Below are 72,089 nucleotides of genomic sequence, written 5' to 3'. Positions count from 1 at the left end.
AAGGGCAATGGGTTCTTTAACTGATTCAATTATTTTTAGCCAAATCTTAATTGGATGTCGAATTTGATGTTCCTTTTGATGGCGTAGAAGTCCCTTCTTGCCTTGTCTCTCAGATTGTTCACAGCTTTGTGGAAGTTACCTCGCTCCCTCCCTCTTTCTCACCATGGTTCGACAGCGAGGGTCACCATCAGGGTCAGTAAGGGTTCCTCCGTACGCCACCGGGAGTTGCTCCGGGTCAATGTGCTTAAGTAACACCTCCTGCCAGTTAGCTAGAGACGGAGAGAGGGGGAAAAGAGATGGGGAGAGGAAGACAGGGGAGGTTCAAATGTTTGTTACAGCTGTACACTTGGCCCACCACCACCTGATGTGAGATTGCCCCCTAATGGCGAGAAGTGACATCTCAAAACAATACAGACCAGGGCTCTCCAACCCTGTTCCTGGACAGCTACCCTCCTGTAGGTTTTTGCTCCAACTGTTGTTACTACCTGTTGTAACTAACCTGATTCAGCTTATCAACCAATTAGATTAGAGTTGGAGTAAAAATCTACAGGATGGTAGCTCTCCAGGAACAGGGTAGGAGAGCCGTGGACTAGACAGGAGAGCCCTGGATTAGACAGGAGAGCCGTGGACTAGACAGGAGAGCCCTGGATTAGACAGGAGAGCCGTGGACTAGACAGGAGAGCCCTGGATTAGACAGGAGAGCCGTGGACTAGACAGGAGAGCCCTGGATTAGACAGGAGAGCCGTGGACTAGACAGGAGAGCCCTGGATTAGACAGGAGAGCCGTGGACTAGACAGGAGAGCCCTGGATTAGACCGGAGAGCCCTGGATTAGACAGGAGAGCCGTGGACTAGACAGGAGAGCCCTGGATTAGACAGGAGAGCCCTGGATTAGACAGGAGAGCCCTGGATTAGACAGGAGAGCCCTGGATTAGACAGGAGAGCCGTGGACTAGACAGGAGAGCCCTGGATTAGACAGGAGAGCCCTGGATTAGACAGGAGAGCCCTGGATTAGACAGGAGAGCCCTGGATTAGACAGGAGAGCCCTGGATTAGACAGGAGAGCCGTGGACTAGACAGGAGAGCCCTGGACTAGACAGGAGAGCCCTGGACTAGACAGGAGAGCCCTGGATTAGACAGGAGAGCCCTGGATTAGACAGGAGAGCCGTGGATTAGACAGGAAAGCCGTGGACTAGACAGGAGAGCCCTGGATTAGACAGGAGAGCCCTGGATTAGACAGGAGAGCCCTGGATTAGACAGGAGAGCCGTGGACTAGACAGGAGAGCCCTGGATTAGACAGGAGAGCCGTGGACTAGACAGGAGAGCCCTGGATTAGACAGGAGAGCCCTGGATTAGACAGGAGAGCCCTGGATTAGACAGGAGAGCCGTGGACTAGACAGGAGAGCCCTGGATTAGACAGGAGAGCCATGGACTAGACAGGAGAGCCCTGGATTAGACAGGAGAGCCCTGGACTAGACAGGAGAGCCCTGGATTAGACAGGAGAGCCCTGGACTAGACAGGAGAGCCGTGGACTAGACAGGAGAGCCCTGGATTAGACAGGAGAGCCCTGGATTAGACAGGAGAGCCCTGGACTAGACAGGAGAGCCCTGGACTAGACAGGAGAGCCCTGGACTAGACAGGAGAGCCCTGGATTAGACAGGAGAGCCCTGGATTAGACAGACACATACCATATCAAAGAGCAATATTAGGTGATATTTTCTCATTTACAGAAACCATATTCCAATAGTCCATATTGATAAGAAAAATACCTCACATATACTGTAACTGCTCCCTAGTGTGTAGTATATATAGGAACACAGTACTCACATCCCAGAATGATGATCTTGTGACGTGTCTCTTCACTCAGGAAGTGTTTGACCAGGTTGTAGGCCATCGGGAATAGTTTAGGAGCTGCAGGGAGAGAGAGGCACTATAAATACACACCCGGACGCACACACAACACAGGAGGCTGCTGAGGGGAGGACGGCTCAAAATAATTCTGCTCCAGCCATTACCACAAGCCGGTCTTCCCGATTAAGGTGCCACCAACCTCCTGTGACATTTTATTGACATAGATATTGTAAGACATAGATTGTAAGACATAGATACCACACACACACACACACACACACACACACACACACACACACACACACACACATTCACACATGCAGAATCTAGATGACTCACTCTTGATGAGAAACACCCTCTTGAGTCCTTCAGGATAGTTCTCCTCAAACATGGTAAGAATCTGCAACAGTATTAGCGAGGGACAGCCAGCCAGACAACAGACAGACAACAGCCAGCCATACAATGGCCACACAGACAGACAGCCAGCAAGACAGACACTTTGTTTTTCAGACATGTCTATTCATGGTGGCCTCACCCATAGAGATGCATAAACACTAAAAGATGAGGGTTCCCCAAGGGATCTTTAGGAAGGGTGATGATTCTATGTGGAGCCATAATTACTCAAATAACCCTTTGAGTTCTGTTCTTCAATGGTTCTTTAAAGTTCGCGAAAGGGTTCTTTGCTCTTTTAGTGATAATTAAATGTAGGCGAGGTGGCTCATTAGAATATATATAATATAATATGACTGACCAGAATAAAAACCTGTATGGTTCTTCTACAGGATCTACAAAGAACCTTTCAGATTGAGAAAGGTTTTTTATAAACTCAGCAAAAAAAGAAACGTCCCTTTTTCAGGACCCTGACTTTCAAATATAATTAATAAAAATCCAAATAACTTCCCACATCTTCATTGTAAAGGGTTTAAACACTGTTTCCCATGCGTGTTCAATGAACCATAAACAATTAATGAACATGCACCTGTGGAACGGTAGTCAAGACACTTAACAGCTTACAGATGGTAGGCAATTAAGGTCACAGTTATGAAAACTTAGGACACTAAAGAGGCCTTTCTACTGACTCTGAAAAACACCAAATGAAAGATGCCCAGGGTCCCTGCTCATCTGCGTGAACGTGCCTTAGGCATGCTGCAAAGAGGCATGAGGACTGGAGATGTGGCCAGGGCAATAAATTGCAATGTCTGTACTGTGTAACGCCTAAGACAGCGCTACAGGGAGACAGGACGGACAGCTGATCGTCCTCGCAGTGGCAGACCACGTGTAACAACACCTGCACAGGATCTGTACATCCGAACATCACACCTGCGGGACAGGTACAGGATGGCAACAACAACTGCCCAATTTACACCAGGAACACACAATCCCTCCATCAGTGCACAGACTGTCTTCAATAGGCTGAGAGAGGCTGGACTGAGGGCTTGTAGGCCTGTTGTAAGGCAGGTCCTCACCAGACAACACTGGCAACAACGTCGCCTATGGGCACAAACCCACCGTCGCTAGACCAGACAGGACTGTCAAAAAGGGGCTCTTCACTGTCTCACCAGGGGTGATGGTCGGATTCGCGTTTATCGTAGATGGAATGAGCGTTACACCGAGGCCTGTACTCTGGAGTGGGATCGATTTGGAGGTGGAGGGTCCGGGACGGTGTGTCACAGCATCATCGGATTGAGCCTGCTGTCATTGCAGGCAATCTCAATGCTGTGTGTTACAGGGAAGACATCCTCCTCCCTCATGTGGTATCCTTCCTGCAGGCTCATCCTGACATGACCCTCCAGCATGACAATGCCACCAGCCATACTGCTTGTTCTGTGTGTGATTTCCTGCAAGACAGGAATGTCAGTGTTCTGCCATGGCCAGCGAAGAGCCCGGATCTCAATCCCATTGAGTACGTCTGGGACCTGTTGGTTCGGAGGGTGAGGGCTAGGACTATTTCCCCCCCAGAAATGTCTGGGAACTTGCAGGTGCCTTGGTGGAACAGCGGGGTATCATCTCACAGCAAGAGCTGGCAAATCTGGTGCAGGCAGTCCTTGAGGAGGAGATGCACTGCAGTACTTAGTGCAGCTGGTGGCCACACCAGATACTGACTGTTACTTTTGATTTTGACCCCCCCTTTGTTCAGGGACACATTATTAAATTTCTGCTAGTCACATGTCTGTGGAACTTGTTCAGTTTATGTCTCAGTTGTTGAATCTTGTTATGTTCATACAAATATTTACACGTGTTACGTTTTCTTTAAATAAACACAGTTAACAGTGAGAGGATGTTTATTTTTTTTGCTGAGTTTAGAACCCTACTACATAACGTTTCCATAAAGAACCATAAAACAGGGTTCTATATAAACCCAAAAGGGTTGTAACCATAGCAGAACCCATTTTTGGTGCTATATAGAACCTTTTTTAATGATTCTTTATAGAACCTTGGGAAAGGGTTCTTTATAACACCATACAGGTTCCATTTAGAACATGATGGGCATGGTTCTTTATTAAACCTTCAAAAAAGGGTTGTATATAGCACCAAAAAGGGTGCTGCTATGGTTACAAGCCAAAGAACCCATATCTGGTACTATTTAGAACCATTAGTGTGTATATATTGTGTTCTAATCTATTTAATTCAGTGGGCTCACCTCTCCATAGGCCTCTAAAGCAGGCTTCCACAGGTGCTTCAGGCCCAGTCCCTCACAGTCATAGATCAGGGTTATCGTCTCCACATTAACCCCCAACTGAGAGAGGGAGAAGGAGAGGAGGTGGGGAGGGACGGGGAGGGGAGAGAGAGAAAAAGGGGTGGGGGATATTTTAAGAGCGTTTTAAGTCAAACCTCTCGTTCTTCTATATAATAATAATAATAATAACAATATTATCCACCATTTAGCAGACACTTTTATCCAAAGTGTCTTACAGTCATGGGTTCATACATTTTATGTATGGGTGGCCCTAGCGGGAATCAAACCCACAACTCTTGGCGTTGCAAAAATCTCTTTAATGAATGTCTGTCTGTACTGTCTCTGGCACTCTAATAAATAAAGCCTTATCTTATTGAATATATATGTAATAAATCATACTCAGTCAAAGCTTCCCTGTCTGCTTCTGGCACTCTGAGATTAGAATAAAGGCCTGTCATACTGTAATACATATTCCACATTTTGTGTGATACATTCAAAATCGATTAAATATATATATTTTCTCCCTCATCTGCACACAATACTCCATCATGACAAAGTGAAAACATGTTTTTACAAATGTTTGAAAACATATTGAAAGAATCTCATCTACATACACTACAAGGCCAAAAGTATGTGGACACCGCTTCAAATGAGGAAATTTGGCAATTTCAGCCACATCTGTTGCTTACAGGTGTATAAAACTAAGCACACAGACATGCTATCTATCTCCATAAACAAACATTTGCAGTAGAATGGCCTTATCAATGTTGCATCATCATAGGATGCCACCTTTCCAACAAGACAGTTTGTCAAATTTCTGCCCTGCTAGAGCTGCCATGGTCAACTGTAAGTGCTGTTATTGTGAAGTGGAAACGTCTAGGAGCAACAACGACTCAGCCGCGAAGTGATAGGCCACACAAGCTCACAGAACTAGACTGCCGAGTGCTGAAGCGCACGGTGCATAAAAATCATCTGTCCTCAGTTACAACACTCACTACCGAGTTCCAAACTGCCTCTGGAAGCAGTGTCAGCACAACAACTGTTCGTTAGGAGCTGAAATGGGTTTCCATGGGAAAGCAGCCACACACAAGCCTAAGATCACCATGCGCAATGCCAAGTGTCGGCTGGAGTGGTGTAAAGCTAGCAGCCCGTTAGTTGAAGTGAATGGAAATCTTAACCCTACAGGATACAATTACATTTTAGACGATTCTGTGCTACCAACTTTGTGGCAACAGTTTGGGTAAGGCCCTTTCCTGTTTCAGCATGACAATGCCCCCGTGCACAAAGCGAGGTCCATACAGAAATAGTTTGCGAGATCTGTGTGGAAGAACTTGACTAGCCTACAAAGTGCCCTGACCTCAATCCCATCAAACACCTTTCGGATGAATCGGAACACCGACTGCGAGCCAGCCCTAATCGCCCAACATCAGTGCCCAACCTCACTCATGCTCTTGTGGCTGAATGGAAGCAAGTCCCCTCAGCAACGTTCCAACATCTAGTGGAAAGCCTTCCCAGAAGAATGGAGGCTGTTATTGCAGCAAAGGGGGTACCAACTCCGTATTAATGCCCATGATTTTGTAATGAGATGTTCGACGAGCAGGTGTCCCCATTGTATTTTAGGTTATTGTCCTGCTGAAAGGTGAATTTGTCTCCCAGTGTCTGTTGGAAAGCAGACTGAACCATGTTTTTATCTAGGATTCTGCCTGTGCTTAGCTCTATTCAGTTTCTAAATACTCCCTTGTCCTTGCTGATGACAAGCATACCCATAACATGATGCAGCCACCACCATGCTTGAAAATATGAAGAGTGGTACTCAGTGATGTATTGTGTTCGATTTGCCCCAAATATAATGCTTTGTATTCAGGACCAAACGTTCATTGCTTTGCCACATTTTTTGCAGTACTTTAGTGCCTAGTTGCAAACAGGAAGCATGTTTTGGAATATTTTTATCCTGTACATGCTTCTTTCTTTTCAATCTGTCAATTAGGGTAGAATTGTCGAGTAACTACAATGTTGTTGATCCATCTTCAGTTTTCTCCTATCATAGCCATTAAACTGTTTTAAAGTCACCACTGATCTCAATGGCCGAAATCCCTGAACAGTTTCTTTCCTCTCAGGCAACTGAGTAAGGAAGGACACCTGTTTCTTTGTAGTGATTGGGTGTATTGATACACCATCCAAAGTGCTATTAATAACTTCACCATGCTCAATGGGATATTCAATGTCTACTTTTTATTTGTACCCAACTACAAATAGGTGCCCTTCTTTGGAAAACCTCCCTTGTCTTTGTGGTTGAATTGGAATTTAAAATTCACTGTTTGTCTGAAGGACCTTACAGATCAACTGTATGTGTGGGGTGTAGAGATGAGGTAGTCATTCAGAAATCATGTTAAACACTATTACTGCACACAAAGTGATTCCATGCAACTTATTATGTGACTTGTTAAGCACATTTTTACTCCTGATTGTATATAGGCTTGCCATAAAAAAGGGGTTGAATACTTTTTGACTCAAGGCATTTGAGCTTTTCATTTGTAATTAATTTGTCAAAATTAATAAAAAATACCTAATTCCACTTTGACATTGTGTGGTATTGTGTGTAGGCCAGTGACAAAGAATCTAAATGTAATCCATTTTATATTCAGGCTGTAAAACAAATACACGTGGAAAAAGTCCAGGAGTGTGAATGCTTTCTGAAGGCACTGTTTGTGTTAATATTGTCATACATATAAAAGCATGGTAGTTCAAAGTGTACCTTCTCTGTCTGTTTCTGACACTCTCTGCGGAGCATCTCTGTGTCTCTGATCTTGGTCCTCATGAAGTCCTGTTTGGTGCAGGACAGCAGCAGACCTTTGGGGTCCAGGGGCCCAATGACATCGTACCAGATGGGACTTCCCTCGAGGTCGTACCCACACATCCCCCCGGACACATACCGCTCGATCACCTGGGGAACCACATCATACAGTCAGACCCGGCGCCAGAACGAATCAGTTGGACAGGCCTCTGATTACCATGGGCCCGTTTTTTAAAAGTTTGGGGAAGCTTACAATTTATCCTAACTTTTCTACCGATCTGGTTGCCAGTTATGAATATGTACATAGAGTTGAAGTAGGAAGTTTATATACACCTTAGCCAAATACATTTAAACTCCGTTGTTAACAATTCCTAACATTTAATCTTAGTAAAAATTCCCTGTCTTAGGTCAGTTTCACATTTTAAGAATGTGAAATGTCAGAATAATTGTAGAGAGAATGATTTATTTCAGCTTTTATTTCTTTCATCACATTCCCAGTGGGTCAAAAGAAAACATACACTCAATTAGTATTTGGTAGCATTGCCTTTAAATAGTTTCACTTGGGTCAAACGTTTTGGGTAGCCTTCCACAAGCTTCCCACAATAAGTCGGGTGACTTTTGGCCCATTCCTCCTGACAGAGCTGGTGTAAGGGAGTCAGGTTTGTAGGCCTCCTTGCTCGCACACGCCTTTTCAGTTCTGCCCACAAATGTTCTATTTACCTTGACTTTGTTGTCCTTAAGCCATTTTGCCACAACTTTAGAAGTATGCTTGGGGTCATTGTCCATTTGGAAGACCCATTTGCGACCAAGCTTTAACTTCCTGACTGGTGTCTTGAGATGTTGCTTCAATATATCCACATCATTTTCCTGCCTCATGATGCCATCTATTTAGTGAAGTGCACCAGTCCCTCCTGCAGCAAAGCACCCTCACAACATGATGCTGCAGCTTGCAAGCCTCCCCCTTTTTCTTCCAAACATAACGATGGTCATTATGGCCATTTTGTTTCATCAAACCAGAGGACATTTCTCAAAAAAAAAACACAATCTTTATCCCCATGTGCAGTTGCAAACCGTAGTCTGGCTTTTTTATGGCGGTTTTAGAACAGTGGCTTCTTCCTTGCTGAGCCGCCTTTCAGGTTATGTCGATATAGGACTCGTTTTACTGTGGATATAGATACTTTTGTACCTGTTTCCTCCAGCATCTTCACAAGGTCATTTGCTGTTGTTCTGGGATTGCACAAAAGTACTTTCATCTCTAGGAGACAGAACACATCTCCTTCCTGAGCGGTATGATGGCTGCGTGGTCCCATGGTGTTTATACTTGCGTACTATTGTTTGTACAGATGAACGTGGTACCTTCGGGCGTTTGGAAATTGCTCCCAAGGATGAACCAGACTTGTTGAGGTCTATGATTTTTTTCCTGAGGTCTTGGCTGATTTCTTTTGATTTACCATGATGTCAAGCAAAGAGGCACTGAGTTTGAAGGTAGGCCTTGAAATACATCCACATACCTCCAATTTACTCAAATTATGTCAATTTAGAAGTAAAGCCATTACATAATTTTCTGGAATTTTCCAAGCTGTTTAAAGGCAAAGTCAACTCACTGTATGTAAACTTCTGACCCACTGGAATTGTGATACAGTGAATTATACATGAAATAATATTTTTATTTTATTTATTTTTTTAACCTTTATTTAACTAGGCAAGTCAGTTAAGAACAAATTCTTATTTTCAATGATGTCCTAGGAACAGTGGGTTAACTGTTTGACAGATTTGAACGACAGATTTGTACCTTGTCAGCTCGGGGGTTTGAACTTGCAACCTTCCGGTTACTAGTCCAACACTCTAACCACTAGGCTACCCTGCCACCCCATCTCTGTAAACAATTGTTGGAAAAATGACTTGTGTCATGCACAAAGTAGATGTTCTAACTGACATGCAAAGACTATAGTTTGTTTACAAGAAATTTGTGGAGTGGTTGAAAAACAAGTTTTAATGACTCCAATCTAAGTGTATGTAAACTTCCCACTTCAACTGCATGCACATTTTCATGGAACAGTTTAATTTCAATAATAACATTTTAGTTTCTGAAAATCATTGTCACGTGGTTAATCATAACTCACTTAAGTCAAATTCATCTATGGCGAGAGCACTAGCCTCTGCCATATGGCATATTGATACATTGTGATCTATTGGCGGCTAAAGAAATGAGCATGGAACTCAGAGATAGCCTATAGATCAATGCAGCAGTAGTCCTATAACGTCCTTCATCAACTAAGTAAAATAAATAGACCTAAACCGGACAACTAAAATCAGAAGAAAATATCCTTTGAATCACATTCAGCTCTCTTCACCTGTCTGCCTCCCATTCTATATGTCTTAACTTGAGCTATTTCTAGTGAAATTCAGCATTGTATCAAATTATCACAGGTTCTGGCCAGAAGCTGTCCTAACAAATTTGCAACAATGTATCAACTAGCCTATTCCGGGCCCTCAAAGTTTCCTGCGCAAATGAGTTTGGAACAGAAAGCTGTGTTTTAGGATGTTTTCACTGGATATATGGGATCATCAGATCATGATATTTTACTAATTCACACCCAGGCTTGGTGATTATCGAGGCCGGGAGTGTTGACAAGATTTTTTAAATACTGAGGAATTATCAGTGGCAACGGATACAAAAAACAGACTTTGTTGACTTTGTGAGGCAAAGAAAAAATGTGTTGCGTATGTGGAGAGTTAAGACAGAAATAAGACATTGCCAAATGGGCACTTTCCTAAATATGCATTCTGGAGACGCACCATATCTTCACCACACACCCTCTTCCCCTTTTCTTCATGCAACATTTTAAATCACAACACATTATCTTATCACATTTTTTAGACCGTTTTCACTGACAGACAGAATTCAATCAGCTAGACCTATTGCCAAGCACACAACCCAAATTGTGGCTTCCCAAACACACTTGTGATTTGAAACAATCCACATCAGTTTTCTTAAAAGAAGCAAATTCTCTTTTGTGGCTAAGTCATGCTTCCTGGTGAAATATTTTGAATTATTTTATTTAGACAGGAATAATTATACTGAACCAAAATGTAAACGCAACATGCAAGAATTTCAAATATTTTACTTACAGTTCATATAAGGAAATCAGTCAAATGAAATAAATACATTGGGCCCTAATCTGTGGATTTCACATGACTGGTAATACAGATATGCATCTGTTGGTCACAGATACCTTAAAAAAACAGGTAGGGGTGTGGAATAGAAAACCTGTTAGTATCTGGTGTGAGCGCCATTTCCCTCATGCAGGGCGACATCTCCTTCGCATAGAGCTGATCAGGCTGTTGATTGTGGCTTGTGAAATGTTGTCCCACTCCTCTTCAATGGCTGTGCGAAGTTGCTGGATATCGGCGGGAACTGGACCACGCTGTCGTACACGTCAATCCAGAGCATCCCAAACGTGCTCAATGGGTGACATGTCTGGTGAGTATGCAGGCCATGGAAGAACTGGGAATTGACAGATTACAGATCCTTGTGACATGGGGCCATGCATCATCATGCTGAAACATGAGGTGAAGGCGGCGGATGAATGGCACGACAATGGGCCTCAGGATCTCGTCACGGTATCTCTGTGCATTCAAATTGCCATCGATGAAAGCAAATGTGTTCGCTGGCCGTAGCTTATGCCTGCCCATACCATAACCCCACCGCCACCATGGGGCACTCGGTTCACAACGTTGACATCAGCAAACAGCTCGCCCACATAACGCCATACACGTGATCGGTGGTTGTGAGGCCAGTTGGATGTACTGCCAAATTCTCTAAAACAACGTTATAGGCGGTTTATGGTTGAGAAATGACCATTCAATTATCTGGCAACAGCTCTGGTGGACATTCCTGCAGCCAGCATGCCAATTGCACACTCCCTCAAAACTTGAGACATCTGTGGCATTGTGTTGTGTGACAAAACTGCACATTTTAGAGTGGCTTTTTGTTGTCCCCAGCACAAGCTGGACCTGTGTAATGATCATGCTGTTTAATTAGCTTCTTGATATGCCACACCTGTTAGATGGATGAATTATATTGGCAAATGAGAAATGCTCATTAACAGGAATGTAAACAAAATTGTGCACAACATTTTAGAGAAATAAGCTTTTTGTGCGTATAAGAAAATGTCTGGGAACTTTTATTTCAGCTCATGAAACATGGAACCAACATACAGCTCGATAAGAATTAGTAGAACTCATACAGCTCGATAAGAATTAGTAGAACTCATACAGCTCGATAAGAATTAGTAGAACTCATACAGCTCGAGAATCAAGAGGATTTTACAACCCAGATATATTATAGTTGTTCTATTTAATTCTGTGACCATACCAATCTCTATCTGACCATGCTAGATAGGAGGAAAGCCACACAAATGATCATAATGTGCGTTGTGTAAGATGGTCGTTTGTATCAACATCTGTGGTGTTATTACACTGTGCAATAACCCTGCTAGTCCTAATGGTGTAGCTGTACTCTGTCACAGGCGGAGCTGTACCTTTTCACCAGACAGACAAACACAAAGGCAGGCAGGCAGGCACACACACAGGCAGGCAGACAGACAGGCAGGCAGACAAACAGAAAGGCAGGCACACACACAGGCAGGCAGACAGGCAGACAAGCAGGCAGTCAGGCAGGCACCTCAGGAGGCCTCCAGTCAGCGATGATGCTGTCTGCTTTCATGTGTTTCCTGAACTCCAGATGCTACAGAGGAGATAGAAACTCTTGTTCAGGACAGTCTTTTAGCAGTGACAGTTATGTTGAATAAAGTTGGCTTTGAAAAGATTCAAGTGTGTGTTTTTAATGTGGGATAATGTGGAGTTCTGGATAAACACAACCTCAAGGCTTTGAACTTTGAACAAAAGGGAACACATATATAATGGAGCATTTTGGAAGCAGTGCACTCTAGGAAGGGATCAGGAGGCTTATACTGATACTTTAGTATCTCCTGTGTGTGTGTGTGTGTAATAAGTAGCTTGAAGATGCAGCTCGCAGGGTTCCATATTATAATCCGCTGATGTAGAATTTTTTTTTCTCCATAGAACTAGATTGTTTCTATTCAACAATCACCATGGAGAACCTACAGACACCAGACAGTCACCTTGTTATGTCACCATCTTTATTATTACATTCTAGTCTCTCTTATCAATACAACACATTGAAACAACAAACAAACACTTGAAACAGGGTCTCACCTTTCTAAGCATCGCCTCTGCTTTCTGAACATTGAAGCTTCGGGCTGGAAAAGAAGAAAAACAACACTCTTGTCATGATACAGAATAAGACAAAACAAGATGTAACATAGACAATCATATTGGCAATCCAAGCATGTACTCTCATTACCAGGCATAACATTAACACCTGCCAGGTAGATGTATGTATTGGCAGGTAAGAACGTCTTTTTGACCAGACACGTAGGTGGGTGGTCAATTTGCAGGGCTCTACAGTGCATTACATTTGCATTTGTGAATAAAAAGTCAAAAGTTAAGTCTGAACATGTGATATATAGCTGAAAAAAGCTGAGTGTACATTCTGAACCTTGTTTGAAGTCAGTAGGTCACATGAGCAAGGAGCTACTGAAATTTGAACATTTGAAAAATTCATGTAAAATTGTGTGAGATGAAAATGGACAAATGAAAGGTTGTGCAATGTGTAGGCCCACTGAGTGTACATTCTGAACCAAGGAGCTATTGAAATTTGAATGTAAAAAAAGTTTACAAAAAAGTGCTCCCTAACTAATTCAACTTGGAATACAAAATGCTGCTCACATTTCCACATGTTTATTAGCTTTGCAAAGCAAATTAATGTCCATATCGTGAAAATCAGACCTGTGCAATGTTGTGCACAATTTTTCCAATATCATGACACTTATTTGGAGTCTGTGGCTCAAGTGGTTTGAAAGCTATTGAGGCTTGAAAGCTTGAATATCTGTTGAATATCCAACCTGAAACTGTCTTTACCTCGGTCAAGAGAAAGGGCTCGAGTGGCCACGTTACCAGGGTCACCTCCCACCCTTAAAGTGGCAGCTGAACATTTTGTCCCATCTGATATTTTGGTTAAGACTCACAAAAATGAAATGAAATTGAGCAATATAGGCGAATACAATACCTTCTTACGAATACTAATCTCTTGTTAGCGAAACATGACAAAGCATTGTCATCTCTTTTTTGTGTGATATTGATGTAATTTTGGTGGGAACCTTTTTTTAACCTTTATTTAAGTCAGTTTAGAACAAATTGTTATTTACAATGATGGCCTACACCAGCCAATCCCGGACGATGCTGGGCCAATTGTGCACCGCCCTATGGGACTCCCAATCACGGCCGGTTGTTATACAGCATGGATTCGAACCAGGGTGTCTGTTGTGACACCTCTAGCCCTGAGATACAGTGCCTTAGATCCGCTGCGCTACTATACCTGGTGATGTTCATGTTGTGCTGTTGAGATTGAAATGCAAGACATATTTCGCAAAAGGGAGACATAATAAATTATTATTATGCTTGAGTGAAAAAACTCACCTATGGAAATTTGGTTATGCAAATATTCCTTAAGCATACAGTATGGACCATAGAACTGTCATGGCCTTGAATTTAGGTTGGCCGATGCTATTCATATAATTAAGTGCAAATAGTGTACAGGGTACATAGTAACACCATCCAATGACAGTGAGACAGCGAATCTGACACAGTTGAATAAGCTGGATAAACGTTCTTTTGTAAGGCTAAAACACAGGATGAGGGATAACGCAAATATTGATCTATTCCATCTGCCTTGAAGTAATCTCCACTACGTGGAAGAGTCAACTCATGTGGACACAAATGTGCACACACACATGATTTAATAGCTAATATTTAATGGCATACCTTGCCTGTAGTGAATGCTGATACATTATTTGCAGAATGAGTTTTAATCTTCTACGTTATAAAAGCCCAAACCCCAATGCATGGCACCTAGTAGCTACTACAACACTGCTATGTGTGTCTAATGACATTGTTCTCACACACCTGTGTGTACAGACAGTGAGTACACTACCATCATCCAAGTTGCAGTAATCTGGTCCCTGTGTTGTCTAATGACTATTACAGGATAGGTGTCCAGTTGCCTGCCTGGTTGTGTATGGGCTAAAGATACTGGACCTGTTCCCCTACCTGTCCACCTACCTCCATCAACAGGTCAATACACTCTATTGCTCTATTGAATTGATCAGAGCCTTTGTCCAACCACAGAAAATAAAATAATCACACACATTCACAATGTGGCACAGAAGCTGGACAATGAAATAGAGTCATAGACAGAACAGTTCACTCTTTGCTGCTTAAAACATGATTTTCTAGAACAGTGGTCGCCAACCTTTTCTGAGTCAAGATCACTTTCTTAATCCAAATGCATGCCGAGATCTACCGCTCTGATTTTTATTATGTAAGCCTATGTAACATTAACCAATTAAAAACAGTACTGTAGCAATGAAGTTTGTGCAGTAAGCTATAGGCTCATTACATTATCAACGCATACGGGCTTTGCTTGAATTTACCTGCCAATATTTTTTACAATTATATTTCCAAATTTGAGGTAGGCTATATGATCACACCGGTAATAGATTCATTGTTGTATTACTTGTGAGGCACAGCTGAGTGAACATACATTTAAATGATTTACTTTTTATTTTACTGGGCTGATGGTGGCTGCATCTGATGGTCAGTCTCAGCAGAGACAGCAGACTGAAGGTCCGTCTCTCAACATCCCTCCGCTCTCCCTTTCCTCCACTGACACTGACCAAAAAGGGACACTGTCTTCCATGATGGCAAAACTCATTATTATTTCTGCCTTGTGCACAAATTCATGTTGTTACTCCGATGAACAGAGAAAGTGAAATATTCCTTGATATTAAAAAAGACCCAAGTGACTAATAATAACAACAACACAAGCCTATAGATACACTTTCCTATTCATTCATTACTGCTGCACTGCTTGTTGAAGCGCTGAGTGGAAATAGGAAGAACGTGCATTTTATGGCTTATAAAAGTGTTGAATATAAAGTGTTGACAGTGCTGAGTAAGAACTCACTCATAAAAACATCAGATCTTTGGTGGATGCGTTGACAGTCTCTCTCTTGTCATGGCTTTAAACGTTTTGCCAGCCGTAGGCTGCCTCAGACTAATACAAAAAATAGGAACAAGGCTTTATCGTTGGGTTTTTTGCTGAAATGTTTGGCGATCGACTTGAAATGCCTTGGAAATCGACAAGTCGATCGCTATCGACCGGTTGGTGACCACTGTTCTGGAATATAGGTAGCCTAGTGGTTAAGAGTGTTGGGCCAGTAACTGAAAGGTCGCTAGTTTGAATTCCTGAGCCGACTAGGTGAAAAATATGTTGATGTGCCTTTGAGCAAGATAGTTAACCATAATTGCTCCTGTAAGTCACTCTGCTAAATTATGTAAATGTACACCAGCTTTTATAAAGATCAGGTTAGGGAAGTCATCTTATATTTAGCCTACTTTGTTTGTCCAAACCCGGTCTACTGGCTGAGTAAATATGCTCTTGTGGGCATAGGGCAGGAGGAGGAGAGGACGCACAGTTCATCCCTATTGGTCAGGCCAGCGAGGTGCCCCATAAGCTGATGTTTACTTCCAAAACCTTATCAGAAACAAAGTGACCGAATGTCAGATGTCACCAGAGCAGAAGCCACACTGGCAGCCAGAAACGCTAGAGACCCGTCTCTAGATACACAGACATGGATGCAGTCCCCAAATCTTACAAGTCTTCACCTACCTATACACACGTTTTGGAACAATCCATGTTTCTGATTATGTATTGGTGCATCTTGTATCACACAGGTTGTTCTCTCTCTCTTCACCTCACCTCCCCTTTCATTTTCTCTGTGTGTGTGTTTCTTTATATTCATGTTCACAAATGTATTTGCTAGTATTTGATATAGAGGGCACTGTTTCGCTCTTTTTACAGCATTGAGGCTAAGACCGGCTGGGGGGCTGTTTGAAGGGATCTGTATTATGTACTCTCATGGGGGGGGCATAATATTGTTGAAAAATAAATTACTTCCTTGAAGACATGCTCCAGAACTTTGACTACTACTAAATCTCCCACTTTGGACTGGATGTGTAGTTCATAAATACAGTGGGGCAAAAAAGTGTTTAGTCAGCCACCAATTGTGCATGTTCTCCCACTTAAAAAGATGAAAGAGGCCTGTAAATTTCATCATAGGTACACTTCAACTATGACAGACAAAATGAGATTTTTTTTCTCCAGAAAATCACATTGTAGGATTTTTTATGAATTTATTTGCAAATTATGGTGGAAAATAAGTATTTGGTCACCTACAAACAAGCAAGATTTCTGGCTCTTACAGACCTATAACTTCTTCTTTAAGAGGCTCCTCTGTCCTCCACTCGTTACCTGTATTAATGGCACCTGTTTGAACTTGTTATCAGTATAAAAGACACCTTTCCACAACCTCAAACAGTCACACTCCAAACTCCACTATGACCAAGACCAATGAGCTGTCAAAGGACACCAGAAACAAAATTGTAGACCTGCACCAGGCTGGGAAGACTGAATCTGCAATAGGTAAGCAGCTTGGTTTGAAGAAATCAACTGTGGGAGCAATTATTAGGAAATGGAAGACATACAAGACCACTGATAATCTCCCTCGATCTGGGGCTCCACGCAAGATCTCACCCCGTGGGGTCAAAATGATCACAAGAACGGTGAGCAAAAATCCCATAACCACACAGGGGGACATAAACCTAAACTCGTCGTGTTTGGAGGACAAAGAATGCTGAGTTGCATCCAAAGAACACCATACCTACTGTGAAGCATGGGGGTGGAAACATCATGCTTTGGGGCTGTTTTTCTGCAAAGGGACCAAGACAACTGATCCGTGTAAAGGAAAGAATGAATGGGGCCATGTATCGTGAGATTTTGAGTGAAAACCTCCTTCCATCAGAAAGGGCATTGAAGATGAAACGTGGCTGGGTCTTTCAGCATGACAATGATCCCAAACACACCGCCCGGGCAACGAAGGAGTGGCTTCGTAAGAAGCATTTCAAGGTCCTGGAGTGGCCTAGCCAGTCTCCAGATCTCAACCCCATAGAAAATCTTTGGAGGGAGTTGAAAGTCTGTGTTGCCCAGCAACAGCCCCAAAACAGCCCTGCTCTAGAGGAGATCTGAATGGAGGAATGGGCCAAAATACCAGCAACAGTGTGTGAAAACCTTGTGAAGACTTACAGAAAACGTTTGACCTCTGTCATTGCCAAACAAAGGGTATATAACAAAGTATTGAGATAAACTTTTGTTATTGACCAAATACTTATTTTCCACCATAATTTGCAAATAAATTCATTAAAAATCCTACAATGTGATTTTCTGGAGAAAAAAATTCTCATTTTGTCTGTCATAGTTGAAGTGTACCTATGATGAAAATTACAGGCCTCTCTCATCTTTTTAAGTGGGAGAACTTGCACAATTGGTGGCTGACTAAATACTTTTTTGCCCCACTGTACATAATATATGAGCAGAATTACGGTCTTGCCTCAATTATCTACAAAATCCATAGTTTGAAAGCATCCGTCTTTCTGGAAGCTGTGTTGTGCCATTTTCCCTACATTTTCCACTATGTGGGCCAGCCCCCTAGCAATTTGAGTTCAACCAATGAGCTTAAACCCCTCGCCATATGAGTGACAGCAAGCAAGATGCACATCATGTACACACAGCAGAGCGAGAGAGAGAGAGAGCGAACAATGATGTGGTGCACATATCTGCACGTATGAGACGTAGTGTAAAAGTGAACAATACTTTCAGAACTACTTGCTAAAAGGTATACAAAATAATCTCTCTAAAGTTGGACTCCATAACAGTAAAACTGCCAAGTCTGTTTGCAATCTTACAACAACATTACTTCAAATAATGAACACTTTTTGTAGGATATCAGCTGATGCTGGAGACACAGGGGAGTGTAGAAGGGGCATTATGTTAATGTTTTTTTGTGGGGGATGCATGTGAACATTTTAAAATGAAAAAAATATATATTGTTAAACAAATCTCCCTTCCTTAATTAAAGACATGCTCCAAAACTTGCCTACTAAGTATTTGTTAAAGTGGCAATATGTACATTTTTGGGTGATTGTAACAGTTCCATTGCTGAGTGTGGGTTAACAATACCTCAACACCTTACACCCAATCTGATAGGAAAACTAGTGTCTCTCTGCAACAGGTAACATATGTACAAAATTACTGTCAATTTACAAAAAATGTCACCACCATGAATAGGAGTCAAATATCATTTGAATACAGGGTTGCGGATTGACGGTTAGTCAAAACACAACACCTTGTCAAAATGCCTCAAATGCCTAGGCTACCTGTGTGATTTAGCTCCCTATGGGGTCAGAGAGTGGAAAGTTATTACTCTACAGTTGTCCTATGTGGTTGTCACAACATAACCTGTTCTCATATTCTTGGACAACAAGTTTCACTGTAGGGTTCACTCTCTAGGGGTCAGAGAAACTGAGAGCATGTGCTGTTGACTAAGCCCATGTCCACTACATCAGTGAGATAATGAAGCCTTTAGGTCTACTTTTACTCAGACATAGACTACTGCATCAGCACAAATGTTTCATCCTCTTTCTATTCACGAGGAACATAGGCCTGCTTAAGTAGGAATAGAGATGTTGAAAAGCACTTTAGATAGTCCTACCCTATTTTAATTTGATCTCAGAAAAGGAGATTTACACATGACTATCCTACCATCATATTGTAATATATGAAATTCATGTTGCGGGTAAAACAAATACATATAAACATAACCTGCAGAAATGCAGGTTATCTCATGTTGCTATGGGAACAAAGAAGTCGTTTAGATTTTACCTCGGAGCCAGCGGAGCAGGTAGTGATCATGCTGCGCGGGAAGGTCTGGGAGAACGTCCTCAAGCCGCTCCCGAAACTAGCAGCACGAGACAACACAATACTGACACAACGAACTAAATAAACAATTGTTGGGGGGGGGATTAATGAATACACTGAATAGGCTATATGACAAAAACATTTTAGACAGTAACTTGAATAAACAGAGGCTAGAATATAGGCTACAAAGAACATAAAATGTTATAGTGGAAAGTTTAATTACCTCGGCTAAAATGTCCACCTGCTTCGGGCTGAGGTCGCCCACTCGTCTGCTCATTCTCTCTGTTGCGATTTGCCGCGCAGGCGCTCCAGTAAATCACTTTCTGTGAATGACCTCCGGTGGAATTAAGTGGTCTTCACTGTCACACACACACCTCCCATGCCATTCCCCTCCCCTTCCTCCAGGTAGTCATGCAGTCACGCATGACGCCGAGGCACACTGAACCAGGACCAGCCTATCCTTCCCAAATCCTCACCTTTAACTACACTGGGGAAATGCTCAATTGACCTCAGCTCAGCTTCTAGGAACAACTCCATCCCAGATAAACACCGAAAACAGTACAGTAACGTTAGTGATATAGAATAGTAATAACTCTCCAACAATCAAAGAATGCAATGAATACAATTATATTTTATGATGGTATAATATAGCATATTTGGCATATTTTACAGGGAAATTTAGCACATCTAACATCATTCCCATGCATTTTAGCACATAGCTTACTGTAAAGATATGATGATCTAGTTAGGGGCATTGAAGATACTTTATAGTCTGCTTTGGCAGAAATGTGCCCTTGCATTACAACAGTCCTTTACAAAACAGGTATAAAAAGTTAACAAAGGAACAGATGAAGTGGATACATAGAAGGGCCTGGACAACCACTTCAAAAGGCAAAGCACCCTAACAATTGACCAAATGTCAATTACTACAAAAAACAAAAGTCCCATCAGAAACTCTTACTTTACCCTCCACACACCTCAGAGTCCAGGCACCATCTTTAGGTCCAAACCTTACTTTCTTCTCCTTGTTGATGGACATCTTGACCACTCGTACAATCCATGATTGTTCCACATCCACAACAAAGTAAGATGTCCCTGTTATTTGCAGATTTCCCAGGACAGCATGACCTTTTAATCTCTGTTCTTCCTTCTCTTTTGTAAGTGTTTGTCTTTCCACATTTAGAGAATAATGTGCTGTTTCAGGGATTAGGGTGATAGGAACTGGAATGGAACAAATGATGGTTCAAATAGTATTCAGGGATTGTAAATTAGACTGTTTTTGTTATATAATCATACAGTTATAAAACATCTAGTCGACTATAATTTCAAGCATCAAACATCAAAAGGGATTACAACAAGTATCTGTCAATGTCAGGTATGCGTAAAATGGCTGTAAGGGAGTCAGGTGCAGGAGAGCAGATATTGGGTAGCCAATGGAGCCTTTTATTTAGGCGAACCAAAAGCACGCGGCAAAATAAACACGAAATAACAATTCGGGTTAACATAACCCAGCGCACCAGACTAACGTGTGCATAACATGAAACAGAATAAACAATACCACACAAAGACATGGGGGAAACAGAGGGTTAAATACACAACACATAATGAGGGAAATGTGAACCAGGTGTGTGGAAAAACAAGACAAGACAAATGGAAAATGAAAAAATGGATCGGCGATGGCTCGAAGACCGACGATGTCGACCACCGCCCGAACAAGGAGAGGCATCGACTTCGGCAGAAGTCGTGACAGTCAATTACAGAAATTCTCAGCATTACAACCAAAAACGACCCACACACACACAAACACTTTCCCGCTGTCTGATAGATTTGTTTTGTACTCACCATGATACTTATTTTTATTCACAGAATCTAAGGGGATAAACATGCAGCATTTTGTAATGGTAACACGTAACATTAAAAATGTCACAACTTCCGCTGAAGTTGGTCCCTCTCCTTGTTCGGGCGGCGTTCGGCGGTCGACGTCACCGGTTTTCTAGCAGCCACTGATCCACTTTCAATTTTCCATTTGTTTTGTCTTGCAGCTGTACATAGTCTATCGGTAAATAGCCCACCCATTTTTACCTACCTCAACCCCATACTGTTTTTATTCATTTACTTTTCTGCTCTTTTGCACACCAATATCTCTACCTGTACATGACCATCTGATCATTTATCACTCCAGTGTTAATCTGCAAAATTGTAATTATTCGCCTACCTCCTCATGCCTTTTGCACACAATGTATATAGACTCCCCTTTTTTTTCTACTGTGTTATTGCTTAATTGTTTACTCCATGTGTAACTCTGTGTTGTCTGCGTGTTTGCTCTGTTTTAAGCTGTCGCTACATTTTGTGAGCTGGATTGGTTTCCCGGCGTGGAAATTATTTTGTTGTTATACGAAGAGATCTTCTGTTGAATCTGACAATTAATCTTAATGGTTGTACAGTCGTCTCAAATAAAACTGTGAAGGACCTCGGCGTTACTCTGGACCCTGATCTCTCTTTTGAAGAACATATCAAGACCATTTCAAGGACAGCTTTTTTCCATCTACGTAACATTGCAAAAATCAGAAACTTTCTGTCCAAAAATGATGCAAAAAATGAATCCATGCTTTTGCCACTTCTAGGTTAGACTACTGCAATGCTCTACTTTCCGGATAAAGCACTAAATAAACTTCAGTTGGTGCTAAATACGGCTGCTAGAATCCTGACTAGAACCAAAAAATTGATCATATTACTCCAGTGCTAGCCTCTCTTCACTGGCTTCCTGTCAAAGCAAGGGCTGATTTCAATGTTTTACTGCTAACCTACAAAGCATTACATGGGCTTGCTCCTACCTATCTCTCTGATTTGGTCCTGCCGTACATACCTACACGTACGCTACGCTCACAAGACGCAGGCCTCCTAATTGTCCCTAGAATTTCTAAGCAAACAGCTGGAGGCAGGGCTTTCTCCTATAGAGCTCCATTTTTATGGAACGGTCTGCCTACCCATGTCAGAGACGCAAACTCGGTCTCAACCTTTAAGTCCTTACTGAAGACTTATCTCTTCAGTGGGTCATATGATTGAGTGTAGTCTGGCCCAGGAGTGGGAAGGTGAACGGAAAGGCTCTGGAGCAACGAACCGCCCTTGCTGTCTCTGCCTGGCCGGTTCCCCTCTTCCCACTGGGATTCTCTGCCTCTAACCCTATTACAGGGGCTGAGTCACTGGCTTACTGGGGCTCTCTCATGCCGTCCCTGGAAGGGGTGCGTCACCTGAGTGGGTTGATTCACTGATGTGGTCATCCTGTCTGGGTTGGCGCCCCCTTTGGGTTGTGCCATGGCGGAGATCTTTGTGGGCTATACTCAGCCTTGTCTCAGGATGGTAAGTTGGTAGTTGAAGATATCCCTCTAGTGGTGTGGGGGCTGTGCTTTGGCAAAGTGGGTGGGGTTATATCCTTCCTGTTTGGCCCTGTCTGGGGGTGTCCTCGGATGGGGCCACAGTGTCTCCTGACCTCTCCTGTCTCAGCCTCCAGTATTTATGCTGCAGTAGTTAATGTGTCGGGGGGCTAGGGTCAGTTTGTTATATCTGGAGTACCTCTCCTGTCCTATTCGGTGTCCTGTGTGAATCTAAGTGTGCGTTCTCTAATTCTCTCTTTCTCTCTCTCTCTCTCGGAGGACCTGAGCCCTAGGACCATGCCCCAGGACTACCTGACATGATGACTCCTTGCTGTCCCCAGTCCACCTGGCCGTGCTGCTGCTCCAGTTTCAACTGTTCTGCCTTATTATTATTCGACCATGCTGGTCATTTATGAACATTTGAACATCTTGGCCATGTTCTGTTATAATCTCCACCCGGCACAGCCAGAAGAGGACTGGCCACCCCACATAGCCTGGTTCCTCTCTAGGTTTCTTCCTAGGTTTTGGCCTTTCTAGGGAGTTTTTCCTAGCCACCGTGCTTCTACACCTGCATTGCTTGCTGTTTGGGGTTTTAGGCTGGGTTTCTGTACAGCACTTTGAGATATCAGCTGATGTATGAAGGGCTATATAAATAAATTAGATTTGATTTGATTTGTCATATTGAGTAAAGTCCGTTATTACTCATCCTCTGTGTCCTGCGCCTGACTCCGTCCCACCTGCTGCACATCGACCCTTGACAAAAACAGCTTGTGTTATAGTCCATAACGCCATGAAGCAAACACACACACACACAATGCTTACCTAGGTGTTGCTTGAGACATTCTGCAGACATAAGAAAGAAGATTATTCCATTAGAAACTGAAGTTCTTCCAATTTTGGACATGAAGCATGAGCAAACAGAAGCTTTAAATTATCACATACAAATACTACTAACCACGTTTCTTAGCATGTACATTAACTATAAAGAAACAGATTTTAGTCAGGAAGAGGACATACAGTTAATGATTATCAATGCTGACCGACAATGTCCCACTATCATTTGATATGATATCAGCTAGAAAAGGCGAGGTGATAAAATGGCAGAAGTCATTCATTATCAACAGAGAGCAACTTGTGGTAACGTAAGCGATGTAACCATGCATAGGTGATATGATACTGGCAGGCAGTGCAAAGTGAAAAAGTTTAAACTTTCTACATTATCAGTGATGTTGCAGGTGAAGTTCACACCGACATTCTCAACTATCTGTCAGTTTGACTTGTGGACCAATTAATGAATAGTTAAATAATTCAAATATAGTATTCACAGTGCATTCGGAAAGTATTCAGACCCCTTGACTTTTCCACATATTGTTACCGTACAGCCTTATTCTAAAATGTATTAAATTGGTTTTTTTCCTGGGCCTCCAGAGTGGAGCAGGAGCCTAAGGTATTGCATCGCAGTACTAGAGGAGTCCCTACAGAGCCGAGTTCGATCCCGGGCTGTGTAGCAGCCGGCCGCGACTGGGAGACCAATGAGGCTGCGCACAATTGGCCTAGCATCGTCCGGGTTAGGGTAGCAACTCCTTGTGGCGGCCGGGCGCATGCACGCCGACTTCAGGACACTCAGGCTTCCTGGTTAAGCAAGCATTGTGTCAAGAAGCAGTGCGGCAGGTCATGTTTTGGAGGATGCATGGCTCTTGGCCTTCGCCTCTCCTGAGTCTGTACGGGAGTTGCAGCGATGGGACAAGACTGTAAATACAAATTGGATATCACGAAATTGGGAAAAAAATGAATCTAATTCCCCCATCAATCTACACATAATACCCCATTAATGACAAAGAAAAAAATGTTTTAGAATTTTGTGCATATTTATAAAAAATGTAAAACTCATATCACATTTAGGTAAGTATTCAGACTCTTTACTCAGTCCTTTGTCGAAGCACCTATAAGAATATTTTGAAGATAAATACACAGCGCAGAGGATGAGAGGACAAGAGTACTAAAAACAGAATAGAGTACTAATGGTCAATAGGGAATTGTTAATGGAAATATGTCGTACTGCAAGGACTTCTGATTGGTCAATCCCAGGCTAGGGTGGAGGGTTATAAGTGGTATCCTGTTTCTTTGTTCTGTGGAGAAAAACTGAGCACAGGGGGAATGAACATCTACCATCTACCTCCCAGCATTACATCTATGATTTGTCCTTTTCAAATAAATACATTTTGTCCCGAATTTGCTTTGGGGTTTGTGTCATCAACTGCTAACACACCTTTGTGAGCAATTACAGCCTCTAGTCTTCTTGGGTATAACGCTACAAGTTCGGCACACCTTTATTTGGTTTTTGGTCACCTCCCTGTCCAAGGCCCTTCTCCCCCAATTGCTCAGTTTGACTGGGCGGCCAGCTCTAGGAAGAATCTTGGTAGTTCTTCCATTTAAGAATGATGGAGGCAGCCTTCCGGGTGGTGCAGTGCTAGCTGTGCCACCAGAGACTCTGGTTTCGAGCCCAGGCTCTGTCGCAGCCAGCCGCGACCGGGAGGCCCATGGGGCGGCGCACAATTGGCCCAGCGTCTTTAGGGAGGGTTTGGCCAGCAGGGATATCCTCGTCTCATCACGCACTAGTGACTCCTGTGGCGGGCCGGGTGCAGTGCACGCTGACCAGGTCGCTAGGTGCATGGTGTTTCCTCCGACACATTGGTGCGGCTGGCTTCCGGGTTGGATGCGCACTGTGTTAAGAAGCAGCCTTGACACAATCCTGTCTTGGAGCACTACAGAAAATTCCTTTGACCTCATGGCTTTTTTTTGCAGTCAACTGTTGGACCTTATATAGACAGGTGTGTATCTTTCCAAATCATGTCCAATCAATTGAATTGACCACAGGTGGAATCCAATCAAGTTAAGGAAACATCTCGAGGATGATCAATGGAAATCGGATGAACCTGAGCTCAATCTTGAGTCTCATAGCAAACGGTCTGAATACTTATGTAAATAAGGTATTTATGTTAATTTTTTATTATAAATTTGCAAAAAAATCTAAAAACCTGTTTTCGCTTTGTCATTATGGGGTATTGTGTGTAGATTGATGAGTAAAACAATTAATTTAATCAATTTTCGAATAAGTCTGTAACTTCTAGGGGTCTGAATACTTTCTGAATGCACCATATAATTAGACTAATATGAGGGCAGGGGTGGTGTAGCGGTTGGGGCCACTGCCTGTTGTTCCATCACATTTTCAACACTACTGATGGTTTTGTCCTCAACAAAATGACATTATATATCGAATGTGCCCACTCTGGTCTTGGCACGTGCGCTCTAGCCAACAGCTAGATACAGTGCGGGTATAATCTACACGATGAGATTATTATGGACAAAATATATTTTTATTTGTCAAACGGCAGCCAAACATTATTCATCATGTCACCAGAATAAGACCTTCGATATATAAAAGAGCATCAAGCTTTTCACCGTGCACTTTCACCACACTGTGAAGTTCATCATAATTTATTTCATCTGCAGCCTAATAAACTGCATCGTTTCCTGAGTCGTAGTGGAAGGACCACACATGTCATTGCGTGACTCCCAAGTTAACTTAGATATGATGATGGTTACTATATCAATATTTGCAGTAAAATGCGTTTCCACCGCCGTTTCTCGCATTATTAATTTTACAGACACAAAAACATCACACCTTGTTTAGAGTATTTTGTTTTATCGACATTTGGAAAGTTAACCGACAAATTAGCGGTTTCCATCGGGGCTGTCATGAAGTGTTCTTTATCCGACATGTACTTTACTCACATAAAAAGGTTGGATGGGAACCTTGTTACTGTCTCTATCTCCAATAAAGACAAAAATATGTAATAATATTCCAGTTTGAGGGCAGAAACTACATGTAGGTGTACATTCAGATATATATGGTGTCGAAACAAACACGTTGGTTTCAGTCAGGAAGAAGTCAACTTGTCATGGATATTAACAACTATGGCATGGCATGTATAACTATGACAAACTGTTAATAACATAGCCTGATACACATTTACAAGAACACACACACTCACTACTTACCAAATGACATGACAGACAAGGCTTGTTTTCTCTGTTTACCAACTGTAATAGCAAACACAAAAAAATAACATTGTCCTGAGGCCTGAGGATAGTTGTAGGGTTCTGCAATAAAATCAATACAGTTGAGAATTGTTATACTCTTGATGAATCAATGGGCATATATCATTAATTTAAAACAAATGAAATGGATGGACCAATAACTGATTGCCGCTTGAAATCTGTCAAATGGCTTCCTTAATGGATCAATTTCTCCACTTTCCACTCCCTTTCTCTCTTAAAAACAGAAGTGAGGTTGATGTCAATAACAATAAAGAAGGCCAGATAATTGAAAGCAAAGATAATTGAACTAAATGACTATAGTCCCGCAGCACTCACCTCTGTCATCATGAAGTGCTTTGAGAGTCTAGTCAAGGATCATATCACCTCCACATTACCTTCCACCCTAGAACCACTTCAATTTGCTTACTGCCCCAATAGATCCACAGATGATGCAATCGCCACCACAATGCACACTGCTCTGTCCCATCTGGACAAGAGGCATACCTATGTAAGAGTGCTGTTTATTGACTATAGCTCAGCATTCAACACCATAGTACCCTCCAAGCTCGTCATTAAGCTTGGGGCCTTGGGTCTGAAACCCACCCTGTGCAACTGGGTCCTGGACTTCCTGACAGGTCGCCACCAGGTGTTGAAGGTAGGAAACAACACCTCCTCTTTGCTGATCCTCAACACTGGGGCCCCACAAGGGTGTGTGCTCAGCCCCCTCCTGTACTCCCTGTTCACCCATGACTGTGTGGCCAAGCACGCCTCCAACTCAATCATCAAGTTTTCAGATGACACAACAGTAGTAGGCTTGATTACCAACAACGATGAGACAGCCTACAGGGAGGAGGGGAGGGCTCTGGGAGTGTGGTGCCAGGAAAATACCTTCTCACTCAATGTCAACAAAACCAAGGAGATGATTGCGGACTTCAGGAAACAGCAGGGGGGCACCCCCCTATCCATATCGATGGGACCGCAGTGGAGAAGGTGGAAAGCTTCAAGTTCCTCGGCGTACACATCACAATGGTTCACCAACACAGACAGTGTTATGAAGAAGACACAACAGTGCCTCTTCAACATCAGGAGGCTAAAGAAATTGAACTTATCACCTAAAACCCTCACAAACGTTTACAGATTGAGAGCATGCTATCGGGCTGTATCAGCGTCTGGTATGACAACTGCACCGCCCACAACTGCAAAGCTCTCCAGAGGGTGGTGCAGTCTGGCCAACACATTTCCCAGGGAAAACTCCCCCCCCCCCTGGACACCTACAGCACCTGATGCCATAGGAAGGCCAAAAAGATTATCAAGGACATCAACCACCCAAGCCACTGCCTGTTCATCCCAATATTATCCAGAAGGCAAGGTCAGTACAGGTGGATCAAAGCTGGGACCGAGAGACCGAAAAACAGCTTCTATCTCAAGGCCATCAGACTGCTAATCAGCCATCACTAACACATCAGAGGCGGCTGCCTATAGACATAGATTAGGAATCACTGGCCACTTTTAGAAATGGATCACTATCCACTTTAATAATGTTCCGTATCTAGCGTTACTCATCTCATATGTATAAACTGCAATCCACACTATTCTTCAGTATCTTAGTCACTTTTAAATTGTGTTTACATATTGCATCACCCATTTCATATGTATATACTGTGTTGTATTCTATACTACACCACTGACTGTTAAACAGCCATCTCCAGCACATCAGAGGCTGCTGCCTATAGACATAGATTAGAAATCACTGGCCACTTTAAGGAAATGAAACACTATCCACTTTAATAATGTCTCCGTATCTTGCATTACTCATGCATTACTCATCTCGCATTACTCATCTCCGCTTTTGCGGCACAGTCGATAGCGCGCTGGACTTCGGTCTAGAAGGTCGAGGGTTCGGGGCCAGCTCCATGCTGTTTCATTACAATACTATTCTATGTTATCTTGATCACTTTAATTGTGTGTAAATATTGCGTCACCCATCTCATATGTATATACTGTACTCTATTCTATGCCACTGTATCTTAGTCCAATGCCGCTCTGACATATATGTATATATATTCTTAATCTATTCCTTACTTAGATTTACGTGTATTTTGGGTTTATGTTGTGAAATTGTTAGATATTACTTGTTAGATATTACTGCACTGTCGGAGCTAGAAGTAAAAGCATTTTGATACACCCACAATAACATCTGCTAACCACGTGTATGTGACCAATACATTTGATTTGAACACAATAACGCAATTAGCTGGGCAGAATGGTGATCTTGCATTTAATTATTACGTTGATGCACACGTTTGCATACCGTACAACTTCTACAAAACGTAAGAGTTGTCAAAAAGCGCAGGTCTCTTATAATGGCCGAGCATCGTTTCACACTTTAGCAAATAAAGGCGGTCTCTAACAGACGCCATGCCAAAAATGTTTAAATACACAGACAAGCATTTCGCTGGTATGCTCCTTTGGAATTCCATAGCCCATCTGTACCTCACGCAGAATAATAGGGAATGTTTGATCTGTGCAACAAGCAAGAAAGATCACTTCACCACTTTTGCAATTCATGTTTTAAATATCAAACAGGGCTATCAATGACAGAACTTATTCACGAGAGTAGCTATTTTTACCAACTTGTAGAGTTCGGCTTTTCACACCCTAAACAGCATGAAACCCCAACCTCCAGTATTGTACGTCTCCAACAGAAGCCGGACAGCTTCGTAGTTTAGGCAAATAAACGGCCAGGCTATTAAATTAAGTGTCACAGTAGCTTGTGTTGAATACATACATAGGGTATAAAATAGATTTATGTGAAGAATCCAACTCACCATGTTTCAGCAGTTGTATCCTGGGGACCATAACAACCCTTTGGACGGAGACAAGAGACAAATACTAAGATCAGAGCCTGTGTGCATATCACAGACATACTTTTTGAATATAACTGATCAATTTAAACTTATCACTTTACAATGACATTTTGCAATAACAGAACCAGGGATTCTGAATGTCATGGTCTATTCTAATCTGTAGGACTTTAGATATTATAATGGATTCAAAACTAAGCAAAAACTAGATTACCAACGATATACGATCCCCTTCGTATTTATTTGGACAGGGAAGCTAAAACTTTTCCTTTGTCTCTATACTCCAGCATTTTGGATGTTGAGATCAAATGTTTTACAGGACAGAATGTCACCTTTTATTTGAGGGATGCATTTGCAGTTTTTTATTTTTTATTTTTTATTTCACCTTTATTTAACCAGGTAGGCTAGTTGAGAACAAGTTCTCATTTGCAACTGCGACCTGGCCAAGATAAAGCATAGCAGTGTGAACAGACAACACAGAGTTACACATGGAGTAAACAATTAACAAGTCAATAACACAGTAGGAAAAAAAGGGGAGTCTATATACATTGTGTGCAAATGGCATGAGGAGGTAGGCGAATAATTACAATTTTGCAGATTAACACTGGAGTGATAAATGATCAGATGGTCATGTACAGGTAGAGATATTGGTGTGCAAAAGAGCAGAAAAGTAAATAAATAAAAACAGTATGTGGATGAGGTAGGTAAAAATGGGTGGGCTATTTACCGATAGACTATGTACAGCTGCAGCGATCGGTTAGCTGCTCAGATAGCAGATGTTTGAAGTTGGTGAGGGAGATAAGTCTCCAACTTCAGCGATTTTTGCAATTCGTTCCAGTCACAGGCAGCAGAGAACTGGAACGAAAGGCGGCCAAATGAGGTGTTGGCTTTAGGGATGATCAGTGAGATACACCTGCTGGAGCGCGTGCTACGGATGGGTGTTGCCATCGTGACCAGTGAACTGAGATAAGGCGGAGCTTTACCTAGCATGGACTTGTAGATGACCTGGAGCCAGTGGGTCTGGCGACGAATATGTAGCGAGGGCCAGCCGACTAGAGCATACAAGTCGCAGTGGTGGGTGGTATAAGGTGCTTTAGTGACAAAACGGATGGCACTGTGGTAAACTGCATCCAGTTTGCTGAGTAGAGTGTTGGAAGCAATTTTGTAGATGACATCGCCGAAGTCGAGGATCGGTAGGATAGTCAGTTTTACTAGGGTAAGTTTGGCGGCGTGAGTGAAGGAGGCTTTGTTGCGGAATAGAAAGCCGACTCTTGACTTGATTTTCGATTGGAGATGTTTGATACGAGTCTGGAAGGAGAGTTTACAGTCTAGCCAGACACCTAGGTACTTATAGATGTCCACATATTCAAGGTCGGAACCATCCAGGGTGGTGATGCTGGTCAGGCGTGCGGGTACAGGCAGCGAGCGGTTGAAAAGCATGCATTTGGTTTTACTAGCGTTTAAGAGCAGTTGGAGGCCACGGAAGGAGTGTTGTATGGCATTGAAGCTCGTTTGGAGGTTAGATAGCACAGTGTCCAAGGACGGGCCGGAAGTATATAGCATGGTGTCGTCTGCGTAGAGGTGGATCAGGGAATCGCCCGCAGCAAGAGCAACATCATTGATATATACAGAGAAAAGAGTCGGCCCGAGAATTGAACCCTGTGGCACCCCCATAGAGACTGCCAGAGGACCGGACAGCATGCCCTCCGATTTGACACACTGAACTCTGTCTGCAAAGTAATTGGTGAACCAGGCAAGGCAGTCATCCGAAAAACCGAGGCCACTGAGTCTGCCGAAAGCCTTGGCAAGGTCAATGAAGACGGTTTTGGTTGTGTATGATATGTATGTGTTTCTCACTCATCATGATTAACTCATGATTATCCATAATCATAATAGCATCCACATTAATGTAAAGGTGTTCAGAAACATATTATATTCTTATTTACAATTAATTTCTATTGGTCAAAACATAATCCGAAACATACAGGAAATATGTTTGGCATAACACAAAAGATAACACAGTAGAAAAAAGGATTCCAAAAAGATTATATATTTTTTCTATTGTGTTATTGACTGTGAGCTTGCTTATTCCATGTGTAACTCTGTGTTCTTGTTTCTGCCACACTGCTTTGCTTTATCTTGGCCAACTTGTGAGAACCTGGCTAAATGAGAACCTGGCTAAATGAGAACCTGGCTAAATAAAGGTGAAATAAAAAAATAAAACATTTGGATAGGATAACCCTTTTTTGTTCCAGGTAGAACCTTTTTTTGTTCCAGGTAGAACCCTTTTTTGTTCCAGGTAGAACCCTTTTTCTTTTCAAGTAGAATCCTTTCAGGTTCTACGTAGAACTCTCTGTGGATAGGGTTCTACCTGGAACCAAAAAATGGTTATTCAACAGGTTCCCCTATGGGGACAGCTGAAGAACCCTTTCAGGTTGTAGATAGCACCCTTTTCCCCCAAGAGTGTACTGTTATTTCTTGATTGGAGAATTAAACAATCAAACTCACTTTTTGATCTGTGCTGGTCATGCATTTTTTATTTTTTATTTTATTTAACTAGGCAAGTCAGTTAAGAACACATTCTTATTTACAATGACAGCCTACACCGGCCCAACCTGGACGATGCTGGGCCAATTGTACGCCGGCCCATGGGACTCACAATCACAATCAGTTGTGATACAGCCTGGAATAGAACCAGGGTCTGTAGTAACACCTCTAGCACTGAGATGCAGTGGCTTAGACCGCTGCACCACTTGGGAGCTCAGTAACATCTGCAGCACCAGTAACATCCGAGTCTTTAATATCATCAGTCCCACCTGGTATGACACCTTGTGATTCCTTTTACCTTTACATAGAATAACTTTGCCAAAATAGTCAATTCATCCACACACAGACATAGACTACACACACAGGGATGGTTCAGGCTAGACACAATTCGATTATTTGCTTGGCAATACTATTGACGATCCACCCAGACAGTTTTTTTAAGTGCATAATTGTTTTTTTCTTATTTTTAAAAATTTGTACCCCTTTTTCTCCCCAATTTCGTGATATCCAATTGGTAGTTACAGTCTTATTCCATCGTTGCAACTCCTCTACGGCTTTGGGAGAGGTGACGGTCGAGAGCCAGGCATCGTCCAAAACACGACCCTGCCAAGCCGTTCTACTCACTTAACCCGGAACCCAGCCGCACTAATGTGTCGGAGGGAACACTGTACAACTGGCCACCGTGTTTGTGTGCATGTGCCCGGCCAGCCACAGGAGTCGCTAGAGCTTCGATGGGACTAGGACAACCTGGCCGGCCAAACCCTCCTCTAACGTCGCCTCATGGGTCTCCCGATCGCGGCCGGCTGCGACACAGCTCGGGATCGAATCCGGATCTGTAGTGACGCTTCAAGCATTGCAGTGCATTAGACCGCTGTGCCTCTCAGGAGGCCCTATATTTGTGTTATTTAGCAACTTGCAGCTATCATGTTCTTGCACAGAGTGAGGCTAATGGAGTCATTTGGGGTATTTTTGAGACTGGACTGCTGAAAGTAACTAAATAACCCAAATATCAACTTAAACCTGTCGGGATTGATTGAGAACAAACAGTCTTAGTAAGTGGAAACTTGGTTAAAAAAATGATATGGTCAGCCATTCCTTAAAGAACCAATAGGTAGCCCCGCCACTTGGTTTGTTATAAAGCTGAGGGATGGGGCTTGAGAAATGTACAGTAACCACTCTGAAATTCATAGATGGACCTACAGCTGTATGAATGCATGAGGTCAACATGAACATTTTAACCACAATTTAAAGCTATGGGTTTGTTGGGAACTGACTTTTAAACTTCAAAATATGAAATAACCTTTTTCATGTCACTGAGGGAGAGAGGGGAATGTATAATGCTTACATTCTGTCTGGATATGTTATTGTTAGCCATCAGGGGTCCTATGGGAGGAGAAGAGACACAGTCTTGTACAAGTCAACATGACAGCCGTGAGTTGCGGAGGAGTGAGCAATTTGGGGCCGATTTCAGGTCAGATGAAGTGAGGAAGAACAGATATCAGTAAGGTTCTGTCTAGCAACAGAGATGCAGTGGCTGTTCAGATGTTTAGGAGGAGACAGAGTATAGATGTTTAGGAGGAGACAGAGTATAGATGTTTAGGAGGAGACAGAGTATAGATGTTTAGGAGGAGACAGAGTATAGATGTTTAGGAGGAGACAGAGTATAGATGTTTAGGAGGAGACAGAGTATAGATGTTTAGGAGGAGACAGAGTATAGATGTTTAGGAGGAGACAGAGTATAGATGTTTAGGAGGAGACAGAGTATAGATGTTTAGGAGGAGACAGAGTATAGGAGAATGGGTTAAACATTGTTAAACAGTGTTTGTGTGAACATGTCTTTTGTCTTATGTAGCTGTATGGGTGAATACACTTGGTTTAAGTTTTACTAGGTTCATTTAGAACCTAACAGGTTGTTTTCAATAATCTCTTCAGACAGATTTAGACAGTCAAAGGCCAGAGTTCATGGAAGATTTGGTTGTGGATTAGAGTAAGACAGTTGAACTAAGCTCATGAGTCATTTATTAATGACGTTCTTCATGAGTCAATGGGTATAAATGACCAAAAACAGCTGTAAGTATCATAGTAATTTACCCCGACTCCACGCATTACCTGAAAATGAAAGAAAAGCAGGTTAGGTACATAATTCTAATGTATTGTATATGAGCTGGTTATGAAACATTAACCAAGAAAAGTTACTTGGTTTACTGTATGCTTCCATCAAAAACCTGTTGTTCTAGTCGGCATTACCTGTGACCAAGACCAAGTGACTTTATAGTGACTTAACTTTTAGGTCAAGGGTACAGTCATAAGGCCCTGCTTTGCCCCTAAATAATGCCAACTTGTTTCTTTGCCTATGGGAAGAAGGGTTCATGTTCTGCAGGAATACAGTCGGGGGGGGGGTCAGGTATATTGATGATGTTATCCTGTTTGGGTTTTGGAGGCTTGGAACAAAAGCATCAAGGGTTTGTTCCAGGAAGAGGGCTTGATGTGTTAACAAGCTAACTTAATAGCAAAATCATTCAGAATTTCCTGCTCCAGATAGAAAGATTAACTTATAGCCATATCAGATCCTATGGTAACAAATCCTCCACCTCTATAGATATGAAATGTAGGCATTGTTGATAAGTACATTTAAAAAAATCCTTGTTCTGTGGCGTATTATTCCTTTATTGTTCAGATGGGCAGTGCCTATGACAAAGGACTGACTCCAGACAGCAGAAAACATGCTGAAAACATGCTTGTTTTAAAAGAGTGATTATGTTGAACAGTTAAACATAATTATGACTTACCTCTCATTCCCCTTTTCTGTTTCCACCTGATAACTGCTATGAACAGAGCAATTAGAGAAACTATGAAAACACCAACTCTGGCCACAATATAGATCCCAATGGGTGTTTTAGGAAACAAATCACCTGAAACAAAAAGTTGTTTTAAGCATCATGATCCCTACAGAGGGAAGACAGGGTGAACTTTCATCTCGTTTTCTCATTGTCCCATGGCACTCCTTCAGCTGTGCTCCCAGCTTTGTGTCGGTTTGTTTGAAGTTGTATATTGTGACAGCAAAATGATCAATTACCCTTGAACAATGAACAATAATATATATGTACTAGGCATACCCAGCAGAATGTGATGTGATGGTTTTATTTGATGTTTTCGGGTGAAGTTCCATCCTATTCTACTGAAATAACAGTTCTTACCTGGAATATTAATATTGTGTTGTGTGATTGATCAGCTTCTGTTGTACTCTGCAGATTAACCTGTTGGTGTCACTGCTGTAAACAACCACATGTCCTGTCATCAGCGTCCCTGTGTGTCTCTGCAGGTTCAGAAGTGAGGATACCTCCTTCACTGTCCAGCCACACCACTTCTGGCTCAGGGTGCCAGCCTGTAGATTTACATATCAGATCCAGGCACACAGTAGTATTGTACTGGTACCATATCAATCTTGTTTGCATTTGTCACACAACAGTATTGTAATTTTATTGTTATTCTAAAACACAAAGTTTCCCCAATGGAGACCAGTGGTATAGATCCTGCACCTACACAGAAGTAAATATGGATCACAATGTAATTTTGACTTATGTGACAGGCAGTTAAACTTACATTGGGGAAAATCAAATACCTGTATTGTAAATGTACTATCAATAAATAATCACAATTGCTGATGTTTGACCAAGAATCCTTCTTCTAAATTCTAACTAATAACATCACTTAAAGTGCATCATAAGTCACAGGACTCATTTAAATATTGTCAGTGTTAAGGACTGATTGCATCCCTGCTTAAATATGTAATCAATAGATGGAAGTCAATTTGACAAACAATTTATAATGTTGTGCATCTGAATTACTCATGCCTTTAACAGAAACTTCAAGATCAGCCTCCTCAAACCAGGTCGGCGTCTGAACCGAGCATTTCAATTTCCCCTCGGCAGAGAGTTTCACTTGGATCAGTTTTAATGACATGTTGCCTCTCTGAAGGTCCTCTTAGAACAGAGCTGTTCTTCCTTTGTAGGAGTCACTCGGCCCCTCATCTATGTCTCTCTGGTTTTCATAAAGATGGACAGTAGCGAAGGCCATATCTGGTCTGGGCCACTGTACCTTCATGCCCACAGCACTGATGCTGGGTTGAAGGTTACAGGGCAAAATGACATAATTCCCAGCTAACACAACAGGACCAGGTGGACCTCAGAATTTAAATAAAAAAATAAGTCAGTTTTCATGATATCCAGGCAGTTGATTATCACGGACAGACCCAGCAGTGGGTTATAGGTAAACATTCTAGTGACCACAGGAGGGTTCTGAGAGGATGACGGCTCATAATAATGTCTGGAATGGAGTTAATGGATTGGTATCAAACGCATAGAAAACGTGTTTGATGTGTTCGATACCATTCTATTAATTCCATTCCAGCCATTACTATGAGCCTGTCCTCCCCAATTAAGGTGCCACCGGCCACCTGTGCTAGTGATACATAGGCTAGTGGTCAATCGGCAAAAAGGGCTTTGGTTTTTTGAGATACCCCTACCGAAGGTACAACCATGCTTTTCCATATCTCTAATGTCTCCCATTTATGAAATAGATGCTTGTGTAAAAATATTCTACTGCAAAAGTGGTTAAATGTATATACATTGTGACACACCCCCTTATGTCAAAAGGTGCAGAACCAAGCCTGGCTGTAAGGGGGATGGGCCACAGGAGTTCATGTAACCCAATATTACAAGCTCTGATATTTCTAAAATTCTAAATACAAGTAGTCAGTTGTCTGCCCTACATACACTAACAGAAATACACTTAATCTTGGAAATATAGACATATATATAACTTTACATATATATATATATACACACACACACACACATTGATTGCAAACCTTCAGATGACTCCCGTAGAGCAATACAGAGAACACCATGGTGTTTGTGAGTCTCCCTTTTCCATAGTGGGCAAACCGTTTGGATGTTACAGACGTTTTCGTGAGACTGATTTTTGGGATGTCTCATGGTCTGACAAACACCGCTGTAGCTCTGCCACCTTTCACCGTAGACGCGGAAGGCCGCCATAGGCGGATGCGGTGGAATGAGATATCAGATATCTCTAGTTTCAATTGAAGGATGTTGATGGTTTTTTTTTATGTTACTTATTATGTCGACTCTAGAGGGTTTTAAGAGCGCCGCAACACTACAGGATGAGAAATGAAGATATGGTCAATCAACGTCAATCATATGCATCAATAGGAATTTATATAGATCAATGTTACATTAACACTCACCTTCATCAGTAAGATTGGACCATATCAATAACATCAGTCACTATAGGAGATATTGTTGAATAATGTGTCTGGCTGGTTCAAGGCTTTCTAGGGCAGCTAATAACTGAGGCCAGACAAAATGTGAAGGGAACTTTTAATACCTTTACAGTGTTCCTCATTAGGGGAAACTCTTGTCCATCGTTTTTTTCTGTGCTCCTCAGGCCTCATTTGCACGACACCTGCGAAAGTGACTCAGCTAGCTAACGTCCTATCAAAAATACGAACATCAATTCCATTTACGTAACTGTTCCAAAAAAAATAGTACTTTAAGCTTAAAAAAGCTTGATATAATTTCTATAGATTTGGACGAGACAGTGAGGGTTGTCCGAGAATTCCCCACATATAACACACAACTGGAGAGACCACTGGTCTGCTAAACAAGACTCTGCACTCTGCCGATGAAGAGAGAAGAAGTTCAAAACGCCATTCTAGAATTTACTCATTCGAAAATAGCGCTCACATCCTCAAATAACAATTTATCTAGAAACTTCTACAAAGCACATCAGTGTCTCATGTCATGCTGCTCTTCTCAAGCTTGGCATACAGCTGTCAATCAAGTAACTTCAATATAATTTGTCACTGTTTTACCATGTGGTCATTCTAAATATACAGTAAATAGATGAAAATAAGAGTAGAGAACAGAAAGCAGTTTGTTGACAGTGTCGGTTGGAAACATTCAACAAGGTGTTCCTTGGCTGGCTGACAGACAGATGCCAGTAAGAAGTCAAGGCAGAGCAGGAAGAGATGAGAAAAGTCAGTTTCAGGAGAGTTCATTCTTTTTGGGATTGTTGTTGTTATTTGTGCTAAGTGTTTGGCCTCGTGGATTAAAGCAGCATTCATAATGTTTCTCAGACTTAAAGCCATTTCACTGTTCCAGTTTCTCCACTGTCCATCCTGGAACAAAGGCCTACATCTCTATTCTCTAAGGCCTTCAGAGAGAGACTCTGTGGGAATGTCCTGCCATTGGCGGCGTGTGTCTTTAGTTCAGTTATTAGCCACGCCTGATTGGCTGTTTGTGTACTCAGGTTCTGTCAGTTTGTCCAAGGTCCTCTGAGCTCCAGCCTTTTACTTTGAGAAAATACATCCAGGCTGTGTGTGTGTGTGTGTGTGTGTGTGTGTGTGTGTGTGTGTGTGTGTAATGGCACGTACAGTGTTTAACAGTTTTTGTGTTTCCATGTGCGAGACTGTGTGTGTTAGACAGTGTGTGTGATGTAGAAGATAAACTCCATGTCCATGGCTGTCTGCGGCACTCTTGCTGAACCTCCGTGGATGACGGGGATCAGAGCGTTGTCTAGCTCGTTCATATAGCGCTGGGGTAGGAGCCTGCCTCCTGAACCGGCCTGGTACTCCACCTGACACACACACACACACACACACACACACACACACACACACACACACACACACACACTTCAGTTAAGATCCTTAATATCCTTACAGTTTTGTTTGGCTCCAGTGGGTCTCGTTTCTAGAATATTAAATCAACCAAATGTTTTTATAGCTCTGTTCACAGATACATTTGTCACAAAGTGATACCCTTTCATAGCATTACAGTGTGTTAGTACATTAGTTACCATGTCAGTGTGTGTAGAGACTCTGAGGGCGAGGGAGTTGATGCCGCTGGCTGAGAGGACAGAGAGGTGAGGGGTCAGAGCACTACAGCTGGCCACAGCCATCTCCCTGTGGAACACACTGCAGGACGGCAGCACCGCAGACAGGGACATGTCTGGACTCTTCAGCCAGTAGAACACCTGGAGGGAGAGACAGACAGAAGGATGGCGTTCGACAGGTACAGACAGACAGGTTTGAGTGACTGAATGTGTGTGTTTCAGAGAGATGTGACTCAGAAGGCGAACAGAACTCCATGTCTGTATGTATGACCTGTGTGTTTGTGTCCTACCTCAGTACACCTGATGGTGCGTCCGTCTGACTCAAATTCTGTGTCCTGCTGCATCCTCACACTGTGGACCCCCTCCAGAGGTTTCCTGTCTACACCACTGGTCACACTACAGGGACATACACACATAAATTCATTAATTGACCAATCATGCACCCGGGAGAAGATCCCCATTATGTGTATATGAGTCTTTATGTTTTGGTGTGTATCATATCCCTTACCCAGCGTTGACGGGGGAACTCCAGTCAATCCAGCGGACGGTGACATTGTCCCGGAGCTCCCCTCCGTCAGCCTTGCCACAGGGGATGTGGAAGTCAGTCTGCCCCCTCAGGGCGGCACGCAGGGCCTCCATGGTCTCTGGGGGGATCTGAACCATCAGGCCGTCCTCCACGATGCTCGACTTGGCGATGAAGCCTGACGAGGCCTTCAGGGCCCCGTTGAACACCACGAAGCTGGCCCCCGTCACTATAGAATAACACAATAATACACTGGTTAGAATAACAGAATATCATAGATAAAATCACAAGCAGATTTACCCATTTAGTTTGAATTCTGGTTTGGTACTGATAAAAGACAGACACAAATCAAGTATATTCTTTCATTTAATTACAAATAATATGTTTTAACAAACAGAATGACAAGCAAGGACTACTTAATGTTTCAACTAGTCAAGACCACAACTCCAAAAGAAACACCTGCTTCATATGTGGGACGTATTCATTATCCACCAAATAGAAAAAAAACACTGACAAACAGGGGTGGGCTACATGTCATTGTCCAATAAGAAACATTCTTTATCATTTTCTGTTGCAAAACATTTTAGATTTTGCTCTAATGAACACAACCCTGGTTTCTGAAGCAAAAGAAACAAACAGTTTATTCTGACCCCTAGTGGGCAATCTGGGTTGTTACTGACCTGTGCGTGTCTTGCCAGGCTGGCTGTTGGCCTGGGTCTGATAGGTGCCCTCGTTGTTCTGGAAACAGACCAGGTGGGAGTCAGCCTCTGAGCTGAACCCGGCACCCACACTGATCACATGCTCGTTAGACGCATTCACAACCTTCAGCATCTGGAAAACACGCACATATACACTACCGGTCAAAAGTTATAAAAACACTGTTATTCTACAATGTGTAGGTGAAGACATCAAAACTATGAAATAACAGAAATAGAACCATGTAGTAAACAAAAAAAGTTTTAAATAATTCCAAATATATTTTATATTTGAGATTCTTCAAATAGCCACCCTTTGCCTTGATATCAGCTTTGCAGACTCTTGGCATTCTGTCAACCAGCTTCACCTGGAATGCATTTCCACTAGTCTTGAAGAAGTTCCCACATATGCTGAGCACTTGTTGGCTGCTTTTCTTTAACTCTGCGGTCCGACTCATCCCAAACCATCTCAATTTGGTTGAGGTCGGGGGGATTGTGGAGGCCAGGTCATCTATTGCAGCACTCCATTTAAAACAAATATTTATTTTATTTTATCTTTATTTAACTAGGCAAGTCAGTTAAGTACAAATTCTTATTTTCAATGATGGCCTAGGAACAGTGGGTTAATAACTGCCTTGTTCAGGGGCAGAATGACAGATTTTTACTTTGTAAGCTCGGGGATTCAATCTTGCAACCTTTCGGTTACTAGTCCAACACTCAACCACTAGGCTACCTGCCGCCATCGCTCTCCTTCTTGGTAAAATAGCCCTTACACAACCTGGGTCAGTGTTGGGTCATTGCCCTGTTGAAAAACAAATGATAGTGGGACCAAGCTCAAACCAAATGGGATGGCGTATCACTGCAGAATTCTGTGGAAGACATACTGGTTAAGTGTGCCTTGAATTATAAATAAATCACAGACAGTGTCCCCAGCAAAGTACCCACACACCATAACAACTCCTCCTCCATGCTTTGCGGTGGGAAATACACGTGGAAAACATCTGTCCACCCACACCTCATCTCACAAAGACACGGCAGTTGGAACCAAAAATCTCCAATTTGGACTCAAGATCAAAGGATTGATTTCCACCGGTCTAATGTCCATTGCTTGTCTTTCTTGTCCCAAGTAAGTCAATTCTTCTTCTTGGTGTCCTTTAGTAGTGGTTTCTTTGCAGAAATTCGACCATGAAGGCCTGATTCACACAGTCGCCTCTGAACAGCTGATGTTGAGATGTGTCTGTTACATGAACTCTGTGAAGCATTTATTTGGGCATCAATTTCTGAGGCTGGTAACTCCAATGAACATATCCTCTGCACCAGAGGTAACAGGGTCTTCCATTCCTGTGGCGGTCCTCATAAGACCCAGTTTCATCATAGCCCTTGATGGTTTTTGCAACTGCACTTTAAGAAACTTTCAAAGTTCTTGACATTTTCCATTTTGACTGACCTTCATGTCTGTAATGATGGTGGACTGATGGTGGTGGTGGACTGTCATTTCTCTTTGCTTATTTGAGCTGTTCTTGCCATAATATGCACTTTGTCTTTTACCAGATAGGGCTGTCTTCTGTATTTATCATGTTCGATTGGTTTTTAAATAAACTTTCTCCAGCATCTAAAGGCACAACCCTTGTCATATTCACAACCCTTGTCATATTCACAACCCGTGTCATATTCACAACCCGTGTCATATTCACAACCCTTGTCATATTCACAACCCTTGTCATATTCACAACCCATGTCATATTCACAACCCATGTCATATTCACAACCCTTGTCATATTCACAACCCATGTCATATTCACAACCCATGTCATATTCACAACCCATGTCATATTCACAACCCTTGTCATATTCACAACCCATGCTATATTCACAACCCTTGTCATATTCACAACCCTTGTCATATTCACAACCCTTGTCATATTCACAACCCTTGTCATATTCACAACCCTTGTCATATTCACAACCCTTGTCATATTCACAACCCATGTCATATTCACAACCCATGTCATATTCACCCTTGTCATATTCACAACCCATGCTATATTCACAACCCTTGTCACATTCACAACCTATGCTATATTCACAACCCATGCTATATACACAACCCTTGTCACATTCACAACCCATGCTATATTCACAACCCATGCTATATTCACAACCCATGCTATATTCACAACCCTTGTCACATTCACAACCCATGCTAGTTGTTCTTTAGATCTTCCCTCTCAACATTTCTAAAAGAGATGTTCATCTCTGTCACATAGGCTATGGAACTGCTCGCATCATGTGCGCTGTTTAGAATGGCGTTTTCCTGGGAACCCTGAGACACACACACACACATTGGTCTTACCTCAGGGAAGCTGCTCTTGGGAATGTCGATGTAGCTGTGGCCCATCTCCATGTGGATCCTCAGACCCTCCACAGCAGGCAGACTGTACTGGTAGTTCCTCAGGTCCTGTGAATGATCAAAACACACACGTCACCGGTTTATTTTGGGGACATTAATAGTATGTGGCCTACACTACTCTTTAAAGTCATTATTGGACAGACATTACACACTGTGTGTGAGTGAGAGAGAGAGAGAGACGTTAGTTCGTTCATGTGTTCTGAAGGCAGCAAACGTAACTGCTGTACCACCTGAGACCACTAAAGGCTCCCCTCTCCTTCCGCCAGACAACAGCTGGCAGGGAACCAAACTACTGCAGTATGTTCTCCCATCGGAGACCTGATCTAGCACTGTGTGTCATTTCGGTCCTCTGTCTCTAATTTAATTTTATTTATTTATTTCACCTTTATTTAACCAGGTAGGTTAGTTGAGAACAAGTTCTCATTTACAACTGGAACCTGGCCAAGATAAAGCAAAGCAGTGTGACACAAACAACAACACAGAGTTACACATGGAATAAACAAACATACAGTCAATAATACAATAGAAAAATAGACCATAGTGGTGAAATAATTACAATATAGCAATATTGGCTGGCCTCCTGTGGGAAAACACACTGCACAGCATACGGCTCAGTGACCATCACAGACGATCAGTGAGACGAGTCTTAACTTTACAACTGGGCTAGAGACCTACATTTACTGCCTGGCTTCAGTGTGATGTGAATGGTTATTATCAATGTTTTACAGTGATCAAATTGCTAAAAGAAAAGGAAATACTCTAAAATACATGAGATTTACAATAAAAGACTCCAGCTATTCTTTATAACCATGTGTGTGTGTGTTTTCAGTACTTACAGCCAACAGGTTCATGATGGTGTGTCCTGTCTCTCTGAACACAGTTTCTCTGAAGCGGACGCTGACCAGAGTGCTGGGGTACACTGCAAAAAAAACCAAAGGTCATTAGAATCAGGCTCCACATTCATCTAAACACTTGTTATAATAATTTCATTATTATTTCACCATGTCATTACTGTAAGTTATGGGCACGTGTGTAAAGTGAAAGCAGTGGTGATCGCAGTAGCCTCCAGTCTACAGCAGATATCTAGGACTTGATCAAGTTCAAAAGTTTGAAACAGCTATCAAAACAGATTTGACTTTGAAAACCAGTCAAAGTGAATAGCCTTCTAAAACTAATTACCATGAACAATACATGACCAAATGTGGACACCTGTCCAACATCTCATTCCAAAACCATGGGCATTAATATGGAGTTGGTCCCCCTTTGCTGCTATAACAGCCTCCACTCTTCTGGGAAGGCTTTCTACTAGATGTTGGAACATTGCTGCGGGGACTTGCTTCCATTCAGCAACAAGAGCATTAGTGAGGTCGGGCACTGATGTTGGGCGATTAGGCCTGGCTCACAGTCGGTGTTCCAATTCATCCCAAATGTGTTTGATTGTGTTGAGGTCAGGGCTCTGTCAAGGACAGTCAAGTTCTTCCACACAGATCTCGACAAACCATTTCTGTATGGACCTCGCTTTGTGCACAGGGGCATTGTCATGCTGAAATAGGAAAGGGCCTTACCTAAACTGTTGTCACAATGTTGAAATCACAGAATTGTCTAGAACGTTATTCTAAGCAGTAGCGTTAAGATTTCCCTTCACTGGAACTAAGGGGCCTAGCCCAAACCATGAAAAACAGCCCCAGACCATTATTCCTCCTCCACCAAACTTTACAGTTGGCACTATGCGTTGGGGCAGGTAGCATTCTCCTGGCATCCACCAAACCCAGATTCGTCCTTCGGACTGCCAGATGGTGAAGCGTGATTCATCACTCCAGAGAATGAGTTTCCACTGCTCCAGAGTCCAATGGCGGCGAGCTTTACACCACTCCAGCCAATGTTTGGTGATTTTAGGCTTGTGTACGGCTGCTCGGCCACGGAAAACAAATTTCATGAAGCTCCCGACGAACAGTTCTTCGGCTGACGTTGCTTCTTGTGCTGACGTTGCTTCCAGAGGCCGTTTGGAACTCGGTAGTGAGTGTTGCAACCGATGACAGAGGATTTTTACATGCTACGCGCTTCAGCACTCGGCGGTCCCGTTCTGTGAGCTTGTGTGGCCTACCACTTTGCGGCTGAGCCGCTGTTGCTCCTAGACATTTCCACATCACCATAACAGCACTTACAGTTGACCGGGGCAGCTCTAGCAGGGCAGAAATTTGACCAACTGACTTGTTGGAAAGGTGGCATCCTATGACGGTGCCACGTTCAAATTCACTGAGCTCTTCGGTAAGGCCATTCTAATGTCAATGGAGATTGCATGGCTGTGTGCTCGATTTTATACACCTGTCAGCAATGGGTATGGCTGAAATAGCCAAATCCACTAATTTGAAGGGCCGTCCACATACTTTTGTATATATAGTGTACACTGAGTGTACAAAACATTAAGGAGACCTTCCTAATATTTAATTGCACCCCCCCCCTTTTGCATTCACGACAGATTCAATGTGTCTGGGCATGGACTCTACAAGGTGTTGAACCACACCCAAAGGATGTCCTTTGGGTGTGGACCGTTATTGATACACACGGGAAACTGTTGAGCGTGAAAAACCCAGCAGCGTTGCAATTCTTGATAACCAGTGCGCCTGGCACCCACTACCATACCCCGTTCAAAGGCACTTGAATCTTTTGTCTTTGAATGGAACACATACACAATCCATGTCTCAGTTGTCTCAAGGCTTAAAAATCCTTCTTTCACCTGTCTACTCCCCTTCATCTACACTGATTGAAGTGGATTTAACAAGTGACATCAATAGCTTTCACCTGGATTCACCTGATCTGTCTAAGTGTTGGAAAGAGCAGGTTTTGTAATGTACAAAATAATGTTTTGTATACTCAGTGCATTTATTTCCACTGAACTTAGACAGGCTAGTAACTGTTGGGGGCTCACCACTGTGTTCTGCTCCCAGCCGTAGTAGCAGTCTGAGGGGGAACACCTTGGCCCAGGGCACCTCCAGCCTCTGGATGAGCAGACCACAGAGGAAGGGCTGTGGGGGCAGACAGAGGCCCTCCAGGGGCTGGAAGGTAGGGGAGTAAAACAGCACGCCGCCATGCTCCTTACTCCCCAGGAAACTACCTGTGAATGCCACGTTGCCCAGCTCCTCTACATACTTCCCTGGAGGTGAGGAGGGAGAGACACATAGTGGGCAGTGTGTGTGTGTGGCTTTCTAGGTGTCCTGGTAGATGGAGTGGCGTGACAGAATGTGTGTGTGTATGTGTGTGTGTGTGGGTGTCCTGGTAGATGGAGTGGTGTGACAGAGTGCGTGTGGGTGTGTGTGTGGGTGTCCTGGTATGTGGGTTACCTCTCTGTGTGTCCTGATAGATGGAGAGGTGTGACAGAGTGCGAGTGTGTGTATGTGTGTGTGTGTGTGTGTGTGGGTGTCCTGGTATGTGTGTTACCTCTCTATGTGTCCTGATAGATGGAGAGGCGTGACAGAGTGCGAGTGTGTGTATGTGTGTGTGTCCTGGTATGTGTGTTACCTCTCTGTGCGTCCTGGTAGATGGAGAGGCGTAACAGATTGCGTGTGTGTGTGGGTGTCCTGGTATGTGTGTTACCTCTCTGTGCGTCCTGGAAAATGGAGAGGCGTGACAGAGTGCGCGTGTGTGTGTGTGGGTGTCCTGGTATGTGTGTTACCTCTCTGTGCGTCCTGGTAGATGGAGAGGTAGAGTGTGAACAGGTCTTTGGGTAGAGCCCTCTCCTCTGGCAGAACCTCCAGGATGAACACCACCTCCCTCTGTCCCACAGTCTGTAGACCACTGGAGCCCAGACACCAGCACTTCCTACAGCAGTCTACAGCACAGTAGACATACACAGAGTGAGGATACACAGACAAATACAGACACACATTGCCTGCAAAACACCTATGACCACAATCTGATAAAAATAACAGAGATACACACAGGATACACATTCGTTTTTAGAATGGGCCTAGGGGTACATCTCAATACTCTCTCCTTGTCACCTTTCCTTTAATAAGAACTGATCTGAAAGAATTGGACAGGTGAAAGCTAGCCCCCAGTAGGCATCGGGTAGGCTACATTGTTTCACTTGTCTCGTCTTTACAGATCAGTGCAGATGAAGGAAAGGAGACAAGAGGAAGACACTTCACATTATTGAGATGTACCCCAGGAAGAATAGGAGAGTAGAGATGGGTGTTCAACTCACAGGTGACCAGTTTGATGTTGACCAGCAGGTTTGCGTTGAGGACAAAGGTCAAAGGTCGCGGCCCTCCCTCCTCCAATAGGAGAAGGATCTGGCAGGGGGCGGGGCGCTCCTCCACCAATAGATCCCCTCCTCCTTCCTCCTCTCCGGTGGTGATGAGTAGAGGTGGCAAGCCCTCCTCATCCTCTGGCAGCAGACTGGGGCTCCTCTCTACACAGCCACCCACCCCACACAGCAGGCTGTAGTCCCAGGGTCCTGACACTGGGGGGCGCACCACCTCGACTGAGGCCGACAGACCACCCTCCGACACCGCTGCAGAGCCAGGGGACACTCTGCTGCCAGCCTGGAGGACACAGACGGATAAGATATGGATGAATAGACGTATTAACAGACAGAAAGAGAGATACACATGTAACCTGGACACATACATACATGTATGTGCTCTTTATGTGTGTTTTTGTGTGGGGTCTAGCCACATACAGTGCCTTGCGAAAGTATTCGGCCCCCTTGAACTTTGCGACCTTTTGCCACATTTCAGGCTTCAAACATAAAGATATAAAACTGTATTTTTTTGTGAAGAATCAACAACAAGTGGGACACAATCATGAAGTGGAACGACATTTATTGGATATTTCAAACTTTTTTAACAAATCAAAAACTGAAAAATTGGGCGTGCAAAATTATTCAGCCCCTTTACTTTCAGTGCAGCAAACTCTCTCCAGAAGTTCAGTGAGGATCTTTGAATGATCCAATGTTGACCTAAATGACTAATGATGATAAATACAATCCACCTGTGTGTAATCAAGTCTCCGTATAAATGCACCTGCACTGTGATAGTCTCAGAGGTCCGTTAAAAGCGCACAGAGCATCATGAAGAACAAGGAACACACCAGGCAGGTCCGAGATACTGTTATAATTGGATACAAAAAGATTTCCCAAGCTTTAATCATCCCAAGGAGCACTGTGCAAGCGATAATATTGAAATGGAAGGAGTATCAGACCACTGCAAATCTACCAAGACCTGGCCGACCCTCTAAACTTTCAGCTCATACAAGGAGAAGACTGATCAGAGATGCAGCCAAGAGGCCCATGATCACTCTGGATGAACTGCAGAGATCTACAGCTGAGGTGGGAGACTCTGTCCATAGGACAACAATCAGTCGTATATTGCACAAATCTGGCCTTTATGGAAGAGTGGCAAGAAGAAAGCCATTTCTTAAAGATATCCATAAAAAGTGTCGTTTAAAGTTTGCCACAAGCCACCTGGGAGACACACCAAACATGTGGAAGAAGGTGCTCTGGTCAGATGAAACCAAAATTGAACTTTTTGGCAACAATGCAAAACGTTATGTTTGGCGTAAAAGCAACACAGCTCATCACCCTGAACACACCATCACGCCCAATTTTTCAGTTTTTGATTTGTTAAAAAAGTTAGAAATATCCAATAAATGTCGTTCCACTTCATGATTGTGTCCCACTTGTTGTTGATTCTTCACAAAAAAATACAGTTTTATATCTTTATGTTTGAAGCCTGAAATGTGGCAAAAGGTCGCAAAGTTCAAGGGGGCCGAATACTTTCGCAAGGCACTGTACGTGTGTCTCAGTGTGTGTGTATGATGCCTTTTACCGTAGGTGGGTCAGGTGTGACAGGGCTGGACTCCTGGGAGCCCCTCCTGCCAGTCACAGAGAGCCTGGTGGTGTTGGCCACCTCTCCATTGGGCAGGATGCCATCTGCAAACCACACACGCTTCTGCTCACGAGGACAACCTGACACATGCACCACATAGGGACAGGAACGTCTGTCACTTTCCCTTTCATTTAAACTGTTGTTTAGATTAGTGTCAAAATTCATATAAATGTGAAACAAACAGAAAATAAAACAAACAGAAAATAAAAAATAAAAAATGTAATCATAACCAAACTGTGGCTGAATAAGCTATTCTATGGAGAGTACCCGGATGTTTACGCTTTTGGGACTACTGTTACACAACTAGCGACTACAACGGCCCATGTAGGGTTGCATACGTACCGTCGCTGCCAGGGTTTTTGAGCACGGAGACAGGCACCATGACGGTGGGCGGAGGGGAGTTGAGGGTGCCTGCAGCCTGGGCCTGCTGCAGGGGGGGGATGGTGCTGCAGTACTCTGACGGGACGTTGGGGTTGGGGCTCGGACCTGGCGGACTCCTCATACGCTCCAGCGCCTGGGCTAGAGGGGAGAGGGGAGAGACAGGTAGGTACAGTCGTGGCCATAAGTTTTGAGAATGACAAAAATATTAATTGTCAAAGTCTGCTGCCTCAGTTTGTATGATGGCAATTTACATATACTCCAGAATGTTTTGAAGAGTGATCAAATGAATTGTAAAGTCCCTCTTTGCCATGAAAATGAACTGAATCCCCCAAAAACATTTCCACTGCATTTCAGCCCTGCCACAAAAGGACCAGCTAACATCATGTCAGTGACTATCTTGTTTACACAGGTGTGAGTGTTGATGAGGACAAGGCTGGAGATCACTCTGTCATGCTGATTGAGTTCGAATAACAGACTGGAAGCTTCAAAAGAAGGGTGGTGCTTGGAATCATTGTTCTTCCTCTTTTAACGATGGTTACCTGCAATACTTATTTTCCACCATAATTTGCAAATAAATTCATAAAAAATCCTACAATGTCTCATTTTGTCTGTCATAGTTGAAGTGTACCTATGATGAAAATTACAGGCCTCTCATCTTTTTAAGTGGGAGAACTTGCACAATTGGTGGCTGACTAAATACTTGTTTGCCCCACTGTATAGAGAGAGAGGGTGAGAGATATATAAAAAAAATATATATAAAATATATATATATATATATAGAGAGAGAGAGGGTGAGATAGAGAGGGTGAGATATATATATATATATAGAGAGAGGGTGAGATATAGAGAGGGTGAGCTATATAGAGAGGGTGAGATATATAGAGAGAGAGGGTGAGCTATAGAGAGAGAGAGGGTGAGATATAGAGAGAGAGGGTGAGATATAGAGAGGGTGAGATATAGAGAGAAAGAGGGTGAGATATATACACAGCTCAAAAAAATAAAGGGAACACTAAAATAACACATCCTAGATCTGAATGAATGAAATATTCTTATTAAATACTTTTTTCTTTACATAGTTGAATGTGCTGACAACAAAATCACACAAAAATGATCAATGGAAATCAAATGTATCAACCCATGGAGGTCTGGATTTGGAGTCACACTCAAAATTAAAGTGGAAAACCACACTACAGGCTGATCCAACTTTGATGTAATGTCCTTAAAACAAGTCAAAATTAGGCTCAGTAGTGTGTGTGGCCTCCACGTGCCTGTATGACCTCCCTACAACACCTGGGCATGCTCCTGATGAGGTGGCGGATGGTCTCCTGCGGGATCTCCTCCCAGACCTGAACTAAAGCATCAGCCAACTCCTGGACAGTCTGTGGTGCAACGTGGCGTTGGTGGATGGAGCGAGACATGATGTCCCAGATGTGCTCAATTGGATTCAGGTCTGGGGAACAGGCGGGCCAGTCCATTGCATCAATGCCTTCCTCTTGCAGGAACTGCTGACACACTCCAGCCACATGAGGTCTAGCATGGTCTTGCATTAGGAGGAACCCAGGGCCAACCGCACCAGCATATGGTCTCACAAGGGGTCTGAGGATCTCATCTCGGTACCTAATGGCAGTCAGGCTACCTCTGGCGAGCACATGGAGGGCTGTGCAGCCCCCCAAAGAACCGATCATGCTGGAGGATGTTGCAGGCAGCAGAACGTTCTCCACGGCGTCTCCAGACTCTGTCACATGTGCTCAGTGTGAACCTGCTTTCATCTGTGAAGAGCACAGGGCGCCAGTGGCGAATTTGCCAATCTTGGTGTTCTCTGGCAAATGCCAAATGTCCTGCACGGTGTTGGGCTGTAAGCACGAACCTGCTGCTGGGTTGTTGCCCTCCTACGGCCTCCTCCACGTCTCCTGATGTACTGGCCTGTCTCCTGGTAGCGCCTCCATGCTCTGGACACTACGCTGACAGACACAGCAAACCTTCTTGCCACAGCTCGCATTGATGTGCCATCCTGGATGAGCTGCACTACCTGAGCCACTTGTGTGGGTTGTAGACTCCGTCTCATGCTACCACTAGAGTGAAAGCACCGCCAGCATTCAAAAGTGACCAAAACATCAGCCAGGAAGCATAGGAACTGAGAAATGGTCTGTGGTCACCACCTGCAGAACCACTCCTTTATTGGGGGTGTCTTGCTAATTGCCTATAATTTCCACCTGTTGTCTATTCCATTTGCACAACAGCATGTGAAATTTATTGTCAATCAGTGTTGCTTCCTAAGTGGACGGTTTGATTTCACAGAAGTGTGATTGACTTGGAGTTACATTGTGTTGTTTAAGTGTTCCCTTTATTTTTTGAGCAGTGTATATAGAGAGAGAGGGTGAGATATAGAGAGGGTGAGATATAGAGATAAAGAGGGTGAGAAATATAGAGAGGGTGAGATATATACATATTTATATATATATATGAGAGAGAGAGAGAGAAATAAATAGAGAGATAGAGAGAGAGAGAGGGTGAGATATATAGAGAGGGTGATATATATATATATATATATATATGAGAGAGAGAGAGAAATAAATAGAGAGATAGAGAGAGAGAGAGAGGGTGAGATATATAGAGAGGGTGATATATATATATTATATATATATATTATTATATATATATATAGAGATAGAGAGAGAGAGAGAGAGAGAGAGAGAAGAGAGAGAAAGAGAGAAAGAGAGAGTAGAGGAGTTGATTCAAGGAAAGTGAGTGATGACCTAATGGGGGGAGGAGAGAAGTGCTGACTGGGCTCTGGACTGCATTATAGTGATGTAACGTCATATGATCTTTATCAACCTGGTTGGACTGGCCCAAGCTAACAGTCTGTCAGGCTACCTGTACAACACACAAACACACACAGGGACACACACACAAACACTGGAACACGAAGTCACACACACACCTACAGACAGTTGAAGAGTTTCACCTTGATCTCAGACTGACAGAATGACAAGGCATAACAACACCAGCAGTCAGTGTCCTTCACCAAGCTGAGAGCAGACTCAACAAGCCCAAACACAGACATGACCTGAAATGCATTCAGTGTGTGTGTATGTAAGCAGCATGCATGCTGTGTCTGTGTGTGTGTGTGTGTGTGTGTGTGTGTGTGAGTGACATCACGCAGAAAGTTCTCCACGTTGCGCACCACAACAACAAACAGAGAATGAGATGGTGACAGATAAACCAGTATGAGAGAGAATGAGATGGTGACAGATAAACCAGTATGAGAGAGAATGAGATGGTGACAGATAAACCAGTATGAGAGAGAATGAGATGGTGACAGATAAACCAGTATGAGAGAGAATGAGATGGTAACAGATAAACCAGTATGAGAGAGAATGAGATGGTAACAGATAAACCAGTATGAGAGAGAATGAGATGGTAACAGATAAACCAGTATGAGAGAGAATGAGATGGTAACAGATAAACCAGTATGAGAGAATGAGATGGTAACAGATAAACCAGTATGAGAGAATGAGATAGTAACAGATAAACCAGTATGAGAGAGAATTAAATAGTAACAGATAAACCAGTATGAGAGAGAATGAGATAGTAACAGATAAACCAGTATGAGAGAATGAGATGGTAACAGATAAACCAGTATGAGAGAATGAGATAGTAACAGATAAACCAGTATGAGAGAGAATGAGATAGTAACAGATAAACCAGTATGAGAGAATGAGATGGTAACAGATAAACCAGTATGAGAGAATGAGATAGTAACAGATAAACCAGTATGAGAGAGAATTAAATAGTAACAGATAAACCAGTATGAGAGAGAATGAGATAGTAACAGATAAACCAGTATGAGAGAGAATGAGATAGTAACAGATAAACCAGTATGAGAGAATGAGATAGTAACAGATAAACCAGTATGAGAGAGAATGAGATAGTAACAGATAAACCAGTATGAGAGAGAATGAGATGGTGACAGATAAACCAGTATGAGCTAGAGCATCAAGCTTCTCCTTCTCTTTTTACAAAAGTCCGTTCCCATCTTACCTTTTCCTCGTCTTCACTCCTCCAAACTCCCAGGTAAGACAGTCCCCTTGGTCACGCTAACCTACTTAGCCTTACTGACGCTAGCCCCAGTTAGCTGAATGTAAATTGTCTGTATTAGCTGAAGCTAACTATATTAGCCTTGTTACAGTAGATGCTAGTGACTGAAGCTAGCTCTGTTAGCCCCACTGGGCCGTTAGCTGCGTTAGCCGCAGACTCCAGGCAGGCAGGGGGGTGTACTGAGAACCTCACAGGCTGCTCCCCATACTGATGAGAGCAATGAGGGGGGATGGAGGGAGGGAGGGAGCATCGCATCACTCTGTCCCAGCACTCACAGGCCCAAGCAAAGTAGACGGCCCCCTCTCTCCTTCACACGCAATCTCTACCACACTCACACAGCAGACAAGGAGCCGAGAATAGAATAGTCACACCAGCCTGTCCCTGGACCGCAGAGAAGCTCAGAGTATGTGTGTCTGTGCCAGAAAGGGAGTCAAGGTGCTGTGTGTGTGTGTGTGAGTGTGTATCACACTCTCACTGCGTCAGGTGGCTCCAGTCCCACACTCACATTCAAGGACACACACAAACGTCCTGACTCCTCTCAGCCATAACTACATAACTACCATCCTCTCTCTCCCCCATCCTCTCTCTCCCCCCATCCTCTCTCTCTCCCCATCCTCTCTCTCTCCCCCATCCTCTCTCTCTCCCCCATCCTCTCTCTCTCTCCCATCCTCTCTCTCTCCCCATCCTCTCTCTCTCCCCATCCTCTCTCTCCCCATCCTCTCTCTCCCCCCATCCTCTCTGCACCAGTCATAATGTCCTGACTCTAACCTCAGCTCAGTCTCTGGAGAGGATAAAGTCCTTCATCACCTGACCGGGTAAGCAGAACCATAGAGAAGGGATGCATAGAACAAAAACGCTTTTTAATTTCACATTATTTATCTCCACTCACCAATAACAGCATAGAGCAACGTAAATCACTAGTTAGTAGTGATCTGCAAGCACATAGAAAAGCATTGTTTTCAATGGGGATGGAGGTTCTAGCCATTTTGTTTCTATAGCAGCTCAGTCTCCCATTGAAGGCTAGAGTCATTGTTCAGTAGAGCAGGAGGGCAGGAGACGACAGGAGATTGGAGAAAGCAGACACACAGAGAGACAGGGGCGCACGTACACACACACACACGAAAACACAATCACACATACTCTTGCACAACCTGGTCTTAAGTTTTTACGCAGTCCCACACAGACACACTCAAACAAAGTAAACACTATCTCGCAGGCTGTGTAAGAAAGCACTTTAGGCACTAGGCTCTCTGATACAAGGTAGCCATTTTAGCCTTGAGATTACAATGCACATGTAACTTCACTGAAGATCCCTGGTCATTCTTAGGCTGCGTCTGAAAACTTCACTTGCTGTTAAGTCCTTGCTTCCTCAATTCCTCAGAAAGCCAATTAGAGGAGGTCCAAGAGAGGGACATTGGGTCCTCTCCTCCAATGAGCTTTGAGATAAATTGAGGACGGATGTATGCTTAAATATATTTTTGTGATGCGAGTGGTGTGGTCAGCATATAACAGACCATGTCTGTTAATGACAACTCCAGACATGGTCTGTTAATGACAACTCCAGACATGGTCTGTTAATGACAACTCCAGACATGGTCTGTTAATGACAACTCCAGACATGGTCTGTTAATGACAACTCCAGACATGGTCTGTTAATGACAACTCCAGACATGGTCTGTTAATGACAACTCCAGACATGGTCTGTTAATGACAACTCCAAGTTGAAACAGTTTAAAGATGAATGAGTCACCTTATAGGGCTAGCAGTTCAGAGTCAACATAAACTGGGTTCCTTTCCCTGCATCATTCACTGACAACAGAGCTCCCTTAAGCCCCCAAGGCTGAGCAGAGCTGAGGCCTACTAACTACACTACAGCAACAGACACCAGGCTGTGAAGACTGTGTTCTTCAGACATCAGAGTCTTTGTTCATGTTGTTCTGAGAAGAGGAGCCTGACAATACAGAGTAATTCAGAGCAGTCAGCTGAGGTGCATGCATCGGATGGTGGTGTGTGATTAGTATCTCGGAAGAAAATGGATGTGCGCACGCACGCACACACACACACACCTCACTGTATAATAGCAGACAACACATACACACACATACATGTGTTTGATCTTCTAGACGAAAACACACTCAAACCTTGGGTCTTACTTCTGTGTACGGTCTCGAAGCAGACGACACACACTCGGGCCTCCTTGTCCAGGTACTTTAGCTTGCATCTCCTGTTGCAGCAGATGGCACAGTACACCTGCATCACGGGTGGGAGGACAAACATCAGGCAGGAGACAAACACTACTGCAACACACCACTATACGTACACGCAATCTACATGAAGTTATTCATGCAATGTTAAGTGTGTGACCCATGTCTTGCCCTAGCATAAAGAAAAGCAGTAAATTAAAGGAATAATTGATATAATTGATTGTGCAGCAATTAAGAAGAGAAGTCAAATGAGGTGGTAAAGTACATTAGACCAGTCCTCTTTATACAGTACCATGGTATTGTTGAATACTCATATCTGATTGGTTTGAAGAGCATTCTAGAGCATGCATTATTTCCCTATAAAGTACGGTATATCAGCATGGTAGAATTCAATGGCTATAGTTCCTTCATACATGTTCTATGTTTGAGCTGCTTTTGAAAGCAAAAGTCAAAATGAAAACATTACTTACATTGTTGAATTTTATTTTCATAATAGCAACCTAAGACTGTTGGTTTTGTCACGACTTCCGCCGAAGTCGGTCCCTCTCCTTGTTCGGGCGGCGTTCGGCGGTCGAAGTCACCGGCCTTCTAGCCATCGCCGATCCACTTTTCATTTTCCATTTGTTTTGTCTTTGTTTTACGCACCTGGTTTCAATTCCCCAATTACATGTTCATTATTTAACCCTCTGTTTTCCCCATGGTTTATCTGCGTGTTTGTTTTATTGTATTTCGGTCCTTTTGTGTGGGCTTGGTATTACTACATGTATTTGGTCATTTTGAGTGAAGTTACTTTTATTAATCATCTCTGCTGTCCTGCACCTGACTCCTCTGTACCAGCTACACCCAGGCCATTACAGGTTTGGTTAGCTAAACTAGCAAGTCAGTTTGTTTGGTTAAAAAGGCAACTAGTAAACTTGCTAGCTACTTCAGTGGATGTTGAACACATTTCTACTGACAAATAAACACATTTCTAGAGGCAAATGTGTTCAATTATAGCCATGGTAAAAAAAGGGATAATCAATTCGGGGCTCTATGTGTTCTCCTGAAAGTAATGCAACTCTGTGGAAGGTTAGTTCCATGTCGTTCATTATTTTCCACAGAACACGTAGCCCCTCGCTGATCATCCCTTCCATATCCTGTAGTACTGCAGTAAGTAGCTTATAGTGTTAATGCCCCTGGGACTCCTGTGTAATGCTGCTTTAAATCAGTGTAGGCTTAGCCGCTGGGCTGTTAGGGCCCTAGCTCTGGCTTCAGCCGCTGGGCTGTTAGGGCCCTAGCTCTGGCTTCAGCCGCTGGGCTGTTAGGGCCCTAGCTCTGGCTTCAGCCGCTGGGCTGTTAGGGCCCTAGCTCTGGCTTCAGCCGCTGGGCTGTTAGGGCCCTAGCTCTGGCTTCAGCCGCTGGGCTGTTAGGGCCCTAGCTCTGGCTTCAGCCGCTGGGCTGTTAGGGCCCTAGCTCTGGCTTCAGCCGCTGGGCTGTTAGGGCCCTAGCTCTGGCTTCAGCCGCTGGGCTGTTAGGGCCTTAGCTCTGGCTTCAGCCGCTGGGCTGTTAGGGCCTTAGCTCTGGCTTCAGCCGCTGGGCTGTTAGGGCCTTAGCTCTGGCTTCAGCCGCTGGGCTGTTAGGGCCTTAGCTCTGGCTTCAGCCGCTGGGCTGTTAGGGCCTTAGCTCTGGCTTCAGCCGCTGGGCTGTTAGGGCCTTAGCTCTGGCTTCAGCCGCTGGGCTGTTAGGGCCTTAGCTCTGGCTTCAGCCGCTGGGCTGTTAGGGCCTTAGCTCTGGCTTCAGCCGCTGGGCTGTTAGGGCCTTAGCTCTGGCTTCAGCCGCTGGGCTGTTTGGGCCTTAGCTCTGGCTTTAGTCGCTGGGCTGTTAGGGCCTTAGCTCTGGCTTTAGTCGCTGGGCTGTTAGGGCCTTAGCTCTGGCTTTAGTCACTGGGCTGTTAGACCTGCCTTCTCAGACCTCAGAGAAGAGGAGATATATAGAGAACCTGGAATAAGAATAATTGACATGCCTCTATCTGAGTAAGCTATATTTAAAGTGGGGCAAAAAAGTATATAGTCAGCCACCAATTGTGCAAGTTCTCCCACTTAAAAATATAAGAGAGGCCTGTAATTTTTTATCATAGGTACACTTCAACTATGACAGACAAAATGAGAGAAAAAAAATCCAGAAAATCACATTGTAGGATTTTTAATGAATTTATTTGCAAATTATGGTGGAAAATAAGTATTTGGTCAATAACAAAAGTTTACCTCAATACTTTGTTATATACCCTTTGTTGGCAATGACAGAGGTCAAACATTTCTGTAAGTCTTCACAACACAACTGTTGCTGGTATTTTGGCCCATTCCTCCATGCAGATCTCCTCTAGAGCAGTGATGTTTTGGGGCTGTTGCTGGGCAACACGGACTTTCAACTCCCTCCAAAGATTTTCTATGGGATTGAGATCTGGAGACTGGCTAGGCCACTCCAGGACCTTGAAATGCTTCTTACGAAGCCACTCCTTTGTTGCCCGGGCGGTGTGTTTGGGATCATTGTCATGCTGAAAGACCCAGCCACGTTTCATCTTCAATGCCCTTGCTGATGGAAGGAGGTTTTCACTCAAAATCTCACGATACATGGCCCCATTCATTCTTTCCTTTACACTGATCAGTCGTCTTGGTCCCTTTGCAGAAAAACAGCCCCAAAGCATGATGTTTCCACCCCCATGCTTCACAGTAGGTATGGTGTTCTTTGGATGCAACTCAGCATTCTTTGTCCTCCAAACACAACGAGTTGAGTTTTTACCACAAAGTTATATTTTGTTTTCATCTGACCATATGACATTCTCCCAATCTTCTTCTGGATCATCTAAATGCTCTCTAGCAAACTTCAGATGGGGCTGGACATGTACTGGCTTAAGCAGGGGGACACGTCTGGCACTGCAGGATTTGAGTCCCTGGCGGCGTAGTGTGTTACTGATGGTAGGCTTTGTTACTTTGGTCCCAGAGCCCTCTGCAGGTCATTCACTAGGTCCCACCGTGTGGTTCTGGGATTTTTACTCACCGTTCTTGTGATCATTTTGAACCCACGGGGTGAGATCTTGCGTGGAGCCCCAGATCGAGGGAGATTATCAGTGGTCTTGTATGTCTTCCATTTCCTAATAATTGCTCCCACAGTTGATTTCTTCAAACCAAGCTGCTTACCTATTGCAGATTCAGTCTTCCCAGCCTGGTGCAGGTCTACACTTTTGTTTCTGGTGTCCTTTGACAGCTATTTGGTCTTGGCCATAGTGGAGTTTAGAGTGTGACTGTTTGAGGTTGTGGACAGGTGTCTTTTATACTGATAACAAGTTCAAACAGGTGCCATTAATACAGGTAACGAGTGGAGGACAGAGGAGCCTCTTAAAGAAGAAGTTACAGGTCTGTGAGAGCCAGAAATCTGGCTTGTTTGTAGGTGACCAAATACTTATTTTCCACCATAATTTGCAAATAAATTCATTAAAAATCCTACAATGTGATTTTCTGGATTTTTTTTCTCATTTTGTCTGTCATGGTTGAAGTGCACCTATGATGAAAATTACAGGCCTCTCATCTTTTTAAGTGGGAGAACTTGCACAATTGGTGGCTGACTAAATACTTTTTGTAGCAGCAGAGGATGGGGGTGTGGTATATAGGCGATATCGTGCCATACTGTGTGATCAAGTGTGACGTATGTAAGCAGGGAACTCCGTGTTGCTTTGTAAACACGAGCTTGGAAGTGTTCTCTCTACAAAGAGAAGGTAGGTAACAGTCTGGATGAACTGAATCATAGGTAGGTCACTGCTCCACATTGTAACCCACATTTACACTTGATCCTCTGACTCAGTAAATACAGAAATGTGCTTCATTGGAATTGGCAGTATCACTGCTGTATTGACGACAACTGATTGTTTAATTATGTTTCATTGTTTCATTATGAGAGGAAGAGATTACCCTAGTTATTACTTTCTTCAGCTTCCATTCATATTCAGGATCTTTGTGACTGGGTCACACACTTATACTCAACAAAAATATAATCTCAACATGCCACAATTTCTAAGATTTTACAGAGTTACAGTTCATATAAGGAAATCAGTCAATTGAAATACATTCATTAGACCCTAGTCCATGAATTTCACATGATGGTGGACACCACTTCAAATGAATGGATTCGGCTATTTCAGCCGCACCTGTTGCTGACAGGTGTATAAAAACGAGCACACAACCATGCAATCTCCATAGACAAACATTGGCAGAAGAATGGCCTTACTGAAGAGCGCAGTGACTTTCAACGTGGTCCTGTCATAAGATGCCACCTTTCCAAGTCAGTTCCTCCAATTTCTGCCCTGCTAGTGCTGCCCGGTCAACTGTAAGTACTGTTATTTTGAAGTGGAATGCCTAGGAGCAACGATGGCTCAGCCACGAAGTGGTAGGCCACACAAGCTCACAGAACGGGACCGCAGAGTGCTGAAGCGTGTAAAATTGTCTGTCCTCGGTTGCAACACTCACTACCGAGTTCCAAACTGCCTCTGGAAGCAACATCAGCACAAAAACTGTTCATCGGGAGCTTCATGAAATGGGTTTCAATGGCCAAGCAGCCGGACACAAGCCAAAGATGACCATGCGCAATGGCAAGCGTCGGCTGGAGTAGTGTAAAGCTCGCCACCATTGGACTCTGGAGCAGTGGAAATGCGTTGTCCCACTCCTCTTCAATGGCTGTGCGAAGTTGCTGGATATTGGCGGGACCTGGAACACACTGTTGTACACGTCGATCCAGAGCATGCCAAACGTCCTCAATGGGTGACATATCTGGTGACTATGCAGGCCATGGAAGAACGGTGACATTTTCAGCTCCCAGGAATTGTGTACAGATCCTTGCGACATGGGGCTTTGCATTATCATGCTGAAATTTGAGGTGATGGCGGTGGATGAATGGCACGACAATGGGCCTCAGGAACTTGTCACGGTATCTATGTGCATTCAAATTGCCATTGATAAAATGCAATTGTGTTCATTGTCCGTAGCTTATGCCTGCCCGTGCCATAACCCCCACTCAAAACTTGAGACATCTGTGGCATTGTGTTGTTTGACAAAACTGCACATTTTAGAGTGGACTTTCATTGTCCCCGGCACAAGGTGCACCTGTGTAATGATCATGCTGTTTAATCAGCTTCTTGATATGCCATGCCTGTCAGGTGGATGGATTATCTTGAAAAGGTAATATGCAAACAAATTTGTGCACCAAGCTTTTTGTGTGTATAAAACATTTCTGGGATATTTGATTTAATCTCAAGAAACATGGGACCAGGACTGGGGCAGTTGGGCAGCCTGGGGCAGCCTGGGGCAGTTGGGCAGCCTGGGGCAGTGTCATAATACAGGGAGTTTAGGTCAGGGAGAGAGTGTGGAACTGCATGTTGCATTTAGATTTTTGTTCAGTGTATGTTAGAGCGCTTTATTATGTGTTACTATGTAAAAGTATATTTAGCTACTAACACCTAATGTCAATAAAAATGAATATCTTCAAAACACCAAATATGTTATCAACAACAGTGCAAAAGATGACCCTAGAAATGAAGGTAAAGAAAGTCCCTTCATGGCCAGATTTGGGTACGTACCTTCCCACAGGCCCGGCAGTGGTGCCTCCTCCTGGTGAAGGTGAACTTCTGCCAGCAGTTCATACAGTTGGGTGCCTCCGAATCCGGCACCCAGGGGGGCTGCTTGCACCCCAGCCCATCTTCAACCTCCGCCTCCCTCCCCTCTGAGGACCCGCTCCCCTCTCCAGCAGGCTTGCCAGGGTAGGGTGGGGGCTCCGACAGTTCGTCATACCCCACACTGCTCACATAGAGCTCAGGCGGGGAGTAACCTGGACAGGGTACACCTTGGTTAGAGGGGTCCTCGGCAGGGTTGGGGCTGGGAGGAGAGGGGCTTTGGTCCACCTCTTCCCCAGTGTTGGTGCGGTCTGTGGGGCTACTGGGCCCTTGGTCCTCCCCCGCTGCTGGAGGTGCTCTGGGTGCTTGACAGTGCAGCTGTTTGGGTCGGGCCCCTCCGTAGTAGGGTGGTGGGAGGTTACTGGGACTACAGGTGCTGGAGTCTTTGTGGCTGGGGCTGGGGGGGTCCTGGGAGGGAGCGGAGAGAGCTCGACTCACGTTCCCCTCTGCAGACAAGGTCCTGTCACTCTCCCGGGAGGCCAGCCTCTCCAGCCCTTCCCCTAGGCTCCGGCTGCAGCTCCGCAGCTCCTCCTCCACTAGCCGCTCCTCCAGGTTCCCGTTGAGCTCGGAGAAGCCCTCATCCTGGAGGTTCTCCCCGGGCCTCCCGCAGTCAGGGACCCCATTGTCCTCCTGGCCCTGGGTCTCCCCCCGGAGGAAGGCGTCCAGCTCCTCATCTGTCACAAGCAGCCCGGCCTGGTCGCTCTCCGGCAGGTACTCAAAACCAAACGCAGGTGGGTTCATTGGGTTGGGGCTGGGCTCTGAGGTAGGGGAGGCTGGGTGCTGTGGAGCCCCTGTGACTGGCTGCTTTTCCACTAGGGAGAAGCTGACCTTCAGTGGCCGCTGGGAGACGGCGGGAGCCGAGGCTGCCAGGTGGAAAGGCATGGTGGTTGTCTCTGGGCTCTGTGTGCTAGGTGACTGGACAGGTTTGTTTTCAGGGGCATCATCAGGTTTGGTACAGTCCCCCACAGTCTCAGGGTTCTCTGGGAGAGTAACTTCCTCCTGGACTTCGAAAGCAGACAGGGACTCTGCCTCTAAGGTCTCAGTTAGAACAGCCTCCCCTCCCCCTCCTCCCATGGCTTCCTCAGGGTTCTTGGAGGCCACCAGGGCCCCACACATGGACACACCCATGGGCAGGCAGGACAGCGAAAGCTCTGTCTCTGCTGATGGGCTCTCGGCCACACCACCACTGCCGTCCTCAGGGTTAGGTTCCTGTCCAGTGCAGCTCCCAGAGCTCTCTGCTTCAGTCAGCTCAGAGGGCTCCAAAGACCCCTCACCCTCCTCCCTGGCCTCTGTGTCGATATCACACGTGGGAGTGTCCTCTTTTTTGGTGTCTATGGCAACAGGTGGGACACTAGCCTGGTCCTGGTGGGCAGGTGTGATTTTCAGGTGTTGGTTGACGAAGGCCACCTCTGTCGCTTCTCCCTCTCTGTCTCTCTCTTCCTCCGTCTCTCCAGACTCAGAGTTCCTCAGTAAGGGGGGCCTCTCCACAGCAGCAGGGAGAATCACATCCAGCAGACTGAGAGTGGCAGAGTAACCACCAGAGTCCAGCCCCAGCAGCCCCTCCCCTCCCCCGGCAGCCTCCCTCCCCTCAGTCCTCCCAAGGCCGGGACCCAGACCTGCTGAGGAGTCCTCAGGCAGTGCCACCAAGGGGCAGGTGAAGTCCACCAGAAGCTCCTCCTCCAGCCGTCTCTCCACCACATCCAGCTCACTGAAGGCGTCGTGGCTGTTGGCCCGGAGGAGGAGGTGGGCTGAGCCTGTGTCACTGACCAGGTCACACACAGGCTTCAGGGCCCGCTTGGGGAAGGGTGGTGCACAGCTCTTAGCAGCCCCCCGGCCGTCCACAGAGGAGAGCAGGTCAACCCCCATGAGAGGCCGTCCCTTGGCCTCGCAATCTCCAGGACTGGGACAGTCGGGGCAGCTGGGGGCAGTGCCATAGTGCAGGGAGTTTAGGTCAAGGAGAGAGTGCGGAACTGGAACTGTGGAGGTTTCCGGAAGGAAACCCTGGGGGCCCAGAGAGTGGCCGGGATACGCGGGAGGTGACAGAGAGACTGATCTGTAGTTGTGCTCATCTGGTCGGGAGGGAAAGAGAGATTTATCCGTTAAACAATTCTGTCGTTAATATCTCAGCAGAACATGTGAGCAACACGTTTTAAGTTAGCAACTACAAAGTACAATGTGCACCACATGTACAAGTATCAACTAGTTTAAAAACAATATTCATTTTTCAGTTCAAGGTGCAATATGCAGAATTCGCTCCACCATTTCCTGGTTGTTAAAATTCTAATAGTTTGCCTTATTTGAGTTCATGTGACAAAACAAGCAATGTTTAGCGTAGAGAATCATTGTACCATCTAAACCGCTGTCAAATATATTTCCAATACCCAGAAATATTGTATTTTTAGCTGTTTGAAGCTGGTGTACAAACCCAAAGTAAAATACGCAAAAACAAAACTTTAAATGGGAAGCATAGAAATAGCGCACATAGAACAGATCTACTGCTTCTTAGATTTGCTTTCAATGTGAATGACATATCTATAACTTACATTTCTATGTAAAGTTGGTCAGGTCGTCCAAAAAGTAACATTTTGCAGCTTTAACACCACACCCTCCCAACCCACATAGAGAAAATAAAAATAAATATATGCCATCAATGGGGTTTTTCATAGTAACCACATCTAACCTGTATTGAGCTCAAAGTCATCCAGAAGCTTGTCCAGGTCACATACAGCAGCCTTGAAGAAGTTGTCCATGCTAGGCTGTTGGCGGGAGAGAGGCTCCACTCACTACTTCACCTCCTGAAAGTAGAACAAAATAAAGTATTGTTATCTGTTATCTATTGGTCTTATGTGGACTGGGCGAATGCATTTCAATCAACATTTCGGTTTCCATTTCAGTTTCCAAGTCAGTGTAAAAATGTTGTAATTAGTTAGGTATAGCTTAGGTATAAACCAAAGCCTTCATCCACAGTTTCCACTCCTCAGACAGGTTGATGAATTAATAACATATCAATTGTTGACCAAACAGCATCTCAACGTTCTCCAGCTATGTGTTATTGTGTACTTCAGACTCTGACCCCTGCTCTCCATGTTTATGGAGAAATCTAATTCAAGATCTACTATTAGGGAAGATACCAAGGGAAAGAATAGCCCCATAGGGTGTCACAATAAACAAGTCTGTCACAAGTTTACAGCAGCCTCATCAGTTTAAGGACACAAAGGAATTTTACAATGCTTTATGTGTATTGCACCAACTATTTGGTGTGGAAATGTGACTAGGGCAACCCTTAATGTGAGAAAACAGCCAACTAGTCATTGTAGATGTATACAAATGTTGAAATCATAGCAACAAATGGATACCAATCATGAATTATACACCATTTATTCAACTATGTGACAAAGACACTATCCACTTTATATTTCTACATAATTTGAAGGAGTTTTTTGGTGGTTTCTGTACTTTTTACATTTTTGGCAACCTTTACTCCACTACATTCCAAAGAAAATATATACTTTTCAAATGCTTAGCAGGACAGGAAAAGGGTACAATTCACGCACTTATCAAGAGAACATCCCTGGTCATCTACTGCGTCTGATCTGGAGGACTCACTAAACACAAATGCTTTGTTTGTCAATTGTGTCTGAGTGTTGGAGTGTGCCCATGGTTATCTGTAAATTCAAGTAACATTTATGTTCTATTAATGTTCTGTATTATGTCATGTTTCATGTTCCATGTGTTCCCCAGAAAGAGTAGCTACTGCTTTTGCAACAGCTAATGAGGATCATAATAAAATATCAAATACCAATAAGAACAAGAAAATCGTGCTTTCTGGTTTCCTTAATATAAAGAATTCGAAATGATTTATTATTTTTATATTTATAATTTTGATACTTAAGTATATTTGAGCATTTACTATTACTTTTGATATTTAAAAGCAGATACTTTTAGACTCACTCAAATATATTGTACAACAGTGGTCTAGTGCACTGCCTCGCAGTGCTAGCTGTGCCACCAGAGACTCTGGGTTCGCGCCCAGGCTCTGTCGCAGCCGGCCGTGACCGGGAGGTCCGTGGGGCGATGCACAATTGGCCTAGCGTCGCACAATTGGCCTAGCGTCATCCGGTTTGGGAGGGTTTGGCCGGTAGGGATATCCTTGTCTCATCACGCACTAGCGACTCCTGTGGCGGGCCGGGTGCAGTGCACATTAACCAGGTCGCCAGGTGCACGGTGTTCCTCCAACACATTGGTGCGGCTGGCTTCCGGGTTGGATGCATGGCGGAGGACGCATGGCTTTCGACCTTCGTCTCTCCCGAGCCCGTACGGGAGTTGTAGCAATGAGACAAGATAGTAACTACTAACAATTGGATACCACCAAATTGGGGAGAAAAGGGGATAAACATGTTTTAAATTTTTAAAATATATATATATTTGTCTTAATAAATAAAAATAAATATATATTGAACAAATATAAATGCAACAATTTCAATGATTTTACAGTTTATAAAAGGAAATCAGTCAATTTAAATACATTAATTAGGCCCTAATCTATGGATTTCACATGACTGGGCAGGGATGTAGCCATGGGTGGGCCTGGGAGGCCATAGGCCCACCCACTGGATAGTCAGCCCAGCCAACCAGAATGAGTATTTCCACACAAAAGGGCTTTATTACAGACAAAAATATGCATCAGTTTCATCAGCTGTCCGGGTGGCTGGTCTCAGACGATCCTGCAGGTGAAGAAGCAGGATGTGGAGGTCCTGGGCTGGTACGGTTACACGTGGTCTGCGCTAAAGATGCCGGTTGGACGTACCATGTCTCTAAAACGAGGGCTTATGGTAAAGAAATAAACATAACATTCTCTGGCAACAGCTCTGGTGGACATTCTTGCAGTCATGCCAATTGCACACTTATGCCTGCCCATACCATAACCCCCACTCAAAACATGAGACATCTGTGGCATTGTTTCACAAAACTGCACAATTTAGAGTGGTCTTTTATTGTCCCCAGCACAAGGTGCACCTGTGCGTATGGAACATTTCTGGGATCTTTTATTTCAGTTCCTGAAACATGGGATCAACACTTTAGATGATGTGTTTATATTTTTGTTCAGTATAGTATTTTACTGGGTGACTTTCACTTGAGTCATTTTCTATTATGTATCTTTACTTTTACCCAAGTATGACAATTGTGTACTTTTTCCACCACTACCTATTGTGTACATATGTTGTACTACTATGAATACTACTAGGGACGTCAAAAGTTCAGTGTTTGTCTATTGTTGTGACCTAGATGAAGATCAGATCAAATGTTATGACCAATTTATGCAGAAATCCAGGTATTTCCAAAGGGTTCACATACTTTTTCTTACCACTGTAAGGAGGAAATCATCACATTTGCAGCATGAATGGAGAATGTTTTAGTTACAAACCGGTTCATGGGGGATACAAGTGTATTGCCAGCTGAAGACAATAGCTGTGTTCGAATACACATACTAAATATTAGTTCATATTAGTGCACTGTAAATGAACGGTATCCTTTCAGTTGAGCATACTAGCGCTACGCCTGTCTACCGGAAGTTGATTATCTTGCTATGCAACCACTTGCTAGCTTGTTAGCATAACAAATTACTAGATAGACATTTTTTTGTGTTTGTAAATTCTTAAATTCAGAGCGTTTCCCCTCTCAGAGCGTTCAGAGGAGGGTTGATCCGAGCGTTCTGACAATCACAAGGCAGTCAAGCACACAAGCTAACTGGCAAGCTACTTCCAGACACAAATGAGAGAACACCTCACTCTGACCATTTTACTCGTCATAGCAGAGCTGGTTAGGCTGTTTTCATGTTATCTAAAGCATTGGTGACGAACTGTGCTGCCGACGGAAGCACAGTTAAGGCAAAACACAGGATCCGCTTCGGGAAAGTCATATTCCTGGTCGAAATGATGGTGAGTTGACGTTGCTCTTATATTCAGTAGTTCCTCCCGACTGTATGTAATGAAACCTAAGATTACCTGGGGTACCAATGTAAGAAATAACATGTAAAAAAACTAAATACTGCATAGTTTCCTAGGAATGCGAAGCGAGGCGGCCATCTCTGTCGGAAGTATGGACACTCTGGCTATCTACTCCGATTTCAGAGCACTCTCGTCTGAGTGTGCCAGAGCGCAGAATACCTGATGAATTTACCAATGCTCAACTTCCGTTTAATATGGCCGGTGTCAGTAAACGTCTGCAGCACAGCCGGCGACACTAAACAACGATGCCGTAAAAGGGGCAAACGAAGCGGTCTTCTGGTCAGGCTCCGGAGACGGGCACATCGCGCACCACTCCCTAGCATACTACTCGCCAATGTCCAGTCTCTTGACAACAAGGTTTATGAAATCCGAGCAAGGGTTGCCTTCCAGAGGGACATCAGAGACTGTAACGTTCTTTGCTTCACGGAAACATGGCTCACTCGAGACACGCTAACGGAGTCGGTGCAGCCAGCTGGTTTCTTCACGCATTGCGCCGACAGAAACAAGCATCTTTCTGGTGAGAAGAGGGGCGTGGGGGTATGCCTTATGATTAATGAGACGTGGTGTGATCATAAAAACATACAGGAACTCAAGTCCTTCTGTTCACCTGACTTAGAATTCCTCACAATCAAATGTCGACCTCATTATGTACTAAGGGAATTCTCTTCGATTATAATCACAGCCGTATATATTCCCCCCCCAAGCAGACACATCGATGGCCCTGAACGAACTTTATTTGACTCTAGGCTAATCTGAAAACAAGACTCCCTAAATTCTATCAGCATATCGATTGTGCTACCAGGGTAAAACCCTGGATCATTGTTATTCTAACTTCCGCGACACATATAAGGCCCTCCCCTGCCCTCCTTTTGGAAAAGCTGACCACGACTCCATTTTGTTGCTTCCAGCCTACAGACAGGAACTAAAACAAGAAGCTCCCGCGCTCAGGTCTGTTCAACGCTGGTCCGACCAATCTGATTCCACGCTTCAAGACCACTTTGATCACGTGGATTGGGATATGTTCCGCATTGCGTCCAACAACAACATTGACGAATACGCTGATTCGTAAAGCGAGTTCATTAGAAAGTGCATCGGCGATGCAATACCCACAGCAACGATTAAAACATTCCCAAACCAGAAACCGTGGATTGATGGCAGCATTCACGTGAAACTGAAAGCGCGAACCACTGCAAGGTGACCGGAAACATGACCAAATACAAACAGTGTAGCTATTCCCTCTGCAAGGCAATCAAACAAACAAGTGTCAGTATAGAGACAAAGTAGTCGCAATTCAACGGCTCAGACACAAGAGGTATGTGGCAGGGTCTACAGTCAATCACGGATTACAAAAAGAAACCAGCCCCATCGCGGACCAGGATGTCTTGCTCCCAGACAGACTAAATAACTTTTTTGCTCGCTTTGAGGACAATACAGTGCCACTGATACGACCCGCTACCAAAACCTTCGGGCTCTCCTTCACAGCAGCCGAAGTGAGTAAAACATTTAAACGTGTTAACCCTCGCAAGGCTGCAGGCCCAGACGGCATCCCCAGCCGCGTCCTCAGAGCATGCAGAGACCAGCTGGCTGGTGTGTTTACGGACATATTCAATCAATACTTATCCCAGTCTGTTGTTCCCACATGCTTCAAGGGGGCCACCATTGTTCCTGTTCCCAAGAAAGCTAAGGTAACTGAGCTAAACGACTACCGCCCCGTAGCACTCACTTCCGTCATCAAATCAAATCAAATTGTATTTGTCACATACACATGGTTAGCAGATGTTAATACGAGTGTAGCGAAATGCTTGTGCTTCTAGTTCCGACAATGCAGTAATAACCAACAAGTAATCTAGCTAACAATTGCAAAACTACTAACTTATAGACCTGTAAAGTGTAAGGGGATAGAGAATATGTACATAAAGATATATGAATGAGTGATGGTACAGAGCGGCATAGGCAAGATACAGTAGATGGTATTGAGTACAGTATATACATGTGAGATGAGTATGTAAACAAAGTGGCATGGTTAAAGTGGCTAGTGATACATGTATTACATAAAGATGCAGTAGATGATATAGAGTACAGTATATACATATGAGATGAATAATGTAGGGTATGTAAACATTATACTAGGTAGCATTGTTTAAAGTGGCTAGTGATATATTTTACATAATTTCCCATCAATTCCCATTATTAAAGTGGCTGGAGTTGAGTCAGTGTGTTGGCAGCAGCCACTCAATGTTAGTGGTGGCTGTTTAACAGTCTGATGGCCTTGAGATAGAAGCTGTTTTTCAGTCTCTCGGTCCCAGCTTTGATGCACCTGTACTGACCTCGCCTTCTGGATGATAGCGGGGTGAACAGGCAGTGGCTCGGGTGGTTGTTGTCCTTGATGATCTTTATGGCCTTCCTGTGACATCGGGTGGTGTAGGTATCCTTGCTACACTCGCATTAACATCTGCTAACCATGTGTATGTGACAAATAAAATTTGATTTGACTATACCACTTAGCTTTGGATGACATGAATAATCAATTCAATAAACATTGGGCAGTTAGTTAGCATATAGTTAATACACTGGCAAGTTCAATATATTAGTAGCCAACTAATGAGGTAGCTAACTAACATACCTACTGCTGTAATGATATGCGGTTCGTAAAGATAGCGTAGCCAACACATTGTGAGCCAACAAAACGTGTTGTGTAATTTATTTGTAAAGTCATTCGTTTATTACATTGCTCAACATTTTCTTAACATTTGTCGAAATTAGTTAAAGCAATGAATTTGTATCTGCTCTTGTCGGATTGTATATTTTCCTCCTCAAATCTGAAAACGGTGTGAAGCCACGCACATTTTCTGAAGAATTTCATTATGGGCCTTAAAAGTACAGAAAGTGTCCTCTGAGTGAATTCTTTGTATTTTGTAGAATGTAGTACAGCTGAGCTGGGAACTTTTGGCATACTAACTATCCATACTATGACCAATAAGTATACTACATACTCAATTTACATCACAAATCGTATGGTTAGTGTGGTCGAACACAGCTAATGTGTTTGGACGTATGATGAAACGACTCAATATCGCCATCTGCTGGTCTTTGGGCTATATCATGACTAACGATCAGCTAGCTAGCTTACTATTAGCCATCTAATTATGCTGCTAGTATCCATGGTGACCAAAATGTCCTAATCATGACAATGGGTAAATAGTAATACTTGGGCTACAATCCAAAAGACAACCTCATCCACTTATGCCCTTGGGGGAATCCCCATCGCCATCTTGGAGGGTGGTGCAAAATGATTAGCTAAGCAAGGGAAGTTTGCAATGTCAGCCCCTCAGTCCTCGTTTTTAGTCGGCTTCGCGAGTGTTCACTCCGGGCCTGAAACTCCCCATAATTCAATTCGCTATGATTGTACATCCGCTAAGAAAAGTCCACGAAAACGTAAAAACAATATCAATGGAGAAGTTAACATACAAGTGTAAGTAAAAATAAATGCAAATAAGTTAGACATTTTGCTACTACATAATAATATGTTTTTGTTTGGTTATCTTTTGGAAATTGTAGAAATATTTTCCAGCTAGACAGGCTAACGTTTGTTAGCTAAATTAATTTGCAAGCTATCATACAGTAGGCGTATATTAATAATTATATATTTAATATAAGTAGACATACAGTCGTAATTGACTGTAGCGCATATAAAAACACCCACAAGCTACGGGTGGCTGAGAACATAATCATCGCGGGATGAACGAGTGACGAGTTTCCGGCCAAGTGTGGTCCATTTAAAAATCATTCATACATTTTTTAATTTTATTTATTAATATCAAATCAATACATAAAAAAATCATTCATACCTCGCCCTGAAAGTGTATACTCGTCAGACGTCATCAGAAGTGTCCACTTAATTTGAGGGTGTGTTTTTTTTAAGTGTTTGGACCAGCATCTAGGTTATATCTAGAGGTGGTATGGCTATCATTTGCTCAATTAGCTAGCAATTCATCTCCCAGTTGTTAACTAGAATGCCAGGTAATGTTAGCTGGCTGGTCCGATAAGGTTAGTTAACTAGTCCGTTAGCTATAAATTAACTAGCTAATGTTAGCGAGCTAGCTAAACAGTTTGACATTAGCTGCTGACATTACCTGAAACACACATCACTGTTATCAAGTCATCACTATCGTGCATCATCATCCGTGAATATCATAAAGCGGAGGGCAGACAGGTTACTTTAGCTTAGTTAACACTAGCCGGATAGCCAATGCAATTTGTCTATATTTACAGTCAACAATCAATTTTCTGTGTCATTACCGGAAGATTCATCATTTAGCCTTCCAACCGTTTTACGATTCTTCTGGTTATAACGAAGAAGGTGTGTCTACTCTTGATTGCATCCTCTTTGCCCTTTTGTTATTCCTGAAGTTTTTAAAGCTCAGTGCAGTTTTTACTCCGGCGTCCATTTTGGATCTATCCACCAGTGGAATCGGTTACCATAGCCACAAAGTCAACATTGGCTATCGTAAAAATTGATTGAAACTAAAATTAGATTTTGGTCTTAATTTGAAGTAAAGGTTAGGCATAATGTTAGTAGTTTCGTTATGGTTCACATTTTAAGAAGCGAAATTGTAGGAATAGGCGGGGTTTGTGGCTGTGGTAACTAGTGACGACCGGTTAAATCGCAACCTTCCTTAATTAAAGTGAGCGCACCTATTTTGCTTTGTTTACTTGGGGCAAAGCAGTCGGTCACCTTTGGTAGTGGGTGACTAGGCAAGCACATTACCTGGCTGAAGGAGCCCAGACCTATGCCGAGTTTACATGCTGTCGGAATGAGTTCCCAATGGGAAATTTCACTTGAATGACCCTTTTAGTGAGAATTAAAAGTGGGGAAGTGAGAAAATCAAGCCGAGTTGTGAAGTTTCACCACTGATTTTTTACATTTTCAACCAAAAGATGACTGCAAATCCGTTTTTGACAATTACTAACCTATCAATATGTATAATTTAGCTAGTATGGCCATTATCAATGTTAAGAAAGCTAGTTAACTTTATTAGTAAAACATTTTGTTAGCTAAAGTCTTAGGCTATTTATTGGTTGAAGAATTGTTCCGAGTTTAATAG

The 72,089-nt window shown here is 43.6% G+C and overlaps 2 protein-coding genes across 5 annotated transcripts in view; both read right to left on the bottom strand.

The window, feature by feature from the left end:
- The window catches only part of sec14l7 (SEC14-like lipid binding 7), a 26,320-nt gene extending 6,657 nt beyond the window's left edge, over positions 1 to 19,663 (bottom strand). The window contains exons 1-9 of the mRNA XM_024381805.2: positions 19,502 to 19,663; positions 19,243 to 19,318; positions 12,561 to 12,604; positions 12,007 to 12,069; positions 7,281 to 7,469; positions 4,490 to 4,585; positions 2,188 to 2,248; positions 1,825 to 1,908; positions 163 to 269 (exon numbers count right to left, since the gene is read on the bottom strand). Of these exons, the coding sequence (XP_024237573.2) occupies positions 163 to 269; positions 1,825 to 1,908; positions 2,188 to 2,248; positions 4,490 to 4,585; positions 7,281 to 7,469; positions 12,007 to 12,069; positions 12,561 to 12,604; positions 19,243 to 19,318; positions 19,502 to 19,555 (774 nt within the window). The 5' untranslated portion in view covers positions 19,556 to 19,663. The remainder of the gene's footprint in view (positions 1 to 162; positions 270 to 1,824; positions 1,909 to 2,187; positions 2,249 to 4,489; positions 4,586 to 7,280; positions 7,470 to 12,006; positions 12,070 to 12,560; positions 12,605 to 19,242; positions 19,319 to 19,501) is intronic.
- Positions 19,664 to 37,551: 17,888 nt separating this feature from the next.
- LOC112220143 (zinc finger FYVE domain-containing protein 16) lies at positions 37,552 to 71,606 on the bottom strand. 4 transcript variants are annotated; one of them, XM_024381810.2, is made up of 16 exons: positions 71,284 to 71,606; positions 63,657 to 63,771; positions 60,884 to 63,045; positions 55,216 to 55,324; positions 48,938 to 49,114; positions 48,536 to 48,639; positions 46,912 to 47,251; positions 46,381 to 46,536; positions 45,637 to 45,861; positions 43,544 to 43,626; positions 42,651 to 42,755; positions 40,283 to 40,433; positions 39,588 to 39,831; positions 39,370 to 39,475; positions 39,044 to 39,220; positions 37,552 to 38,821 (listed from the first exon to the last, which is right to left on the bottom strand). In XM_024381810.2, exons 2-16 carry the CDS (start codon positions 63,724 to 63,726, stop codon positions 38,663 to 38,665), a joined length of 4,368 nt encoding a protein of 1,455 aa, XP_024237578.1. In that variant the 5' UTR covers positions 63,727 to 63,771; positions 71,284 to 71,606; the 3' UTR covers positions 37,552 to 38,662. The 4 variants fall into 4 exon arrangements, with proteins under 4 accessions (XP_024237578.1, XP_024237575.1, XP_024237577.1 ...); XM_024381807.2 differs by having other exon boundaries at positions 48,536 to 48,675; positions 71,284 to 71,605; XM_024381809.2 differs by having other exon boundaries at positions 48,536 to 48,675; positions 55,228 to 55,324; positions 71,284 to 71,605.
- Positions 71,607 to 72,089: the final 483 nt, after the last annotated feature.

Source organism: Oncorhynchus tshawytscha, linkage group LG20, assembly GCF_018296145.1.
Source record: "Oncorhynchus tshawytscha isolate Ot180627B linkage group LG20, Otsh_v2.0, whole genome shotgun sequence".
NCBI lineage: Eukaryota > Metazoa > Chordata > Actinopteri > Salmoniformes > Salmonidae > Oncorhynchus > Oncorhynchus tshawytscha.
Note: the sequence above shows the minus strand (reverse complement) of the source record. Positions and strands in the feature narration are given on the sequence as shown.

Bases quoted from the DNA above. Each gene is read 5' to 3' on its own strand.
- LOC112220143 (XM_024381807.2), bottom strand. From the start codon at position 63,726: ATGGACAACTTCTTCAAGGCTGCTGTATGTGACCTGGACAAGCTTCTG. The intron at 55,325-60,883 runs GTACGTACCCAA...CCCGTGATGCAG, and splicing joins ACTGCCGGGCCTGTGGGAAG to GTGTACTGTGCCATCTGCTG. The intron at 47,252-48,535 runs GTAAAAGGCATC...TGTGTCCTCCAG, and splicing joins TCACACCTGACCCACCTACG to GCTGGCAGCAGAGTGTCCCC.